Below are 52,669 nucleotides of genomic sequence, written 5' to 3' on the forward strand. Positions count from 1 at the left end.
CCTCCATCCATTAAACAGATTCCTTTTTACCCCCTTAATAATTAAGGCAGTGGGCTAAATCAGGTGTTTCTTGGTGGTCTTAAACAAATCTACTATGAAACAAAAGCGTACACTTTACACACATGCTTATTGACTTAAAAGTAGACACCAGTAACATGTCAGATATAGTTTAAAATATATTCATTTTTGAGTTTGCAACCCAATATGCCACTTTAAATACATCACAGAAGACTAAAATGTTACAAAATGCCAATTGAACTGTACACTGAGATGCTCAGTTGGTCAATATTCCCCCTCGAGTGATTCCCCAACATCCTGTCAACGTGTCCCCCAAAAATGGAACAGATATCTCATACCAATCCATCTTTATAGACATTTGTCCTTAACAAGGCCTAGGAGGCCCCTATAGTGTCCAATAATCTCTCCAGAATGTCAAATATTTTAAGCATCTTTATTTTCATGCATATAACTAGTCAACAATTATTTTTATGACCAAATTCACATTCTTTAGTGTAGACATCATTTTTTTTTATGATTTCATGACTGTTTGGTAATAGATCCCTGAATGGTCAAAAATCTCTTAAAATAGTATGTTGGTAGCACAAAATATCTTACAGTAGGCCCTCTTTGACTTTCTCATTGTGTCACAAGCTGACAGGCTCCCAGAGGCAGGGCCATAAAATGCCCCAGCACACTCAACTGCCCCTCCCCTCTACAACAGCCAACAGCCCAGAACAGCATGAAGACAGAACATCTAAAAGATCATCTGGGAATCCTTCCTTCCTCATGGAGATTTTTGAAGGTGAGTTGAATATTCAATGTGATGTTTGTAATATAGATATATATTATTTAAGAATGATATGTCTTAATTGTTTTCATTGACATGTATGTTTTTTTAAATGAAGGCTATTTATCCATTGAACCATTGTTTTTATTCATACTGTTTGTAAACAATAGCTTCTAACCTCTATTTGACCCTCTTCTTATATAAAACCTCTCAGACTAGAAAGTATGATTAGAAACCATGGCCAATTGTGTTCAAACTGTGATTAGAAACGATAATTAGAAACTTTGACAAACTATGATCAAACTATGAAGACATGTCTGTGTGTGTGAGTGATGATCTATTATTTAATTGTATAATATTACTCTCTCTCTCTCTCTCAATGTATACCAATTCACTCAATCATTTTTAAGGTGTCTAGTATTGCTATATGCATTTGCAATTACTCAACTTTGTTCAGTGTGGTCATAGAATGAGTAAACATGTTGACGGCAACAATAGTGACCGGAGGGAAAACACAGTGCATCCAGGTATACACATACATAGTTCTTGTTCTACCTGACTTTCTACTCTGTTCTTTCTTTTAGTTTCACTTTGAGTCAAGTTCTGGATATGTTGGATCTAGGTGACTGCCCAGACAAGGCATGCAACATTGCAGTTATCCCTCAAAATGAGAAAAATGCTGTCCTCGGTGATTGTGATAGCGATGGGTCAGATATGGACTATGAGGGGGAGACAGGCCATTTGCCTGCCAGGATTTTGAATGCATATGCTGAACCTATGCAAACAGATCATGACAGGAACAACGTTATCAGTGATGATGACCCACCCATCACCACCACCTCCTCCCCCATCCACCAATGCTGTGATTCCAGAACACATAGTATACAGCCCCAATGCTGTGATTCCAGAACACATAGTATACAGCCCAGATGCTGTGATTCCAGAACACATAGTATACAGCCCAGATGCTGTGATTCCAGAACACATAGTATACAGCCCAGATGCTGTGATTCCAGAACACATAGTATACAGCCCAGATGCTGTGATTCCAGAACACATAGTATACAGCCCCAATGCTGTGATTCCAGAACACATAGTATACAGCCCAGATGCTGTGATTCCAGAACACATAGTATACAGCCCCAATGCTGTGATTCCAGAACACATAGTATACAGCCCAGATGCTGTGATTCCAGAACACATAGTATACAGCCCCAATGCTGTGATTCCAGAACAAATAGTATACAGCCCCAATGCTGTGATTCCAGAACACATAGTATACAGCCCCAATGCTGTGATTCCAGAACACATAGTATACAGCCCAGATGCTGTGATTCCAGAACACATAGTATACAGCCCAGATGCTGCAGAATGTGTAAAACAAAGCTGCCCCAACCCAACGGATGTTTTCCTATTAATGTATCCATCCACCCTAACTTTGCAACTCTAAAACTACTTCCAGCCTGGACAATAAAAACACAATAATGCTGTAGAAAAGTAACAGCAGCAGAATGTATTCTTTTTTTAAACATACAGGAGCACTATAAAATAAAATACATTGCAGAACTTATGCAGTATGTTATTTACAGACAGCTACAATGGACAAGTCAACTTCGGCAGCACATGTGAATGTGTCCCTCGTTATTTTTGTGGCCAGTGGGCCTACTCAAAGTATACTTTATTATTTTTGTGGCCAGTGGGCCTACTCAAAGTATACTTTATTATTTTTGTGGCCAATGGGCCTACTCAAAGTATACTTTATTATTTTTGTGGCCAGTGGGCCTACTCAAAGTATACTTTATTATTTTTGTGGCCAATGGGCCTACTCAAAGTATACTTTATTATTTTTGCGGCCAGTGGGCCTACTCAAAGTATACTTTATTATTTTTGCGGCCAGTGGGCCTACTCAAAGTATACTTTATTATTTTTGTGGCCAGTGGGCCTACTCAAAGTATACTTTATTATTTTTGACAAGCAGGATGCTTTAGCTCAGATTATAAAATTTAGTTTGTGTACTACTGATAGAGACAGTGATATTTTCCAACAAGAAGTATACTTTCAGAATATTTAAATTCACTTTGCAACATGATTTGTCAAGGCACACCTGATCATCTTATTTTCAATTTCCATTTTGTATCTTTTAAATGTACATACAGTATCACAATATTATTAAGTACTGATCACAACAGGATTAAGTCATTTTTTTCCATGACAGCAAATTACAATGCAAATGTGGACATCTATAAGTACCTAGGTGTCTGGCTAGACTGCAAACTCTCCTTCCAGACTCACATCAAACATCTCCAATCGAAAATCAAATCAAGAGTCGGCTTTCTATTCCGCAACAAAGCCTCCTTCACTCACGCCGCCAAGCTTACCCTAGTAAAACTGACTATCCTACCGATCCTCGACTTCGGCGATGTCATCTACAAAATGGCTTCCAACACTCTACTCAGCAAACTGGATGCAGTCTATCACAGTGCCATCCGTTTTGTCACCAAAGCACCTTATACCACCCACCACTGCGACTTGTATGCTCTAGTCGGCTGGCCCTCGCTACATATTCGTCGCCAGACCCACTGGCTCCAGGTCATCTACAAGTCCATGCTAGGTAAAGCTCCGCCTTATCTCAGTTCACTGGTCACGATGGCAACACCCATCCGTAGCACGCGCTCCAGCAGGTGTATCTCACTGATCATCCCTAAAGCCAACACCTCATTTGGCCGCCTTTCGTTCCAGTACTCTGCTGCCTGTGACTGGAACGAACTGCAAAAATCGCTGAAGTTGGAGACTTTTATCTCCCTCACCAACTTCAAACATCAGCTATCCGAGCAGCTAACCGATCGCTGCAGCTGTACATAGTCTATTGGTAAATAGCCCACCCATTTTCACCTACCTCATTCCCATACTGTTTTTATACTGTTTTTTTTATTTTTTTTATTTTTTTACTTTTCTGCTCTTTTGCACACCAATATCTCTACCTGTACATGACCATCTGATCATTTATCACTCCAGTGTTAATCTGCAAAATTGTATTATTCGCCTACCTCCTCATGCCTTTTGCACACATTGTATATAGACTGCCCATTTTTTTTTTCTACTGTGTTATTGACTTGTTAATTGTTTACTCCATGTGTAACTCTGTGTTGTCTGTTCACACTGCTATGCTTTATCTTGGCCAGGTCGCATTTGCAAATGAGAACTTGTTCTCAACTAGCCTACCTGGTTAAATAAAGGTGAAATAAAAATAAATAAAAAATTATAGCAGTCAATCAAAGCATCAACAATACTGGATTTCAAGCAAGTAGAACATCAAATAAAATAAAATGTTATTTGTCACATGCACCAAATACAACAAGTGTAGACCTTACAGTGAAATTCTTACTTACTTAACCAACAATGCAGTTTTTAAAAATAAAAGTAACAAATAATTAAAGAGCAGCAGTAAAATAACAATAGCGAGGCTATATACAGAGTCATGGCACGGAGGGCACATTTGCAAGAGATTCAGTTCCTCTCTCTGTTTCTATGTGTGTGGGTGTGCATGATGTCAGTACTTTTACTACATTGAACTTTGTTTAATGTCCTGGAAACAGGCTGCTGCCAGGGCAACGCGTGTCCTCTAACCCTTTCCTTAAGTGATTAAGTAATGGGTCTAATATGTCGGTGTATTGCTGATTTGAGACAGTGATATTTACCAACAAGAAGTATACTTAAAGAATACTTTAACTTTGCAACATGATTTATCAGCGTATGTCTGATCATCTTATTTCCATTTTCCTCTGCATCTTTTAAATATACATACAGTATTACAATATTATTTAGTACAGAATAGGATTAAATTCGTTTTTGTCCATGAGCAAATTACAAAAGCCCACCAAAAATGAATTAAGCTTATTATAGCAATCAATCAAAGCATAGACAATGCTGGATTCAAGCAAGTAGAAAATCATGGCACAGAGAACATATTTACAAGAGATTCAGTTCCTCTCTCTGTCTTTGTATGCATCTGTGTGTGTGCATAATTTCTGTACTTTTACTACATTGAACTTTGTTTCATATCCAGGAATCAGGCTGCTGCTAGGGCGAAGTGTGTCCTATTGGCCAGCTTAATGAGCCCCACAAAGGCTGACTCTTAAAAATGAGTGATTTTGTTCCCTCCAAGATCCAAAATGTGCAGGCATTTGAGTGAATGGAAAGTCTTGTTGAAAATAACAGCTATCTGATTGTTACGTAGGTTAAGTATTTCCAGGCTATGCAGATCTTCAAAGCTATCCTTGTACAGATCGGTCAGGAGGTTATTGTCCAGACGCAGTCTGACAAGACTAGTCAGCCCACTGAAAGCCTTATGGTCAAGATAGGCGATTATGTTTATGTTGAGTTGTAGGGTCTTCACATTTGGTGTGTGGTGGAAGCAAAATAATACACATTGAGTATGCGATTGTAACGGTAGCTCAGATCTGTCAGATTTGGGAAAGAGAGGTTCTGTCTGTTGCAGGACATGAGGTGAGGTGGTTTTTCTCTGCTGTGAAGTTCTTGATTTGATCCTGTCCTTTGAGAAAGTGGAGGCATCTTACCTTCCTCAACTGGTTGAAGGAAAGGTCCAATAAATCTCGGATTGGTGGACAGTTTGAAGTGTGTTCTTTTGCAATGACAGAATCCCATTGCTTCCCAGACTCAGCTTTTTAACAAACTTGACCTTTGTGCTCAAAAGGCTGCATAACTCCATGAGCAGATTGTGAGTCTTCAACCCCATACCAGAGAAGTCTATGTTCCCAGATCTAACATTGCTGACATTCAAAAGTTCTGGCACTGTAACATTGGTTGAATGCAAACGCATGTAGTTTAGCTTCTGCAAGTCCACACCTTGGAAAGCCCTTGAAGGGAGCTGGTCATTGTAGGAGAGATCCAGCAGTAGTACATGGCTGAGGAATCCCCACTCACATGCTAAAGTGACCAGTTTGTTTTTACAGAGATAGAGGTTGGTGAGGGACTCTGGTAGGTCTGTATGGTTAGAATGATGGAGGGACGTTAGATAGTTATTGCACAGATCTAGTTTTGTCAGCTTCGATAAGTGAGTCACAGATTCTGCCACCGCAGAGAAGTTGTTCAGGTAGTTCTGCCGTAATATGAGGACATCCAGATTGGAGAGTGAGGAGAAAATACCTGGAGGCAGCCTAATCACTGAGTTATTATTTAGTGACAGGTTGACAAGGTTTTTGAGGTCTTGAAACACAGAGGAGCTGAGATTTTATATTTTGTTCAAGGACAGGTTTAGGCTCTTTAGTTGGTGGCAGGTCACCTACAATGGCAGATATGTTCTTTGCCTGGTGACTGATGCAAATGAATATTGTGTGGTTTGAGGTTGGATCCTCAGTGCAATTCCTGAAGCTGTAGCCAACTGTGAACTGGACAATGTGAAGGACAATTGCCACTGATGCCAATATTTTATATTTTAGCCCGGCCATGTTGTCTGACGTGTGCAGCAGGAGAGTAATAAGGTGAGTAATGTTCTATATCTCCTCCATTGGTTCTGAACTCTTTCCAAGGGGAATATTGTCCTTTAAAATCACAGTACGTTAATTTTAATTTCCAGGAAATGCATGCATTGGGAAAATAAAGCTGTTGATTTTCTTTCTTCAAAAGAGTTGTATGGATGTGATAATCATCCTGAATTATACTCCTTTATTCTCCATGGTTGAGAATGCTGATAAGAAAGCCAGCTAAATGGAAGAAGGGAAAAACATTTTAGCAACTTTACAATACATTTCTCAGTGACTTCACTGGAAAACAAAAGTCTTAATTCTCGTGGCTTTCAGGTTCCTCTTTTCCATTAGGTACAGTGGCTTGCGACAGTATTCACCTCTTTTGCATTTTTCCTATTTTGTTGCCTTACAACCTGAAATTAAAATGTATTTGTATAATTTGATTTACACAACATGTCTACCACTTTGATGATGCAGAATAGTTTTTATTGTGAAACAAATAAGAAATAAGACAAAAAAACAGAAGTTGAGCGTACATACCTATCCAAACGTGTTTCCTTATTTATTTTCTTTAAGCTCCTTTAAGGTTATCTTTGGTCTCTTTGTTGCTTCTGATTAATGCCCTCCTTGCCTGGTCTGTGAGTTTTGGTGGGCGGCCCTCTCTTGGCAGGTTTGTTGTGGTGCCATATACTTTCCATTTTTAAATAATGGATTTAATCTTGCTCTGTAGGATGTTAAAAGTTTCAGATACTTTTTAGAACCCAATCCTGGTTTGTACCTCTCCACAACATTTTCCCTGAACTGTTTGGAGAGCTCCTTGGTCTTCGTCATGCCGCTTGCTTGGTGATGCCCCTTGTTTAGTGGTGTTGCAGACTCTGGGGCCTTTCAGAACAGGTGAATATATATATATATATATTTATATATATATATATATACACTGAGATCATGTGACACTTAGATTTCACACAGGTGGACTTTATTTAACTAATTGTTTGACTTCTGATGGTAATTGGCTGCACCAGATTTTTTTAGGGGCTTCATAGAAAGGGGGTGAATACATATGCACGCATCTCTTTTCCATTTCTTTTTTTTTTCTAATTTCACACAAAATAGTCCAAATTGGATGAAATCGAAATAAAAATCCATTTAAATTACAGGTTGTAATGAAACAAAATAGGAAAAACGCCAAGGGGGATGAATACTTTTGTAAGGCACTGTACTTTCCTTCACCTTATCATGATACACCTCAACCTTACCTCAGACATCTCCCAATGGCGTATTTTAAATTGGACAGAGTTAATAGTTTTGTTATTAAATCTTTTATTAATTTACATTTTTTCTATGGACAGTGATAGTCAGAAATGTGGAGGGGAGGCAGATGCAGAGAGGATGGGATAAAAAAAACTCTTAAAGCTAGGGGGCAGAATTTTCACTTTTGGATAAATAGCGTGCCCAATTTCAACTTCCTGCTACTCATGCCAAGAATATAAGATATGCATATTATTATACATATTACATAGATTTGGATAGAAAACACTCTGAAGTTTCTAAAACTGTTTGAATCATGTCTGTGAGTATAACATAACTTATGTAGCAGGCAAAACCCCGAGGACTAACTGTTCAGAATAATTTTTTTCCCCTCTGTTCACTATATTGTCTTTGCCATTGGATATTTAATAGGAACCTATTGTCAGTTCCTACCGCTTCCACACGATGTCGCCAGTCTTTGAAATATGGTTGAGGTTATTCTTTGTGCTATGAATATGTAGGCCAACTCGGAACTGGGTACACGTTTGTGAGTTGCGCAAGACGTGAAAAGCAGTGCTGGTTTCTTTTTGTTCCTGTATTGAATACAGATTGCCCCGTCTACAATTTGATCGATTATTAACGTTTAAAAATACCTAACATTGTATTACAAAAGTAGTTTGAAATATTTGGGCAAAGTTTATAGGCAACTTTTGAAATATTTTGTAGTGACGTTGGGTGTTTGTAAGTTATTTTTTTTCTGGATCAAACGTGCTTTATAAATTGACATTTTCGATATATATGGACGGAATTAATCGAACAAAAGGACCAATTGTGATGTTTATGGGACAAAAGAAGCTTGTCAAAGGTAATGCATGTTTTATATTTTATTTCAGCGTTTTGTGTAGCGCCTGCTATGCTAGCTCCTTTGTTTACTCCTAGTGTAGATGTTCCAGGCCATCAGATAATAGCTTCTTATGCTCTCCCCGAAAAGCATTTTTAAAATCTGACATGTTGGCTGGATTCACAACGAGGGTAGCTTTAATTGAGTATCTTACATGTGTGATTTAATGAAAGTTTGAATTTTATAGCATTTTATTTGAATCTGGCGCTCTGCATTTCCCCTGGCAATTGGCCAGTTGAGACGCTAGCGTCTCCCCTATCCATAAGAGGTTTTTAAGAGGGAATTGTACCTATATCTCCAAGGGTATATGTGGCCCAGAGTCTTAGGGGCTAACCACTAAACCAGACTGCCACAGTTCACAGTTTTAGTGTTTAAAAAGATTTCACTTCAGTCAATTCGGGACGCAATTTGAAATTCCAATGACATGATTTAAATGAGAATGTTTCTAAAATGAATTGCAATTATTATACTTGCATCCTTGAAAGTATGAATAGTACAACAATTTGAACTGACATTTTAGTTCATATCCTGAATGACACAAAATTAAGTTGGAAATGACCCCAATCCAGATCAATAAATGGATCATACAGCTCGTGTCATTGGTATGAATGCTACTCAAGGGTATTCTGTAAATAGTGGGGCCCAAGTGTAACATTGGTATCAAATCAATCCATTTCATTAAGTTAGGCACTAATCTATGGATTTCACAAGACTGGGTAGGGGTGCAGCCATTGGTGGGCCTGGCTCCCCAGTGGGTGGGCCAGACAAAAGGGCTTTATTACCGACAGAAATACTCCTCAGCACCCTCACCCCCAATTGCACACCCACTTTTAAAGTGGCCTATTGTTGTCCACAACTCAAGGTGCACCTGTGTAGTGATCATGCTGTTTAATCAGCTTCTTGATATGCCACACCTGTCAGGTGGATGGATTATCTTGGCAGAGGAGAAATGCTCACTAACAGGGATGTAAACAAATTCGTGCACACAATTTGAGAGATGTTTTTTTTGTGTGTATGTTGTGTGTATGTTGTGTGTATGTTGGGACCAACACTTTGTGTTTATATTTACGTTGTGTTTATATTATAGTCTGTCCGACACAATGCGCATTAGACTGTATTCAATCCAAGGCATAAAAACGTATGAAAGTTATGATTTGGAAAGGCACATACCTGTTTATATAAGGTCCCACAATTGACAGTGATGTCAGAGCAAAAACCAAGCCAAGAGGTCGATAGAATTGTCCATAGAGTACCGAGACAGGATTGTGTCGAGCCACAGATCTGGGGAAGGGTACCAAAAAATGTCTGCAGCATTGAAGGTCCCCAAGAACACAGTGGCCTCCATCATTCTTAAATGGAAGAAGTTTGTAACCACCAAGACTCTTCCTAGAGCTGACTGCCTCGCACAACTGAGCAATCGGGGGAGAAGGTCCTTGGTCATGGAGGTGACCAAGAACCCGATGGTTACTCTGACAGAGCTCCAGAGTTCCTCTGTGGAAATGGTTGTCCTTCTGGAAGGTTCTCCCATCTCTGCAGCACTCCACCAATCAGGCCAGATGGAAGCCACTCCTCAGTAAAAGGCACATGACCGCCCCTTGGAATTGGCAAAAAGGCATCTACAGTAAAGGCTCTCAGACCTCTGGTCTGATGAAACCAAGATTGGAGGAAACCTGGCACCATCCTTACGGTGAAGCATGGTGGTGGCATAATCATGATCTTTGATGAAAACCTACTCCAGAGCTCTCAGGACCTCAAACTGGGGCCAAGGTTCACCTTCCAACAGGACAACGACCCTAAGCACACAGCCAAGACAACGCAGGAGTGGCTTCGGGACTAGTCTATGAATGTCCATGAGTGGCCCACCCAGACTTAAAACTGATCGAACATCTCTGGAGAGACCTGAAAATAGTTGTGCAGAAACGCTCCCCATCCAACCTGACAGAGCTTGAGAGGATCTGCAGAGAAGAACGGGAGAAACTCCCCAAATACAGGTGTGCCAAGCTTGTAGCGTCATGCCCAAGAAGACTCAAGGCTGTAATCGCTGCCAAAGGTGCTTAAACAAAGTACTGAGTAAAGGGTCTGTATACTTTCTTAACCTGTTTTTGCTTTGTCATTATGGGGTGTTGTGTGTAGATTTGATGAGGGGGGGGGGGGGAATTATTGCATACATTTTAGAATAAGGCTGTAACCTAACAAAATATGGAAAAAGTTAAGGGGTCAGTATACTTTCCGAAGGCACTGTAACTTGTGAACACTGCGCTATCACAACAGTTGATCGTCACTTGACTATCATTCAGAAATGTTCTTCCTGATGATGTGGGAAAATGTTAAAATGTAGGCTAATTAAACACCCTAGTTTATTGAAAGACCCTCAACCACTGGGCGAAATCAAAGCATTGACTTTTGTACTGCTGCATGCAGCAATTTTCATAATCTGACAAATTAGTTCAATTTCATTCATCATAATCCATAGCAAATTCTACAGCTTTCATTTACCTATCATAATCCATCATAACATCATTTAATGAAGGGTTATCAAACACATTTCAAGAGTTATTTTACAAATCACATTAAAATAAAGCAAAATCATATCTCAAGTCCAATTTGATCTTTGATTAAAAACCTCGAGTCCAGCCTTACCTCGGTTCTAGGGGCTGTATCATGTCTGTATCATGTCCTTTCTGCTACATTATGAAAGCTAGGCTCTTAATCATTGTTTGACTGCCTCGCTAAGGTTGTACAGAAAGAGGAGGGAAAGGGACATGGAGTCATGGGACATGATCAAATGAAAGTTGTTCTCCATTAATTGTTCTTCATGTACATGGTGAGGGAGAGGAAAACCCAGGGACTCCAGTCAACAATGTTCCAAACACAATATACACAGATTCAACAGCATATACAATCTCTTTATTCTGCTGGGGAAGGTTTTCATTTTTAAAACTCTAAGTAAACAAATATTTGTTTATTGAATCATTTCAAAATAACTGTGAAACACTATTATACACTAGAAGGATTGATTGCAAAAGAAAGTTGGCGTTCTCAATATTCTACTGATAAGTTGGACCAAATGGGTCTTATTTCTTATAAAAAGGAAAGGTGTTCCTGATCGGCAGTTATGACAATTCAAGTTTTTGTTTGTCGTATTTCTAAAATATATTTTTTATCTATATATTTTTTTAACATAATTCCTGTTTGTGTTTTTGTAGTTGGTTGGATTAATTGTGTCCACCACACCGAGGTAGTTGGCTGAAGAGGGTGTGGCGGGTAGTCTGGGGGACCATGAACCTTTAGCAAAGCTTTATTTACTCAGGTAATCAAGTACTTTTCAGACAAACAAATACACACATTTCTTAACTGAATCATGATATAAAACAACACTATACAAAGTACATCCTATGAGTAAACTGTAAACTGGCCATCTGACAGATTCTGCAGAGAGGCAGGCAGGCCATGACGAGCCAGCAGTGGTGGAAAAAGTATCCAGTTGTCATACAGTACTTGAGTAAAAGTATCGATACCTTTTTAATAGAAAGTTACTCAAATAAAAGTGAAAGTCACCCAGCAAAATAGGACTTGAGTAAAGGCAAAGTAAACTCAGACAAAAAAAGAAATGTCCCCTTTTCAGGACCATGTCTTTCGAAGATAATTCGTAAAAACCAAACAACTTCACAGATCTTCATTGTAAAGGGTTTAAACACGGTTTCCCATGCTTGTTCAATGAACCATAAACAATTAAGGAATATGCACCTGTGGAACGGCCATTAACCTGTTGAATCTAGGGGTCATTTTTTTTATTTTTGGAAAAATAACATTCCCAAAGTAAAAGGGATATTTTTCAGGACCAGAAAATAGAATATGCATATAATTGGCAGCTTAGGATAGAAAACACTCTAAAGTTTCCAAAACTGTAAAGATATTGTCTGTGAGTATAACAGAACTGATATTGCAGGCAAAAGAATGAGACGGTAGGCAATTAAGCTCACAGTTATGAAAACTTAGGACATTAAAGATGCCTTTCTACTGACTGAAAAACAACAAAATAAAGATGCCCAGGGTCCCTGCTCACCTGTGTGAACGTGCCTTAGGCATGCTGCAAGGAGGCATGAGGACTGCAGATGTGGCCAGGGCAATACATTTCCATGTCTGTGCTGTGAGACGTCTAAGACAGTGCTACAGGGAGACAGGACAGACAGCTGGTTGTCCTCGCAGTGGCAGACCACATGTAACAACACCTGCACAAGATCGGTACATCCGAACATCACACCTGCGGGACAGGTACAGGATGGCAACCACAACTGCCCGAGTTACACCAGGAACGCATAATCCCTCCATCAGTGCTCAGACTGTCAAAAATAGGCTGAGAGGCTGGACTGATGGCTTGTAGGCCTGTTGTAAGGAAGGTCCTCACTAGACATCACCGGCAACAACGTCGCCTATGGGCACAAACCCACCGTCGCTGGACCAGACAGGACTGGCAAAAAGTGCTCTTCAATGACGAGTCATGGTTTTGTCTCACCAGTCTCCAGGGGTGATGGTCGTATTTATCGTCGAAGGAATGAGCGTTACAACGAGGCCTGTACTCTGGAGCGGTATCGATTTGGTCTGTCACGGTATGTGGCGGTGTGTCACAGCATCATCGGACTGAGCTTGTTGTCATTGTATGTGGTACCTTTCCTGCAGGCTCATCCTGACATGACCCTCTAGCATGACAATGCAACCAGCCATACTGTGGGTGATTTCCAGGAATGTTAGTGCCCAGATCTCAATCCCATTGAGCACATCTGGAACCTGTTGGATCAGAGGGTGAGGGCTATGGCCATTCCCCAAAAAATGTCTGGGAACATGCAGGTGCCTTTCTGTAAGTCACATGTCTGTGGAACTTGTTCTTTTTATGTCTCAGTTGTTGAATCTTATGTTCATACAAATATTTATACATGTTAAGTTTGCTGAAAATTAACGCAGTTGACAGTGAGGACGTTTATTTTTTTTAGTTTATTTGGTTTAAAATATACTTAAGTATCAAAAGTACATGTAATTTCTAAAATATACGTAAGTATCAAAAGTAGGAGTAAAAGCATAAATCATTTCAAATTCCTTATATTAAGCAAAGCAAACTGCACCATTTTCTTGTTTTTAAAATGTACGGAAAGCCAGGGGCACACTCCAACATTATTTACAAAAGATGCATTTGTGTTTAGTGAGTCCGCCAAACCATAGGCTGTAGGGATGACCACGTGTTCTCTTGATAAGTATGTGAATTTTACAACTTTCCTGTCCTGCTAAGCATTCAAAATGTAATGAGTACTTTGGGTTGTAAGGAAAATTGTATGGAGTAAAAAGTACAGCATTTTCTTTAGGAATGTAGTGAAGTAAAAAATATAAGTAGTAAAGTACAGATACCCCCCAAAAATACTTAAGTAGTACTTTAAACTATTTTTACTTAAGTACTTTACACCACTGCTACCTAGTCATCACGCATGGATCCCTGGGTAAAAACAAATAGGTTAACATAAATCATGACATCACACACTATGAAAACACTTCTAGGTGGGGCCTTGACTTGTTCTTGACTAAGTGACCTTAAAGAGAGAGCTCTCAGCCAGGCTGCAGTTTCAGGCTGTAAATACGGGCAGAATATTCTTTGTCAACATCCCTTGGCCCTAAAATAAAGGACGTCTATAAAGGAGGGTGAAGACACAGAGACAGACACTTGCCACAGCAGCAAGATCCATATGACATTGAAAGGAGCCATTTTCCTCATCCTCATCTGCTCCCACCCACTATCCACTAGACAGTCATTAGCTCCACCCTTTCTATCGCTTCAACCGCCACCCCCAATCAGCCCTGTAATCTCCAGGTCCCACCTTCCTGACATGGACTACTATCCCCCCTCCAACATGTTAGAGAGTGGCCTGTTCCCTCTGCCCCCCGGGTCCCTGCCTGCTTTCCCCAGCCCTGAACACTGGTCTTTCCCCCGGATGAGACTGTACTGATCCACATCCACTGTGCCTGTCCAGAGACTGCATAGAGATGCCTCTGTGTAGTAGAGACATGCATAAGTGCAATGCTTAGGCTATAAGCTATGTTGATGAGTGAATATTTTCCTAATGCATAACATCAAGTCTAATTGTTTACAATTACAACTGACTTGATATTTTTATTTCTCTGTTGAATAGTGTCAGGCCATTTGGTTGGCAGGAAGACAAAGTGCCAGCCAGGAAATGTTTGCATTTTTACAAATATTTTGAAATATTTTCTTTCATATGTTTCACATACTCTAAAACTACTTACAGTCTGGACAATAAAAGCACAATTGTGCTGTGGAAAAGTAACCACAGCAGATTGTATTTTTTACTGCATGAATACTTCTAATTTAAACATGTGCATGCAAAAACATACAGGAGCACTATAAGAGAAAATGTATTGCAGAACTTATACAGTATGTTGTTTACAGACAGCTACAGTGAGAACTTTGGCAGAACACAAATGTGTCCCTCAGGTTTTTTTTTGCCACTGGGCCTACTCAAAGTATATTTGTAATTATTTTTGACAAGCAGAATTCTTTAGCACAGAAGATCAAAGACATAAATCAGCATGAATGCGTTATGCAGAGGACTGCTGTCCATGGGAAGATCTCAATTGCATACTCCTCACATCTCTTCTCAGAGGTCCCTCCCCTCTGACCTTTTCCTCTGGGTTTTGAGGAGGAGAGAGGATGTGATTATGTAATTGAGATTCTCACCATTTAAGATGGACTGAATCAAATGAAACCTGTGAATATAATACTGTACATAGTAACACACTGTTTTATATTAAAATCTAATAATAGATCATGAATTAATTTGTTTTATTTTGTGCATTCTTCATTGAGAAAGTGATATTTACCATCAAGAAGTATACTTATAGAATATGTAAATTAATTTTGCAACATGATTTGTCTGATCATCCTATTTCTCATGTCCATATCCATTTTCCTGTAATACATACAGTATTACAATATTATTAAGTACTGATCACAGCAGGATTAAGTTAGTTTTTTCCATTACAAAAGCAAATTACAAAATCAAACAAATTATGACTTTCGCTTATTATTGCAATCGATCAAAGCATAAACAATGCTGGATTTCAAGCAAGTAGAATGTTATGGTAATGAAGGCACTTTCACAAGATATTCAGTTCCTCTCTGGATTTGTATGTGTGTGGGTAGGCATAATTTCACTACTTTTCTACATTGAACTTAGTTTCATATCCTGGAATCAGGCTGTTGCCAGGGCAAAGTGTGCCCTCTAACCATTCCCTTTAGTCATTAAGTAATACATCTCGTCTGTCAGTGTATTACATTTTGAGCCAGTGATATAATTATTATAGAATATTTAAGTTAACTTTGCAACATGATTTGTCAGGGTACGTCTCATCAATGTACACACAGTATTACAATATTATTAAGTACTGATCATGACAGGATTACGTTTGTTTGCCATGAGAGAAAATTAAAAAAGGAAACAAATCATGACAAGCTTATTATAGCAATCGATCAAAGCAAGTAGAACATCATTGTACTGAGGGCACATTTACAAAATATTCAGTTCCTCCCTCTGTGTATGTGTGCATCATTTTGGTACTTTTACAACATTGAACTTTGTTTCATATCCAGGAATCAGGCTGCTGCCAGAGCAAAGCGTGTCCTCTAACCCTTTCCTAAAGTCATTAAGTAATACTTAGCATCATCGTCAGTGGCTAAATGAAATATCCTTCCCACCCCTCTTCCTCATCAAAACTGCTACTCCGGCTCCTTAGCGCTCTCCTCAGATGGTTCCAAAACAGTTCCTGGGCCTAGACCGGCTCAGTGCAGTCTGGCCCCGGCCACTGCAGGTAGGTCTCCTTCAACATTACCTTTCTCATACGGTGGTAAACCAACAGCTGCCTTTCAGCGATGGGGTCCAGGAATATGAGCAGGGGCACATCCTGGAGCTTGAGGAAGAGCCTGTAGCTGGCCTGTTAATCACGCAGATGGTCTTGCGGCTGCTGTACACGGCGGAGACAATGTTGTCCACAATGTTGCGGCCCAGCTCAAAGTCACAGTGATGCAGGCACAGCCGGAAAGAGGCTCCGTTGCTCTCCAGGTTGGGAAGTAGCTGGTCTACTAAACAGGATTATAGTCAGCAGTAAAATCACAGTGGTTGTGGTGGCATAAAGGTACTCACCCAGGTCCAGGTAGAAGACATTGGTGTCAAAGTTGTATATGGTTTGTTGGAGTTTTTCTGGGCAATGTAGTCAATAGAGTAAGACTAACTGGACTCTGGTTTGTCAAAGTCCAGTTCTGAAGATCACTGTTGAGGCAGTTACAACTAAGAGGAATATTACGCAGAGCCTCCAGCACATTCTCATCTAAGGATTACATTATGTTGTGGTTGAGAAGCAAGATCTCCAGCTCCGTCAGATCCCTGAAAACCTCCTTTTGAGAATAACTGGACACGCATGTTCCTTGCGCCGAGCTTGCTCAACTTCAGCAGATTTTTGAAGATGCCCGACTGCAGCTGCATCACCCCGGCACAGGAGTTGTCCAAGGAGAGGAAAGTCAACTTGGTCAGATTGTCAAAAGTGTCCGCTGCGAGTTGTAGGGTCTTCACATTTGGTGTGTGGTGGAAAGCAAAAGAGTGCGATTCTTGACTTGATCCTGTTCTTTGAGAAAGTGGAGGCATCTTACCTTCCTCAACTGGTTGAAGAAAAGATCCAATAAACCTCTGATTGTTGGACAGTTGGAAAGTGTGTTCTTCCGCAATTTATTTATTTATTTATTTTATTTATTTTTTATTTCACCTTTATTTAACCAGGTAGGCAAGTTGAGAACAAGTTCTCATTTACAATTGCGACCTGGCCAAGATAAAGCAAAGCAGTTCGACACATACAACGACACAGAGGTAAAGGCAAAAAAGGCCATGGTGGCAAAGTAAATACAATATAGCAAGTAAAACACTGGAATGGTAGTTTTGCAATGGAAGAATGTGCAAAGTAGAAATAAAAATAATGGGGTGCAAAGGAGCAAAATAAATAAATTAATTAAATACAGTTGGGAAAGAGGTAGTTGTTTGGGCTAAATTATAGGTGGGCTATGTACAGGTGCAGTAATCTGTAAGACGCTCTGACAGTTGGTGCTTAAAGCTAGTGAGGGAGATAAGTGTTTCCAATTTAAGAGATTTTTGTAGTTCGTTCCAGTCATTGGCAGCAGAGAACTGGAAGGAGAGGCGGCCAAAGAAAGAATTGGTTTTGGGGGTGACTAGAGAGATATACCTGCTGGAGCGTGTGCTACAGGTGGGAGATGCTATGGTGACCAGCGAGCTGAGATAAGGGGGACTTTACCTAGCAGGGTCTTGTAGATGACATGGAGCCAGTGGGTTTGGCGACGAGTATGAAGCGAGGGCCAGCCAACGAGAGCGTACAGGTCGCAATGGTGGGTAGTATATGGGGCTTTGGTGACAAAACGGATTGCACTGTGATAGACTGCATCCAATTTGTTGAGTAGGGTATTGGAGGCTATTTTGTAAATGACATCGCCAAAGTCGAGGATTGGTAGGATGGTCAATTTTACAAGGGTATGTTTGGCAGCATGAGTGAAGGATGCTTTGTTGCGAAATAGGAAGCCAATTCTAGATTTAACTTTGGATTGGAGATGTTTGATATGGGTCTGGAAGGAGAGTTTACAGTCTAACCAGACACCTAAGTATTTGTAGTTGTCCACGTATTCTAAGTCAGAGCCGTCCAGAGTAGTGATGTTGGACAGGCGGGTAGGTGCAGGTAGCGATCGGTTGAAGAGCATGCATTTAGTTTTACTTGTATTTAAGAGCAATTGGAGGCCACGGAAGGAGAGTTGTATGGCATTGAAGCTTGCCTGGAGGGTTGTTAACACAGTGTCCAAAGAAGGGCCGGAAGAATACAGAATGGTGTCGTGGATCAGAGACTCACCAGCAGCAAGAGCGACCTCATTGATGTATACAGAGAAGAGAGTCGCAATGACGGTATCCCATTGGTACCCAGACACAGCTTTTTAAAAATGTAACCTTTGTACACAAAAGGCTGCATAACTCCATGAGCAGATTGTCAGTCTTCAACCCCATACCAGAGAAGTCTATGTTCCCAGCTCTAACATTGCTGATGTTCAAAAGCTCTGGCACTGTGACATTGGTTGAATGCAAACGCATGTAGTTTAGCTTCCGCAAGTTCACACCTTGGAAAGCCCTTGAAGGGAGCTGGTCATTGTAGGAGAGATCCAGTAGTAGTATATGGCTGAGGAATCCCCACTCACATGCTAACGGGGCCAGTTACAGAGATAGAGGGCGGTGAGGGACTCTGGTAGGTCTGTATGGTTATAATGCTGGATGGACGTTAGATTGTTATTGCACAGATCTAGTTTTGTCAGCTTTAGTAAGTGAGTCACAGATTCTGCCACCGCGGAGAAGTTGTTCAGGTATTTCTGCTGTAATATGATTGTAGAGTGAGGAGAAAATAAGTGGAGGGAGCATAATCAGTGAGTTATTATTTAGTGACAGGTTGACAAGTTTCTTGAGGTCCTGAAATACAGAGGAGCTGAGATTTGATATTTATTTCAAGGTCATGTTTAGGCTCTTCAGTTGGATCAGATTTTGGGATGTCTGGTTGTCTATGGTCTCCAGATGGTTATTGTCAATCTGAAGCATCCTGAGGTTTGGAAGATGGTCGAAGGTATTTACATTACATCTTTTAGCCCGGCCATGTTGTCTGACGTGTGCAGCAGGAAAGGGAAAAGGTGAGTAATGTTCTACATCTAGTCTGAACTCTTTCCAATGAGAATCTTGTCCTTTAATTAAAAGCACATTACCATCATTTTAATTAAGTTCCAGGAAATGTTTGCATTGGGAAAATAAATGTGTTATTTTTGTTTCTTCAAATGAGTTAGACTATATTCTCCATAGGTATGCATGCCAATAAGCCAGCTCAATTGGGAAGGGAAAAACACATTTTAGTGACTTTACAATACATTTCTGTGCCATTGATAATTGTTAGTTCTCTTGCGGTTTTATGTTCCTCTTTTCCATTAGGTATTTTCCTTCACCATATCATGATACACCTCAACCTTATGGTGCCATTTTTCTGCTTTACCAAATGAGGAGAGTTACAAACTACACACCAGTCAGAGTTACACTTAAACTGTATATTTTTATTAAGAGCTTTGCAATAGCCCTTTTTGACTTTCAATGATGCGCTATCTCTAATGAACCATTGAAAAGTGAATACAGAAAAGTAAAAATATCTTTTATAGCCAAGATACACCCCGCTCAACTTACATGACGAACCACAGATCTTAGGAACAATTCACAAAGGTGTGAAAGATATTTATAAAACATAGCAGACAGTTACTGCTGTGTCAACAGTTCTCATTGTAAAGACCAGTGTCTGGCCACCTCCTACTCCAAACTGGAACCCGTCTCACCCTGGTACGGTATAGCACAAAAACATTACCTTTACTATCTGGAATGTTCTTTAGGCTTTATTACCCAAAGACATCGTAAATCTCCTCTGTCAGTGCTATCTCATAGAGGCCCATCCTCAGTGGAACACACACACACACAATAGTTAACAGAATACTCTATTCTGTCGAATAAAACAACCATTCCAATGCAATACAAAGATTGTAATCTTACAAGCACTATAACATAATGTTGCAATTTTCCACAACATCCTCATCTCAGACATCTCCCAATGATGTCTTTGTAAATTGGACAAAGATCACAGTTTAGTTTTTAAGTAATTGTTTTTTTGTTGTTATTGTTTTATGGACAGTGATAGTCGAAGATGTAGAGGGGAAGCAGATACAGAGGGAGACAGAGAGGACGGGTTGAGAGGGAATTGTTTCCACATCACCAGGTGTATACAGTGAGAGACAGAATAACAACAAAGAAATCCAGAAAAACGCATGTCAAAAATGTTATAAATTTTAATGAGGAAAATAAGTATTTGACCCCCTCTCAATCAGAAAGATTTCTGGCTCCAAGGTGTTAATTGCAATGATCATGAGAATGGTGAGGAATCAGCCCAGAACTACACGGGAGGATCTTGTCAATGATCTCAAGGCGGCTGGGACCATAGTCACCAAGAAAACAATTGGTAACACACTACGCTGTGAAGGACTGAAATCCTGCAGCGCCCGCAAGGTCCCCCTGCTCAAGAAAGCACATATACATGCCCGTCTGAAGTTTGCCAATGAACATCTGAATGATTCAGAGGACAACTGGGTGAAAGTGCTGTGGTCAGATGAGACTAAAACGGAGCTCTTTGGCATCAACTCAACTTGCCGTGTTTGGAGGAGGAGGAATGCTGCCTATGACCCCAAGAACACCATCCCCACCGTCAAACATGGAGGTGGAAACATTGTGCTTTGGGGGTGTTTTTCTGCTAAGGGGACAGGACAACTTCACCGCATCAAAGGGACGATGGACGGGGCCATGTATCTTCAAATCTTGGGTGAGAACCTCCTTCCCTCAGCCAGGGCATTGAAAATGGGTCGTGAATGGGTATTCCAGCATGACAATGACCCAAAACACACGGCCAAGGCAACAAAGGAGTGGCTCAAGAAGAAGCACATTAAGGTCCTGGAGTGGCCTAGCCAGTCTCCAGAACTTAATCCCATAGAAAATCTGTGGAGGGAGCTAAAGGTTCGAGTTGCCAAACGTCAGCCTCGAAACCTTAATGACTTGGAGAAGATCTGCAAAGAGGAGTGGGACAAAATCCTTCCTGAGATGTGTGCAAACCTGGTGGCCAACTACATGAAACGTCTAACCCCTGTGATTGCCAAAAAGGGTTTTGCCACCAAGTACTAAGTCATGTTTTGCAGAGGGGTCAAATACTTATTTTCCTCATTAAAATGCAAATCATTTTATAACATTTTTGACATGCATTTTTCTGGAATTTTTTGTTGTTATTCTGTCTCTCACTGTTCAAATAAACCTACCATTAAAATTATAGACTGATCATTTCTTTGTCAGTGGGCAAACGTACAAAATCAGCAGGGGATCAAATAGTTTTTTCCCTCACTGTATGTGGTCCAGTGTCTTGGGGGCTAACCATTACACCAGACTGCCACAGTTTTGTGACATGTAATTTTAGTGTGTACCGTATATTGTAATTATAGTTTTTTTTTACTTTTTACTTTATATTTTTATTTCACCTTTATTTAACCAGGTAAGCTAGTTGAGAACAAGTTCTCATTTACAACTGCAACCTGGCCAAGATAAAACGTAGAAGTTCGACACATACAACAACACAGAGTTACACATGGAATGAACAAAACATACAGTCAATAATACAGTAGAAAAAGAAGAAAACAAAGTCTCTATACAGTGAGTGCAAATAAGAACAAATAAGGGAGTTAAGGCAATAAATAGGCCATGGTGGCGAAGTAATTACAATTTGGCAATTAAACACTGGAATGGTAGATGTGCAAAAGATGGATGTGCAAGTAGAGATACTGTGGTGCAAAAGGAGCAAAATAAATAAATACAGTATGGGAATGAGGTAGATAGATGGGCTGTATACAGATGGGCTATGAACAGGTGCAGTGATCTGTGAGCTGCTCTGACAGCTGGTTCTTAAAGCTAGTGAGGGAGATAGGAATCTCCAGCTTCAGTGATTTTTGCAGTTTGTTCCAGTCAGTGGCAGCAGAGAACTGGAAGGAAAGGCGACCAAAGAAGGAATTGGCTTTGGGGGAGACCATTGAGATATACCTGCTGGAGTGTGCTCCAGTTTACAGTCTAGCCAGACACTTGTAGTTATCCACGTATTCTAAGTCAGAGCCGTTCAGAGTAGTGATGCTGGATGTGCGGGCAGGTGCGGGCAATGATCGGTTGAATAGCATGCATTTAGTTTTATTTGCGTTTAAGAGCAGTTGGAGGCAACGGAAGGAGAGTTGTATGGCATTGAAGCTCATCTGGAGGTTACTTAACACAGTGTCCAAAGAAGGGCCAGAAGTATACAGAATGGTGTCGTCTGCGTAGAGGTGGATTAGAGAATCACCAGCAACAAGAGCAACATCATTGATGTATACAGAGAAGAGAGTCGGCCCGAGAATTGAACCCTGTGGCACCCCCATAGAGACTGCCAGAGGTCCGGACAACAGGCCCCCCGATTTGACACACTGAGCTCTATCAGAGAAGTAGTTGGTGAACCAGGCGAGGCAATCATTTGAGAAACAAAGGCTGTTGAGTCTGCCAATAAGAATGTGGTGATTGACAGTCGAAAGCCTTGGCCAGGTCAATGAATACAGCTGCATAGTAATGTCTCTTATCGATGGCGGTTATGATATCGTTAAGGACCTTGAGCGTGGCTGAGGTGCACCCATGACCAGCTCAGAAACCAGATTGCATAGCGGAGAAGGCACGATGTGATTCAAAATGGTCAGTAATCTGTTTGTTAACTTGGCTTTCAACGACCTTAGAGATGCAGGGTAGGATAGAAATAGGTCTGTAGCAGTTTGGGTCTAGAGTGTCTTCCCCTTTGAAGAGGGGGATGACAGCGGCAGCTTTCCAATATTTGGGAATCTCAGATGATACAAAAGAGAGGTTGAACAGGCTAGTAATAGTAATTTAAGAAAGAGAGGGTCCAGATTGTCTAGCCCGGCTGATTTGTCGGGGTCCAGATTTTGCAGCTCTTTCAGAACATCAGCTATCTGGATATGGGTGAAGGAGAAATGGTGGGGGCTTGGGCGGGTTGCTGTGGAGGGTGCCGGGCAGTTGACCGGGGTAGGAGTAGCCAGGTGAAAAGCATGGCCAGCCATAGAGAAATGCTTATTGAAATTCTCAATTATAGTGGATTTGTCAGTTGTAACAGTGTTTCCTAATCTCAGAGCAGTGGGTAGCTGAGATGAGTGGCTCTTATTCTCCATGGACATTACAGTGTCCCAGAACCTTTGAGTTTGTACTGCAGGATGCAAATTTCTGTTAAAAAAAAAACTAGCCTTAGCTTTCCTAACTGTCTGTGTATATTGGTTCCTAACTTCCCTGAAAAGTTGCATATCACGGGGGCTATGCGATGCTAATGCAGAACGCCACAGTTTTTGTGCTGGTCAAAAGACAGACAGGTCTGGAGTGAACCAAGGGCTATATCTATTCCTGGTTCTACATTTTTTGAATGGGGCATGCCTATTTAAGATGGCGAGGAAGGCACTTTTAAAGAATAACCAGGCATCCTCTACTGTCGGGATGAGGTCAAAGTCGTTCCAGGATTTATTTCAGCTTTTGTTTTTTTCATCACAGTCCCAGTTGGTCAGAAGTTTACATACACTCAATTAGTATTTGGGTAGCATTGCCTTTAAATTGTTTAACTTGGGTCAAACGTTTCGGGTAGCCTTCCGCAAGCTTCCCACACTAAGTTGGGTGAATTTTGTCCCATTCCTCCTGACAGAGCTGGTGTAACTGAGTCAGGTTTGTAAGCCTCTTTGCTCGCACTCGCTTTTTCAGTTCTGCACACAAATTTTCTATAGGACTTAGGTCAGGGCTTTGTGATGGCTCTCCAATACCTTGACTTTGTTGTCCACAACTTTGAAGTGTGCTTGGGGTCATTGTCCATTTGGAAGACCCAGCAGTTGCTTCTTCCTTGCTGAGCGGCCTTTCAGGTTATGTCGATTTAGGACTTGTTTTACTGTGGATATAGATACTTTTATACCTGTTTCCTCCAGCATCTTCACAAGGTCCTTTGCTGTTTTCGCACTAAAGTAGGTTCATCTTTTGGAGACAGAACGCGTCTCCTTCCTGAGCGGTAGAACGACTGCGTGGTCCCATGGTGTTTATACTTGATTACTATTGTTTGAATAGATGAACGTAGTACCTTCAGGCATTTGGAAATTGCTCCCAAGTATAAACCAGACTTGTGGAGGTCTACATTTTCTTCTGGAGGAGGTCTTGGCTGATTTCTTTTGATGTTCCCATGATGTCAAGCAAAGAGGCACTGAGTTTGAAGGTAGGCTTGAAATACATCCACAGGTACACCTCCAATTAACTCAAATAATGTCAATTAGCCAATCAGAAGCTTCTAAAGCCATGCCATCATTTTCTGGAATTTTCCAAGCTGTTTAAAGGCACAGTCAACTTAGTGTATGTAAACTTCTGACCCACTGGAATTGTGATACAGTGAATTATAAGTGAAATAATCAGTCTGTAAAACATTGTTGGAAAAATTACTTGTGTCATGCATAAAGTAGATGTCCTAACCGACTTGCTATAGTTTGTAAACAAGACTTGTTTGGTTGAAGAATTTGTTTTAATGACTCCAACCGAAGTGTATTTAAACTTCCAACTTCAACTGTACATGTAGGTAGAGTTATTAAAGTGACAATGGTTTAAAGAGGGGAGGGGGCAATGCAAATAGTCTGGGTAGCTATTTGACTAGATGTCCAGGAGTCTTATGGCTTGGGGGAAGAAGCTGTTTAGAAGCCTCTTGGACCTAGACTTGGCTGTGCGGTAGCAGAGAGTATAGTCTATGACTAGGGTGGCTGGAGTATTTGACCATTTTTAGGGCCTTCTCTGACCCAGCCTTGTGTAGAGGTCCTGGATGGCAGGACACTTGGCCCCAGTGAAGTACTGGGCAGTTCGTACTACCCTCTGCAGTGCCTTGCAGTCGGAGGTCAAGCAGTTGCCATACCAGGCTGTGATGCAACCAGTCAGGATGCTCTCGGGTGCAGTTGTAGAACCTTTTGAGGATCTGAGGACCCATGCCAAATCTTTTCAGTCTCCTGAGGGGGAATATGTTTTGTCGTGCCCTCTTCACAACTGTCTTGGTGTGCTTGAACCATGTTAGTTTGTTGGTGATGTGGACGCCAAGGAACTTGAAGCTCTCAACCTGCTCCACTGCAGCCCCGTTGATGAGAATGGGGGCGTGCTCTATCCTCTTTTTCCTGTAGTCCACAATAATCTCCTTTGTCTTGATCACGTTGAGGGAGAGGTTGTTGTCCTGGCACCACATGGCCAGGTCTCTGATCTCCTCCCTATACGCTGTCTCGTCGTTGCCTATGATCAGCCCTACCACTCTTGTGTCATCGGCAAATTTAATAATGGTGTTGGAGTCGTGCCTGGTCGTACAGTCATGAGTGAACAGGGAGTACAGGAGGGGACTGAGCACGCGCCTCGTCACATTAATTATTAGAATATCACTTACTATTCTGTATTTATATCAGTTTTGTAGTGGTAAAAAAAAAGAAAGGTGATGGGTAACCTATAATATCCGGTGGGCGATGAAGACAAACAAACATTGATATAAACAAAAACGTTTTACATTGTTAGAACTGTATTGTTAGCATGTTGATTGCATTTTAAATAGGCCTATAGGGAAGATAGGCCATGTGGATATGTTCATATTTAAATATATCTCCTTTTTTAAAGTTCTTAACTTGTTCGATAAGATTAGTACATATTTTCTCAGGAGACCCCACATGGGGCCCCACCCCAAGTTTGGGAACCACTGTACGGAACCACCTCTCTCTCTGTCTCTTCTGCTTCCTTCTGCATGCATTGCAGCCTGCCTCAGCCTCACCACTGACGCTTCTATCACACCAACAGCATCATTGCATTTTGGACCAGAATTACACCAGAATAACATTAATTTCCAATGAAACGCTGCGTTTGCCTTGCAGCATTGTGCGTTCGTTCGGTGTGGTGCTATCGAACGTATGCTCAAACTGTATATGTAGACGGTTTGACAGAAATTGGGTGAATGTTGAACTTTTGTTGCATACATATCCAGATGATGCTGCATACTATGGTGTGTTCGAAGCGTGAGAGCTACATCACGGGTCTGTGTCAGTAGCCTACTCTCTGTAAAGAAAAGTTATTGTGAGAATTTAGTAGTCTATTTGTTGCTCAGTTTAGGCACTGTTTGAAGCTGCAATATGTAACTTTTTGGGCCACCCGATCAAATTCACGTAGAAATGTGATTTGTTGTTTTATACACCAGCTTAAAACAGCTGAAAATACAATATTTTTGGTTATGGAAAATATTTTTCACAGTGGTTTACAATTATTCTCTACACTATACTTCCTTGTTTAGTCACATAAACTGAGATTAAGCTAACTATTAGAATTTTAGTAACAAGGAGATGGAGGAGCAATACATTTATGCATATTTCACTTTAACGTTAGCTTCTTACTTCCTCTTAGCTGGCTAAGGAATACTATCCAGAGCCCATCAATGTTACTGCAATATAAGTCTGCTGCCAGCTGACTGATCTATGAACAACTATTTACAAGTTGTGCACTCATTGTCATAGAGTCGACACAACCTAATGTGATCATTGACAGCTGCCTTGAAGGACACGAATAAAAAATGCTTTCTGCTACTAAGATCAGTGAAATGTAGGCTAAACTGACAAGAGTTTAGAGCCGAAATATCCACTAGCAAGCAAGTTGCAGCAATGAAAAATTGAGTGTGTGCACGCTCACGCGAAGGGGGGGGGGGGGGGGATTCTGGCAGGGGAAGATTTTCGGCACAACACCTGCTCTGAGCTGGGGTAGTCCGTTTCATGTCTCAGGCCCTCGGCCTGTGCTGCGTGAGGGCGGAGTTGGCCGTTTGAGGGAGTGGTGAATGTGCTGCTAAAAAGAACAAATCCGAGGGACACAAGCAAACATAACGAACAAACCACTGTTAATGATTCCACTTGTTCACAGAGGCAGGCTGATTAGAACTCTGTCAGATCAAGAAGATAAATAATCCGTCTGAGCTTTGATCGACACTGGAAGCAATATTTAGAAGTTGAACAACTTGCATAATCGACAACTTTCATTAACCTATCATAATCCATCATAACATCATTTGATTATGAGTTATCAAATACTTTTGTTATTTTTAGGTTAAGAGAGTCTATATATAACATTAAAATAAAGCAAAATCATATCTGAAGTCCCATATAATCTTATTGAAAAACCTCCAGTCCCGCTTTACCTGTGCTCTGAGGGCTGTGTCATGTTGGTCCTTTCTGCTACGTTATGAAAGTGTGTCTCTTAATACTTGATTAATGACTGACACGATTTTCACTTTGGTTGTACAGAAAGAGGAAGGACAACTGACCCGAAGTCATGGGACACATTCAATTGATAGTTGCTCTCCATTTATTGTTCTTTATTTACATTGAGAGGGAGAAGAAAACCCAGGGACTCCACTCAAGAATGTGCCAAAAAAAGCTTTGGTAGAAAAGCACATTCTTGACTTTTCTACCCCTGGATTTTCCTCTCCATCTCTATGGAAATGAAAAAAAGTGGAGAACAACTTTATTTTGAATGTGAAAATTGTGCTTTATTGAAATCTGAAACATCTCAGTCAGGTCATTTTCCGACAAGCAAATACACACCATTGGATAATGATAAAAAAACACCACTATATAAAGTACCTCATAGTAGTAAACTATAATGTATAGTTTAAGGTACGGTTCTTTAGTAGTATAATGATATTGTAAGAGTATTGCACAGCCCATAATAAATATAGGATGGACTGGCCACAGTCAAGGCAATACTTCAACAAAGTTGTGTTCAAAGCATAGGATATTCCAACCAGTCTGTGACATCGTACCTGTGACGTCAGCAGGTAAACTGTGTTTTTTTCCCCATGACTGGATGCATGATTGTCATTAAGCCTGTACCTATTCCCCTCATTTAACCAATCAGCCTCTCATCTTCTGCTCCCTGGCCATCTGACAGAGTCCACAGAAAGGCAGGCAGGTCATGACTACCCAGTCATCACACACGGAACCCTGAGTAAAAACATAAAAGATTAACATGTCAAGCATAACATAAACACCATGACAACACTTATAGGTAGGGCCTTGACCACATGACCTGAAAAGTAAAATCTTAGTCAGGTCGCAGTTAGGCTACAAATAGGGTCAGAGTTTTTCTTGGTCGGGTCATGTTGTCAGAAAAAACTCCTGACCCTATTACAGGGGAGTTCTATAAAGGAGGGTGGAGAGAGAACAGGGGGGGGACCCATAAGGTTGACTTGTCTAAACTCTCATTTTGGCTAACTGTAAACTTGCACATCCTTGACTGCATTGTTTTTTAATAGGAATAGCCAACTGATGACTCCTTCAGTCTTCACTACTAGACTAAGGCCAGTATTCAATTAAATCGGAGGTTATAGGCATTGCAGCTCAGGCAATGTTGTTGTGTTCACAGAGATCCCACTAAATGCTACATATATTGTCTCAATTGGATTGCCTTTAAAAAACGCAATGCCTATCAACCCGAGATTGGATTGATTCCCAGCCTTACGCTATATACTATACTCGCTAACATTCAGTTAGAGTGATAAAGGAAATGTTTAAATTACAACTCTTTGAGGAGGCTTAGAATTGTATTTTTCCCATTATATGTAGGTCCTGGACATAGGTTTTGTATTGAGGATGTAGTAGGGTCACTCACAGAGATGCTGTATTTGCTCCGGATGCTTGTCCTCAGGGCGATCAAGGCTCCAGGGAGGAAAGGCACACAGCAACTGTCCCCATTGTCCTGTGCAACTTTACAGCCCAGGATACAGGGCACGAAGATCGCACACAGACCTGGAAGAAAAAAACATTTAAAGTCACACACTGTCTCCACCATTAATTGTTGGTGTGGCCGTTTGAGAGGTCATCACGGTTACATTAGTTGTGCAGAACTCCTGATACCGAATAACCTCACCCAGTCTATGGATTTTTAAACAATGTACTCAACACAATGCAAACATTGTGCATGCATAACTTTACACACACAGAGGGGGACTCACAGATGCCGCAGTCATCGCAGCAGTCACAAACGTTGGAGCTCCAATCTGAGGACCCAGAGGAGGTCACGGTGTAGTTGTTGATGGTGACCTGAGGCTGGGAGCTGATCACCATCTCACTCTGATAAGCCATTACTATCAGGGAGAAGAAGAAGACATTTGGACAAAGTTCTACATCCGTTTACATCTCCACTGATACCATTCAATATTCATATTCAAGCCGACTAGAGTCCCAAAGGTTATCTCCTGCCACTTACCTGCTGGTGCTCAGTCCCTGTCAGTCTCCACTGGGGCCTTAGATATCCTGGGTGAGCTTTGGGAAAAGCTGTGAATGGGAGCACCACGGGGCCCTTTGCTCTTATACCCATGGTGACATCATCATATGGTGACAATGCCATTTCCATGAAATATGGCAAGACTAAGAGTACCTGCGTTCTGCCCACCCATTTGGAACTGTCGGAACACCTCATAGAGAGAAATGTCAAATGTTTGGTTTCTGGGCGTAGAAGTTTCAGTCCTTTCAACCTCTTTATTTGGTTGTTATCAGTATGGTAAATGGGCCAAAGCAGGAACATAGTGCGTCACCTTGTACTTCAGCCACTCAGGTGTGTGCATGTGTGTGTTTAATGATGAATGTACAAGCCTAGGTTCGTGTTGTTTACACTCTCTTAAAAAATACATAGACTGGGTGAGTATAATCAAGACCAGCAATTCTGTACATCTAATGCAAGAGCGATGGCCATTAACAGACCCAACGGCCCCATCCAATATCAGAAATTGAACAAATTATCAGGGCAACAACACTACTGACAGGGCATTTTGGGGGGCCCTAAGGGAGATTTGGTTGGGGGGCCACCCACATCGCGGCAAAACATTTTAGTGGCTCCCCTCTTGATGACGGAGAGACAAATGTATGTTTATTTCTTGCAATTCCACACATTTTGCCATGGGGGGGAAGATAATTGTTTTGCAATTTTGTAACAAAATTCATGCAATTGTCTCATGGGGCAGAGGTTTAAAAAATTCTGTTTTACAGGTAATTTCATGCAATTCTACCCATTTTGGCATGGGGTGGAGAGACATTTTTACAGTTTTAAAGAGAATTTGCTGCAATTCTACACATTTTGCCATACTTATGCCAAATTAATATGATATCTGAGTGAGAATGATAGAACATATATGGGGTCTCCCTGGCTATTGACATTTGTGTGGTAGCTGTCAAGAAAACAATCATCTTCACAATTAAATCTCATACTACCCACTGAGGTCATTTTGACCAGGAGGCATATTTTTTTTTCATAGCCCATTCAGTTCTTCAAAATATTCATGACTTTGTCAATCAATTTATCAATCGATTAGGCCTACTTCTAGGATGCCTTTTAAATTCAGAAAGGATGTTCACGAAATGTCCATTTGATACCGTTCTGTTTTCTCAATGAAATTCAAATCAGCATTGGAAAAAGGCGCAAGTTTACATTTGTTCAGCCTGAGCGAGTCTGACCACAAGTCGGAGACCACTATGATGACACACCAAATCGGTTTGATGGATTGCGGGAAAAGAGCAGGAATAGGCTTGTAGGCTACAGTCCAAGCTACTGTATGTCTTCCAATGGTGCAACTGCTGTTGGTATCCAAAGATTATCCAACTTGAATAAACGCTTGGAGGTAAAAGACGACAGCAGTGGTGTAGCCACGGGCGATACGGATATCGCTTATTGATATCTACATAGCTCATTGATGTGAATCACACTTCTGCTCTCATTTAGCTTATTGCACTTTACAGTTTGTGGTTGTTGTGGATGACTTTTCACAAATGTAGACTATATGTGTATTTTAATGGTTGAATTGAAGAAGTTTAAACTGCCTATCAAGCTTGTGTTTGCGACCAGTGGAGAGTCAGTGAACAATAAGCTCTTACAGCAGCTGCCTAGTGCGAACCCCAGTCTTTGGAAAAGGGAGGGAGTTCCTGGTATTGTGCTCCATACTGTCAAAAATTACTTTAATTTAAGAAGACCACGAGTGGGGTTTTTATTGCTTAATCTACAGTAATTCGTGCTGATAAAAAAAAAACATGTCATAGGCCTACACTGTAAAAACAGAAAGACTTAAAACACCATGATTGTGTAGTGAAAGTAGTTTACCCAGGCCCTGCAGCGCCTAGCTCCTCTCCCATTCCCCAGGCGCTCTCATGTGTTGACTTCTGTAACCGTAAAAGCCTTGGTTTCATGTATGTTAACATTAGAAGCCTCCTACCTAAGTTTATTTTATTCACTGCCTTAGCACACTCTGCCAACCCGGATGTCCTAGCCGTGTCTGAATCCTGGCTTAGGAAGGCCCCCAAAAATCGCTAAATTTCCATCTCTAACTATAACATTTTCCGACAAGATAGAACTGCCAAAGGGGGCGGAGTTGCAATTTACTGCAGAGATGGCCTGCAGAGTTCGGTCATACTATCCAGGTCAGTGCCCCAAAAATTCAAGCTTCTACTTCTAAAAATCCACCTTTCCAGAAACAAGTCTCTCACCGTTGCCGCTTGTTATAGACCACCTTCTGCCCCCAGCTGTGCCCTGGACACCATATGTCAATTGATTGCCCCCCCCCCCCCCATCAATCTTCTGAGCTCGTACTGTTAGGTGACCTAATCTGGGACATGCTTCACACCCCGGCCGTCCTACAATATAAGCTAGATGCCCTCAATCTCACACAAATTATCAATGAACCTACCAGGTACAACCCCAAATCCGTAAACACGGGCACCCTCATAGATATCATCCTGACCAACCTGCCCTCTAAATACACCTCTGCTGTCTTCAAGCAGGATCTTGGCGATCACTGCCTCATTGTCTGCCTCTGTAATGGGTCTGTGGACAAACGACCACCCTCATCACTGTCAAACACTCCCTAAAACACTTCAGCGAGCAGGCCTTTCTAATCGACATGGCCCGGGTATCCTGGAAGGATATTGACCTCATTCCGTCAGAAGAGGATGCCTGGTTATTCTTTAAAAGTGCTTTCCTCACCATCTTAAATAAGCATGACCCATTTAAAAAATGTAGAAACAGAAACAGATATAGCCCTTGGTTCACTCCAGACCTGACTGCCCTTGACCAGCACAAAAACATCCTGTGGCGTATTGCATTAGCATCGAATGGCCCGCGCGATATGCAACTTTTCAGGGAAGTTAGGAACCAATATACACAGGCAGTTAGGAAAGCAAAGGCTAGATTTTTCAAACAGAAATTTGCATCCTGTAGCACAAACTCCAAAAAGTTTTGGGCCACTGTAAAGTCCATGGAGAATAAGGGCACCTCCTCCCAGCTGCCCAATGCACTGAGGCTAGGAAACACTGTCACCACCGATAAATCCACGATAACTGAGAATTTCAATAACCATTTTTCTATGGCTGGCTGTGCTTTCCACCTGGCTACCCCTACCCTGGTCAACAGCCCTGCACCCCCACAGCAACTTGTCCAAACCTCGCCCATTTCTCTTTCACCCAAATCCAGATAGCTGATGTTCTGAAAGAGTTGCAAAATCTGGACCCCGACAAATCAGCTGGGCTAGACAATCTGGACCCTCTCTTTCTAAAATGATAAGCTGCAATTGTTGCAACCCTTATTACTAGCCTGTTCAACCTCTCTTTCGTATTGTCTGAGATCCCCAAAGAATGGAAAGCTGCTGTGGTCAACCCCTCTTCAAATGGGGAGACACTCTAGACCCAAACCGTTACAGACCTATATCTATCCTACCCTGCCTTTCTAAGGTCTTTGAAAGCTAAGATAACAAACAGATCACCGACCATTTCGAATCCCACCGTAACTTCTCCGCTATGCAATCTGGTTTCCGAGCTGGTCATGGGTGCACCTCAGCCACGCTCAAGGTCCTAAACAATATCATAACCGCCATCAATAAAGACAATACTGTGTAGCTGTATTCATCGACCTAGCCAAGGCTTTAGACTCTGTCAATCACCACATTCTTATTGGCAGACTCAACAGCCTTGGTTTCTCAAATGACTGCCTTGCCTGGTTCACCAACTACTTCTCAGACAGAGTTCAGTGTGTCAAATCAGAGGGTCTGTTGTACAGACCTCTGGCAGTCTATGGGGGTGCCACAGGGTTCAATTCTCGGGCTGACTCTTTTCTCTGTATACATCAATGATGTCGCTCTTGCTGCTGGTGATTCTCTGATCCACTTCTACGCAGACGACGCCATTCTGTATACTTCTGGCCCTTCTTTGGACACTGTGCTAACTAACCTCCAGACAAGCTTCAATGGCATACAACTCTCCTTCTGTGGCCTCCAACTGCTCTTAAATGCAAGTCTAATTAAATGCATGCTCTTCAACCGATCACTGCCCCACCTGCCCGCCCATCCAGTATCACTACTCTGGACGGTCTGACTTAAAACATGTGGACAACTACACATACCTAAGTGTCTGGTGAGACTGTAAACTCTCCTTCCAGACTCACACTACGCATCTCCAATCCAAAATGAAATCTAGAATCGGCTTTCTATTTCACAACAAAGCAACCTTCACTCATGCTGCCAAACATACCCTTGTAAAACTGACTATCCTACCGATCCTCGACTTCGGCGATGTCATATACAAAATAGCCTCCAACATTCTACTCAGCAAATTGGATGTAGTCTATCACAGTAGAATCCGTTTTGTCACCAAAGCCCCATATACTACCCACCACTGTGACCTGTATGCTCTCGTTGGCTGGCCCTCAATTCATATTCGTCGCCAAACCCACTGGCTCCAGGTCATCTATAAGTCTTTGCTAGGTAAAGCCCCAGATCACTGGTCCCCATGGCAGCACCCACCCGTAGCATGCACTCCAGCAGGTATATTTCACTGGTCACCCCCAAAGTCAATTCCTACTTTGGCCGCCTTTCCTTCCAGTTCTCTGCTGCCAATGACTGGAACAAATTGCAAAAGTCACTGAAGCTGGAGACTCATATCTCCATCACTAACTTTAAGCATCAGCTGTCAGAGCAGCTCACAGTTCATTGCACCTGAACATAGCCCATCGGTAAATAGCCCATCCAACTACCTCATCCCCATATTGTTATTTATTTTTTGCTTCTTTGCACCCCAGTATCTCTACTTGCACCCCCTTTTCCTCCAAACATAACGATGGTCATTATGGCCAAACAGTTCTATTTTTGTTTCATCAGACCAGAGGACATTTCTCCAAAAAGTACGATCTTTGTCCTCATGTGCAGTTGAAAACCATAGTCTGGCTTTTTTATGGCGGTTTTGGAGCAGTGGCTTCTTCCTTGCTGAGCGGCCTTTCGGGTTATGTCGATATAGGACTTGTTTTACTGTGGATATAGATTATTTTGTACCTGTTTCCTCCAGCATCTTCACAAGGTCCTTTGCTGTTGTTCTGGGATTGATTTGCACTTTTCGCACCAAAGTACATTCATCTCTAGGAGACAGAACGCATCTCCTTCCTGAGCGGTATGACGGGTGCATGGTTCCATGGTACTTGCGTACTATTGTTTGTACAGATGAACGTGGTACCTTCAGGCGTTTGGAAATTGCTGCCAAGGATGAACCGTATTCGTATTACCCTCTGTAGTGCCTTGCGGTCGGAGGCCAAGCAGTTGCCATACCAGGCAGTGATGCAACCAGTCAGGATGCTCTCGATGGTGCAGTTGTAGAACCTTTTGAGGATCTGAGGACCCATGCCAAATATTTCAAGCTGTTTAAAGTCACAGTCAACTTAGTGTATGTAAACTTCTGACCCACTGGAATTGTGATACAGTGAATTATAAGTGAAATAATTAGTCTGTAAACAATTGTTTGAAAAATTACTTGTGTCATGCACAAAGTAGATGTCCTAACCGACTTGCCAAAACTATAGTTTGTTAACAAGTGGAGTGGTTGAAAAACGAGTTTTAATGACACCAACCTAAGTGTATGTAAAATTCCAACTTCAACCGTAAGTGTTAGGATACAGAGAAATTAAATTAAGTACTCTATATCACCCAAAGTGGTTCTTCAATCTGAATCTTCGTGTTTTTAAGAGAGTAGTTGGAAAACACGTTTTTGTGTTTCTGTGCATGTAAAAATCTGTGTCAAAACACAAAAAGAATGCTTTGGCATACTGTGTCACTCATAGAATCAAATGGTGAAATACAAATAGTTTACTGCTATCTATTGATTGATACTGATTTTTTTATAAATATTTTACACCAAAAAATCTAAAAAGATTTAGATACATATCTGTTATATTTTCCCACAATTTTCAAAAATATGTTCACACTTTAAAGGACACTGGGAACTAAACCATTTTCCAAGGGTAGTCTAATTGCTGTGTATGCTACAGTTCACAGGCCCATTGTGAGATTACATACTACGTTACAATCAAATTGTAGTTGATATGTGCATTTCGAAATGTGTTTTATTGCATATCCCGCTCCTACAGATAGTGTGGTCAAAGCCATTACTAACTGAAATTGGGATTATGTCCCTTGCTCAAGGACACAACCATTTTTCTGCACCAGGATGCGAACCATCCACCTTCCGGCTACTGGACCATCTTTCTAACCTCAATTATATTTTCCACCCCAAATGTGTAGAGAAGGGTAACATTATGAAGAGGAAGTGAGACATGGCACTCCCTCATTTTATTTCTGGTTCTAAGGAAGTCAATGAGCTAAGCCAAAGAGATGGATAGAGGCCTCTAGTGGCCAAAAGGCAGATTAGCATGAGCAGTGTCATCAATAGCAGTGCGTGGGTAAAATCATTAGGGAAGCCAAGCTAGAAAAAAAATCCATATTACAATCTGTGTGTTGCAATAATTGCGTTGTTTGCCCTATAACCCGTTAGTTCATATGCCTTTCCACCGTGTTATATAGGCCTAAGGACGAGACAATAAGACACTGTGGCAGAATAATTTCAACCAGAGAGCAACATCTGTCCGGTGAAGTCCACAAAGTATATTGCATTTAACAAACCGTTACACGGCCTACAGCATGGTCAAGCAAGTTAATGTTTCCGACATTTTCAGACTGCTAAACAACTATTGATTTAAAACCACAGAGAGTTACCGTAAATCGCAAAGGATCTGCCTACATTATTCCAGCACCATTTCAACTTCAACATTTAAACATCAAATCACCTACAGTATGCAAAAGATAGTGGGGGTGCAAGTAGAAAAAAACATGTTGACTCACCCTACTGGTAGAGAAACGCCAATGTCATCCTCCTCTCTTTCATGTTAACGAAACGGTCTATGACTGTCATACAGTACACGCTTTTAGTTTTTGTTGTTCTAGGCTACCGAGTTAAAATGCTTCCTTGCTTCCATAAATTGCTTTTATTATCAAAAATGAGCCAGCTAATCAACATTAGCCTACTACATCTAGCTAGCCTACATGTTGAACTTCCATCCACTCAGGCCAGGGGTGAAATGTATGAATTTACAGTTGGATCAGAATCACCATTATAATCATTGGCCAGTATGGAGAATTAAGTAAAATCACAAGTCCAAATCCCTATCTCCATCCATGTCCCCAAAAAATTAAATGGGCCAAATTTAGCTAGCTAGCTAGCCACCAGAGAACAACGACAAAAGGAGATGCAACAATTCAAGTTCTGTCAGTAACGTTTTGCTTTTGATGTGATTGTTGGGTTGGAGCGAGCGGTCGCATCTGCACTCGGTCCGCAGGAGACACTGCTAGCTAGCCAACAGCTAGCCAACGTCTTCCGAACAGAACTTCCGCACTCAACAATCCGGTCGCATTTCGCTTCGCTCCACAGGTAGTATCACATTTTTCATTTCATTTCATTACAGTACAACGGCTTGATTTGTTTGATCGTAGCTAGCTACATAGCTAGCTACATAGCCGTCTTTGTATCAAAGATAATTGTGTAGTCTTGAGCGATTTCCTAGGTTAGCTAGCCAGCTATTGTCGTTCTTTTAACGCAACGTAACGTAATCAACACTGCTAGCTAGCCAGCTAGCCCCGAATAGCAGCACAGTAGCACAGTAGAAACTATTACACTCAACGGAACGACTTGATTAGTGTAGTGTCAACAACGCAGACACTGCCAGCTAGCCTACATAGTCAACAACGCAGCCTCTGCCAGCTAGCCTACTTCAGCAGTACTGTATCATTTTAATCATTTTAGTCAATAAGATTCTTGCTACGTAAGCTTAACTTTCTGAACACTCGAGACGTGTAGTCCACTTGTCATTCCAATCTCCTTTGCATTAGCGTAGCCTCTTGTGTAGCCTGTCAACTATGTGTCTGTCTATCCCTGTTCTCTCCTCTCTGCACAGACCATACAAACGCTCCACACCGCGTGGCCGCGGCCACCCTAATCTGGTGGTCCCAGCGCGCACGACCCACGTGGAGTTCCAGGTCTCCGGTAGCCTCTGGAACTGCCGATCTGCGGCCAACAAGGCAGAGTTCATCTCAGCCTATGCCTCCCTCCAGTCCCTCGACTTCTTGGCACTGACGGAAACATGGATCACCACAGACAACACTGCTACTCCTACTGCTCTCTCTTCGTCTGCCCACGTGTTCTCGCACACCCCGAGAGCTTCTGGTCAGCGGGGTGGTGGCACCGGGATCCTCATCTCTCCCAAGTGGTCATTCTCTCTTTCTCCCCTTACCCATCTGTCTATCGCCTCCTTTGAATTCCATGCTGTCACAGTTACCAGCCCTTTCAAGCTTAACATCCTTATCATTTATCGCCCTCCAGGTTCCCTCGGAGAGTTCATCAATGTGCTTGATGCCTTGATAAGCTCCTTTCCTGAGGACGGCTCACCTCTCACAGTTCTGGGCGACTTTAACCTCCCCACGTCTACCTTTGACTCATTCCTCTCTGCCTCCTTCTTTCCACTCCTCTCCTCTTTTGACCTCACCCTCTCACCTTCCCCCCCAAGGCTGGAAATACGCTCGACCTCATCTTTACTAGATGCTGTTCTTCCACTAACCTCATTGCAACTCCCCTCCAAGTCTCCGACCACTACCTTGTATCCTTTTCCCTCTCGCTCTCATCCAACACTTCCCACACTGCCCCTACTCGGATGGTATCGCTGTCCCAACCTTCGCTCTCTCTCCCCCGCTACTCTCTCCTCTTCCATCCTATCATCTCTTCCCTCTACTCAAACCTTCTCCAACCTATCTCCTGATTCTGCCTCCTCAACCCTCCTCTCCTCCCTTTCTGCATCCTTTGACTCTCTATGTCCCCTATCCTCCAGGCCGGCTCGGTCCTCCCCTCCCGCTCCGTGGCTCGACGACTCATTGCGAGCTCACAGAACAGGGCTCCGGGCAGCCGAGCGGAAATGGAGGAAAACTCGCCTCCCTGCGGACCTGACATCCTTTCACTCCCTCCTCTCTACATTTTCCTCTTCTCTCTCTGCTGCTAAAGCCACTTTCTACCACTCTAAATTCCAAGCATCTGCCTCTAACCCTAGGAAGCTCTTTGCAACCTTCTCCTCCCTCCTGAATCCTCCTCCCCCTCCCCCTCCTCCCTCTCTGCAGATGACTTCGTCAACCATTTTGAAAAGAAGGTCGACGACATCCGATCCTCGTTTGCTAAGTCAAACGACACCGCTGGTTCTGCTCACACTGCCCTACCCTGTGCTCTGACCTCTTTCTCCCCTCTCTCTCCAGATGAAATATTGCGTCTTGTGACGGCCGGCCGCCCAACAACCTGCCCGCTTGACCCTATCCCCTCCTCTCTTCTCCAGACCATTTCCGGAGACCTTCTCCCTTACCTCACCTCGCTCATCAACTCATCCCTGACCGCTGGCTACGTCCCTTCCGTCTTCAAGAGAGCGAGAGTTGCACCCCTTCTGAAAAAACCTACACTCGATCCCTCCGATGTCAACAACTACAGACCAGTATCCCTTCTTTCTTTTCTCTCCAAAACTCTTGAACGTGCCGTCCTTGGCCAGCTCTCCCGCTATCTCTCTCAGAATGACCTTCTTGATCCTAATCAGTCAGGTTTCAAGACTAGTCATTCAACTGAGACTGCTCTTCTCTGTATCACGGAGGCGCTCCGCACTGCTAAAGCTAACTCTCTCTCCTCTGCTCTCATCCTTCTAGACCTATCGGCTGCCTTCGATACTGTGAACCATCAGATCCTCCTCTCCACCCTCTCCGAGTTGGGCATCTCCGGCGCGGCCCACGCTTGGATTGCGTCCTACCTGACAGGTCGCTCCTACCAGGTGGCGTGGCGAGAATCCGTCTCCACACCACGTGCTCTCACCACTGGTGTCCCCCAGGGCTCTGTTCTAGGCCCTTTCCTATTCTCGCTATACACCAAGTCACTTGGCTCTGTCATAACCTCACATGGTCTCTCCTATCATTGCTATGCAGACGACACACAATTAATCTTCTCCTTTCCCCCTTCTGATGACCAGGTGGCGAATCGCATCTCTGCATGTCTGGCAGACATATCAGTGTGGATGACGGATCACCACCTCAAGCTGAACCTCGGCAAGACGGAGCTGCTCTTCCTCCCGGGGAAGGACTGCCCGTTCCATGATCTCGCCATCACGGTTGACAACTCCATTGTGTCCTCCTCCCAGAGCGCTAAGAACCTTGGCGTGATCCTGAACAACACCCTGTCGTTCTCAACTAACATCAAGGCGGTGGCCCGTTCCTGTAGGTTCATGCTCTACAACATCCGCAGAGTACGACCCTGCCTCACACAGGAAGCGGCGCAGGTCCTAATCCAGGCACTCGTCATCTCCCGTCTGGATTACTGCAACTCACTGTTGGCTGGGCTCCCTGCCTGTGCCATTAAACCCCTACAACTCATCCAAAACGCCGCAGCCCGTCTGGTGTTCAACCTTCCCAAGTTCTCTCACGTCACCCCGCTCCTCCGCTCTCTCCACTGGCTTCCAGTTGAAGCTCGCATCCGCTACAAGACCATGGTGCTTGCCTACTGAGCTGTGAGGGGAACGGCACCTCAGTACCTCCAGGCTCTGATCAGGCCCTACACCCAAACAAGGGCACTGCGTTCATCCACCTCTGGCCTGCTCGCCTCCCTACCACTGAGGAAGTACAGTTCCCGCTCAGCCCAGTCAAAACTGTTCGCTGCTCTGGCCCCCCAATGGTGGAACAAACTCCCTCACGACGCCAGGACAGCGGAGTCAATCACCACCTTCCGGAGACACCTGAAACCCCACCTCTTTAAGGAATACCTAGGATAGGATAAAGTAACCCCCCCCCTTAAAAGATTTAGATGCACTACTGTTCCACTGGATGTCATAAGGTGAATGCACCAATTTGTAAGTCGCTCTGGATAAGAGCGTCTGCTAAATGACTTAAATGTAAAAATGTAAATGATTGGCCTGAACCCTAATCCAACCTGGCTATTCTTGACACTTTTGTTTTGATGCTCACTCAGTTTAGCGCAACGCTAATTGGCTGTGCTTTTTTTTAATCAAAGGAGGCCAAATGCTCGGTGGCTTCCATTGTATTCAATGGAAGGGCAGCCAAAATATCATGCTCTTTTTGACCAGACAGCATTAGATACAATGCCTTCGGAAAGTATTCAGACCCCTTTACTTTTCCACAGTTTGTTAGGTTACAGCCTTATTCTAAAATGTACTCAATAGTGTTTTTCCCTCATCAATCTATGCACTATACCCCATAATGACAAAGCAAGAAAATATTTTTTAGAAATGTTGGCAATTTTTTTATATTTTTAATATCACATTTACATAAGGATTCAGACCCTTTACTCAGTACTTTGTTGAAGTACCTTTGGCAGAAATTATAGCCTCGAGTCTTCTTGGGTATGACGCTACAAGCTTGGCACACCTATATTTGGGGAGTCTCTCCCATTCTTCTCTGCAGCTCGTCTCAAGCTCTGAGCTACTCAAGGTCATTCAGAAACTTGTCCCGAAGCCAGTCCTGCGTTGTCTTGGCTGTGTGCTTAGGGTCATTGTCCTGCTGAAAGGTGAACCTTCACCCCAGTCAGGTCCTGAGCGCTCTGGAGCAGGTTCTCATCAAGGATCTCTCTGTACTTTACTCCATTCATATTTCCCTCAATCCTGACTAGTCTCCCAGTCCCTGCCGCTGAAAAACATCCCCACAGCATGATGCTGCCACCACCATGCTGGGGATGGTGCCAGGTTTCCTCCAGATGCAACGCTTGGCATTCAGGTCAAAGAGTTCAAACTTGGTTTCAACAGACCAGAGAATCTTGTTTATCATTATCTGAGAGTCCTTTAGGTGCCTTTAGGCAAACTCCAAGCGGGCTGTCTTGTACCTTTTACTGAGGAGTGGCTTCTGTCTGGCCACTCTACCATAAAGGCCTGATTGGCGGAGTGCTGCAGAGATGGTTGTCATTCTGGAAGGTTCTCCCATCTCCACAGAGAAGCTCTAGAACTCTGTCAGAATGACCATCGGGTTCTTGGTCAGAGATGTACCCTTCCCCAGATCTGTGCCATCGACACAATCCTGTCTCGGAGCTCTACGGACAATTCCTTCAACCTCATGGCTTGGTTTTTGCTCTGACATGAACTGTCAACTGTGGGACCTTATATAGACAGGTGTGTACCTTTCCAAATTATGTCCAATCAATTGAATTTACTGCAGGTGGACTCCAATTAAGTTGAATAAACATCTCAAGGATGATCAATGGAAACAGGAGTCACTTGAGCTCAATTTCGAGTCTCATAACAAAGTCTCTGACTACCTATGTAAATAAGGTATTAGTATTTTTATTTAATACATTTCAGAATAATAATTTAACAAATTGTGGAAAAAGTCAAGGGGCGGGGTAATTCAAAGAATTCACATTGACAATGTTTTGTGTTTCTTTTTTTTATACAGAGTTCACCTTGAAGCATGTCCCCTGGAAGGCACAACTGGAGCTGACACCTCTGATAAAGGCTGGCCTGACTATTTCACTATATGTGTGGTCACTGGAGCTTAAAAAGGCGATACGGAACACAGTGGATCTCACAAAACCTCAATTTCATCACCTGAGGGGTATGTTGCTGTCTGCAGTTGTTGACGAAGCACTGCAGTGTGCAACATATCCTGAAAAGTATCATAAAATTCTAATGGCAAATGCCATAATCTTGAAATGGCCACACCTGAAGGCCAAATGGGGTTCACCCACCATGGTGTGGTTTATGTGCATTACGGACAAACTAAAGAACAGACGGTGAGGCATAGTCCTGCGTTTTAGGAGAAGAGCAGCAGTGGGTGAGATCCCAGACATCAAAAGCAAAAAGGAGGACTGACACTCGGAGCTTGGAGCCACCGCCATGCCAGGTCCCATCTGATGCAGTGTCACCAATGAAAGAAGAAATGAGAAAGATAGAGGCCAAAGGGATTTGAACAAGCTAACAAGTATTCTTGAGGAAACATTCACACAAAGGAGATAGTTACTTAACACGTGAAAATAAAGATGAAATACTGGAGGAACACCCCTTTTAATTGAAGACTTGGAGCTACTCACTAACTCAACATTTGATCTCAGATACTTTCACAGACATGCTGGCGCTCTGGCGGTGAAGTTATTGGATATGGGTGGAGCCAAATTATAAAGAATGGAGTGCAACCCACAGCAAAGGATCAATTCAAAGCGAGCAGTTCTCAAAGACATTGTGGAGAGAATGAACAATGCCTTGGATGAAGACATAACGACACAAGACCCAAGTTGGACGGTAACACACCACCATTCAGTAGCTGGCCTCCCGATGCTTCCCCATCTCCTTGGGGAAGACAGTACACTTTTTCTAAAGGAGTTTTCATTAAGTTACTATTTATGGTTTTTAATGTATTGGCGTATGCTACATTCTTTTTCATTAAATTGTATACTATGTTGTATTTTATTCATTTAAGGAGACTTCCACACCATCTGATGTCACCACAGGACCTCAATCTCCCTATGTTGCGAGTATTGGCTCAGTCCATTTTTCAACACGCTTCTAATTAGTGGTGGAAAACAAAGAAGTACTTGTTCTGCGTGATTTTGTAGATGCCATTGCTGCATTATGTAACGGCGTTCGTCTGTTGTTGAAAGAGAGTCGGACCGAAATGCAGCGTGGTGGTTACTCATGATCTTTAATGAATGAAAACGGAATGATACATGAAATAACTAACTACGAAAACAACAAACGGAACATGAAACTTATTACAGCCCATCTGGTGAATACAACACAAAGACAGGAACAATCACCCACAAGATACAAAGTGAAACGCAGGCTACCTAAATACGGTTCCCAATCCGAGACAACGAGAATCACCTGACTCTGATTGAGAACCGCTTCAGGCAGCCAAGCCTAACTAGACACACCCCTAATCATACACAATCCCAATGCCTATTAAACCCCAATACGAACACAACACATAAACCCATGTCACACCCTGGCCTGACCAAAATATATAACGAAAACACAAAACATATTGACCAAGGCGTGACAGAACCCCCCCCCAGGTGCGGACTCCCGGACGCACCTCAAAACCATAGGGAGGGTCTGGGTGGGCGTCTGTCCATGGTGGCGGCTCCGGCTCGGGACGTGGACCCCACTTCATTAAAGTCATAGTTCCTCCCCTTCGCGTCCTGGGATAATCCACCCTCGCCGCCGACCATGGCCTAATAGTCCTCACCCAGATCCCCACTGGACTGAGGGGCAGCTCGGGACAGAGGGGCAGCTCGGGACAGAGGGGCAGCTCTGAAGAGACTGGTTGACTGGCAGATCTGGAAGAATCTGGTTGACTGGCAGATCTGGAAGAGACTGGTTGACTGGCGGATCTAGCTGCTCTATGCAGACTGACAGCTCTGACTGCTCCATGCAGGCTGACAGCACCCTGCATACTGGCAGCTCTTTGCAGACTGGCAGCTCTGGCTGCTTCATGCAGGCTGACAGCACCCTGCATACTGGCAGCTCTTTGCAGACTGACAGCTCTGGCTGCTTCATGCAGACTGACAGCACCTTGCAGACTGACAGCTCTCTGCAGACTGGCAGCTCAGGCTGCTTCATGCAGACTGACAGCTCTGACTGCTCCATGCAGGCTGACAGCACCCTGCAGACTGACAGCTCTCTGCAGACAGAAGCAGCCCGGGACTGAGGGGCAGCCCGGAACTGAGGGGAAGCCCAGTACTGAGAGGAAGCCCAGTACTGAGAGGAAGCCCAGTACTGAGAGGAAGTCCAGTACTGAGATGAAGCTCAGGCAGGTAGTAGGCTCCGGTAGATCCTGGCTGGCTGGCGGATCTGGAAGATTCTGGTTGACTAGCAGATCTGGAAGATTCTGGTTGACTGGCAGATCTGGAAGAGACTGGTTGACTGGCAGATCTGGAAGAGACTGGTTGACTGGCAGATCTGGAAGAGACTGGTTGACTGGCAGATCTGGAAGAATCTGGTTGACTGGCAGATCTGGAAGAGACTGGTTGACTGGCGGATCTAGCTGCTCTATGCAGACTGACAGCTCTGACTGCTCCATGCAGGCTGACAGCACCCTGCATACTGGCAGCTCTTTGCAGACTGGCAGCTCTGGCTGCTTCATGCAGGCTGACAGCACCCTGCATACTGGCAGCTCTTTGCAGACTGACAGCTCTGGCTGCTTCATGCAGACTGACAGCACCTTGCAGACTGGCAGCTCAGACTGCTTCATGCAGACTGACAGCTCTGACTGCTCCATGCAGGCTGACAGCACCCTGCAGACTGACAGCTCTCTGCAGACTGGCAGCTCAGGCTGCTTCATGCAGACTGACAGCTCTGGCTGCTTCATGCAGACTGACAGCTCCCTGCAGACTGGCAGCTCTCTGCAGACTGGCAGCTCTTTGCAGACTGACAGCTCTGGCTGCTTCATGCAGACTGACAGCACTTGGCAGACTGACAGCTCTTTGCAGACTGGCAGCTCAGGCTGCTCCGAACAGGCAGGAGGCTCCGGCAGCGCAGGAGAGGAGACAGGCTCTGGCTGCGCTGAACAGGCGGGAGACTCCGACAGCGTAGGAGGGAAGGAAGGCTCTGGCTGTGTTGAACAGGCAGGAGGCTCCGGCAGCGCAGGAGAGGAGACAGGCTCTGGCTGCGCTGAACAGGCGGGAGACTCCGACAGCGTAGGAGGGAAGGAAGGCTCTGGCTGTGTTGAACAGGCGAGGCGCACTGAAGGCCTGGTGCGTGGTGCTGGAACTGGTGCTACAGGATCGAGGACACGCACAGGAAGCCTGGTGCGGGGAGCTGCTACCGGAGGACTGGTGTGTGGAGGTGGCTTTGGATAGACCGGACCGTGCACCGAGCCTGCCCAAGCTTACCTGGCTCGATGCCCACTCTAGCCCGGCCAATACGAAGGGCTGGTATGAACCGCACCGGGCTATGCACCCGCACTGGAAACACTGTGCGCTCCATAGCATAGCACGGTGTCTGCCCGGTCTCTCTAGCCCACCGGAAAGAACAGGGAGTTTGCGCAGGTTTCCAACCTGGCATTGCCATACTCCCATTAAGCCTCCCCCCAATACTTTTTTTGGGTTGTTTTTCGGGCTTCCTTGCCAACCGTGTTCCCTCGTATCGTCGGCTCCTATCTCCTGCTGCCTCTGCTCTCCTAAGTGCCTCCACCTGTTCCCATGGGAGGCGATCTCTTCCAGCCAGTATCTCCTCCCAAGTGTAACAACCTTTGCCATCCAACACGTCTTCCCATGTCCATTCTCCGAACAATTCATCCTCCTTTTTCTGCTCCTGCTGTCGCTGCCTGTTACCACGCCACTCGGTCCGTGTGAGGTGGGTGATTCTGTAACGGCGTTCGTCTGTTGTTGAAAGAGAGTCGGACCGAAATGCAGCGTGGTGGTTACTCATGATCTTTAATGAATGAAAACGGAATGATACATGAAATAACTAACTACGAAAACAACAAACGGAACGTGAAACTTATTACAGCCTATCCTTTTTTTTTTTTATAAAAATAGTTTATTATCTTCAATACCATTCATTCTTTACAACTCATAATTTACATACATACACAAATAATGGTATTTTAAATAAACTAATTAAACTAAAACATAAATCACAAACAAAACCTCAGGGGAGCATCTTCCCTCCCCGTTACCCTACAAAATACCTCTCCCTATCTCCCCGTCCCTAATCTATCCTCTTACAAATCTAAATGACACCCAGCCCTAAACCCCCCTTCCACCTCTCCCGAGCAGCATGCTGCCCCCACTTCCTCTCCTCCCTCTTCATCCTCCCCCTCAAATCTCCTTCCACCCTCCTCACTATCCCTTCCACCCCCCAATCTTTCCCTGTCTTCACCATGTTCTGCCTTGCTTCCCACAGCCCCCGTTTAAAGAGACTCATGAGAAGCCAGAGCAGAAACCTGTCCCTATCCGTCCCTCTCGCTCTCCCTACACCCCTCTCTAACCTGGCCCACGTCAATACAAAATCCCCCTTTACCAAACCTAACAACACCCGTGCCCTAGCCCATACTACTCCGGCAAAGGCACAGTCCCAAAAGACATGGCGCACAGTCTCCTCCCTGCCACAAGAGGATCTTAGACAGGTGGGGGATTGCACCAAATTATACCGGTACAAGATGGAACGTACCGGCAAACACTTATGAAGGCTCAACCAATTCAGGTCCTTGAGCCTGTTATCCAGACCTCGCGCCTGCACTCCCTCCCAGACCACTTCCGAGATGCCCACTACAGGCGCCGGACTCCCTGCCTTTCTGACCTCCTCGTACAGGTGCCTGTACTCGGGCAACTTCAACCTCAGGGTGCGCACGCAGCCACTTGGCCGCATGACCAAAGTGCCACGGCAGCTGTTCCGCCCGAGGACCCGTGTTAGACCACAGCATTATGCTTCTCGCCTGATACGAGAAAAACACCCGCAGGAGGTAACCGGACGGGTGTATCACTGGCTGAGCAAGCTCCGTTAACAAGTCCAGCTTGAGGGGGAAATGTGGTACCCCCCTACCTCCCTCCCCGATGGGACAGATCATGCGTGCCCTGGCGACCCACTCGCACCTGCCACTCCACATAAACTGAAACACAAGCCTCACTAGAGGCCTCCTCAGACAAGCCGGCAATGGGTAGATGTATGCCAAATACAAAAGAGACGGCAACACATCCACCTTTAGGACCAGGACTTTGCCCATAAAAGACAAATACCTAGCTTTCCACATTGCTAGCTTCCTCTGTACCACTGCGATACGCATGTTCCAGTTTAGCGTCGCTGAGCCGGAGGTCTCAAAATGGACCCCGAGAATCCTCAGGGCCCCCTCACAGAGAGATAACCCCCCAGGCACATCCGTTCTACCGCGCCATCTTCCGAAAAACTTGACTGAAGACTTTGCATGGTTCAGAACTGCTCCCGACGCTCGGGTGAAATCCCCAAAGATGGCAAGGGACCTTGTCAGGCACGAGTCCTTGCACAACAGCAAGGAAGTGTCGTCGGCGTACTGCGTCATCTTAACACGCAGCCCACCACTTCCAGGGATCAGCAAACCTTCCACCCCTGTGTCTGCCCTAATGGCAGCCCCCAGAGGCTCCATGTACAGAACGAAGAGGAGAGCCGAGAGTGGGCACCCCTGCCTGACCCCAGACGAGAGGTCAAAAACATCACCCAAGTGACTATTTACATTAACTCGGCACCCCGCTCCGACATATAATGTACGAATCCATCCTATAAACTTCTCCCCAAATCCTAATCGACCTAACACTCTGAATAAAAAGGATCTATTCACGCGATCGAAGGCTTTCGCTTGATCTAGCGCTGCTACCATTAAAGGCAGACCTCTATCTTCAACCCAAGCGATGGAGTCCCTGATTAACTGTAGGTTCCATCTAATAGAGCGGCCCTCTACCCCGCACGTCTGATCCTCATGAACGACGTAGGGAAGGGCTGTGCGCAACCGGTCTGCTAAAACCTTTGCAAGTAGCTTGTAATCTACACACAGCATGGTCAACGGCCGCCAGTTGCCAAGGTCTGTTACTTCCCCCTTCTTATATAAAAGTGACAGCACACCAACAGCCATTGATCCCCCGGGGCCCCCGTCTCAAGGATGGCCTTCAAGACTTCGAGGACCACTGGTCCAAGTATACCCCAAAACTTGAGATAAAACTCAGCCGGCAGCCCATCTATCCCAGGCACCTTCCCTTTTCCCATCCTCCTAAGAGCGCTCTCAACCTCTTTTAGTGAGATCTGGGCCTCCATCACTTCTCTAATGTCCTCCGGCAACCGCCTGGACAAGTGTTCTAAAAACACATTTCCCTGCTCTACATCTATTTCCCTTTCCTTAAATAAACCTTGGAAATGATCAGTTGTCACCCTGACCATATCCTCTGGTTCTCTAACTATACTACCATTTTCTTCCCTAACACCATGCATTACCTTCCTACTCTGTCTTGCCCTAACCAACTTAAAGAACATAGCAGAACAAGTCTCATTATGTTCTAGAAAGCCACTATGCGCTCGCTCAAGGAAAGCTCGAGCCTTCCGCTCCTGCAACTCCCTGAGCTGCGCCTTTAGGGTTGCGGATCTCTCCCAGTCAAACGACCCGCCGAGGTTGCCTGCCTCGTATTCGAGTTCAATTAACCTCTGGATACGATCCACCTCCCTCCTCTCCTCCCTTTTTTTCCTCTTGCAATACCCTATTATAAAAGCCCTAATCCTCACCTTAACTAATTCCCACCACTCTAACACCCCCTCGCACATGGACCGGAGGCCCTCAAGCCTCCAAAAGAAACCATAAAACCCGTCAACAAAAGCCTGCTCCTCCAGCACATCCCGATCTAGCTTCCAGTACCCTCTACCAAAGAGGCAGACTGGCGAAAGAAAACAGGCAACAGCCGCCCAGACAACTTACCCAAAGACCTGGGTACAAAAATATAGTCGAGCCTCCGCTCAACCCCCCTGGAGTTACGCCATGTAGGACCGTCCATTTTCAGAGTAGTGTGCAGACCACCATCTACCAGACCATGGCAAGCCATTAGCCCGGCAATGGCGCCTGCACTGCTATCCCCCCTATTCCTAAATCTGTATTAAAATCCCCCCCTATCACTAATTTCCTATTTGTGACACACAGGGGCGTCAGACAGTCCACCATCTCCCTTCTGTCTGCCACCACCTGTGGCCCATACACCACCACTAATCTAAATTTACAATCCCTTATCGTGACATCCACCCCTATAACCCGCCCCTGCATTACCACAAAAGAATCCTCCACTTTTACCTCCCTGTGCCCACACAAAATCCCTACCCCGATGAGTGCACCCCCAACACCCAAAACCGACTCCCCCTTGTCCCACTCCCTCTTAAACCTAATAACATCCCCTCCATCCCTCAGGTGAACCTCCTGTAAAAAACAAAAATCAAACCCCACACCCTCCAAATAACTAAAAACCGCCCTCCTCTTAACAAAATCCCTTAAACCCCTTACATTTAAACTAACAAAAGTAAAATTAGACTCCATGAAAAATAAATACATGTAATACACTCAAATTCTAAACCCAGACAGAAAAAAACATAAAACAGGAGACTCACCCGATGCTCCCCTGCTCCATATCTACCGGTGAGAACACCATCCGTAATCCCGACATCCCCCCTCTTCCTCCATCACACCATCCCAGGATGCAGGAATAGTGTTTGGCTCCGGGGTGCCCTGCACCCTGGGTCTACCCCCACAATCCTCCCCTCCCCAGTGTTGCAGCTGGTTTGGAAAAAAATTGGGGAGGCTGAGTCCCCAAACAAAAAACTCCCCACCTCCTCTTGTACCCAGTCCTGAGTCTTGTTATGTGTGTCCCCACCCAACAGAAGTTGAGGGCCTGGGGAAACCAGCAGCAACCCAGAGGTTTCTCCCGCCCCCATCACTCTCTTGGCCATCCCTTCCCCCTCACTGTCGGCCAATCGCCCCCTCCTCTTCATACTCTTCTTTGGTGATGGCGGCAGTGAAGAGATACCACCCTCCCCCTGCCAGCTCCTCCACCATACCCCTCATCTCTTCCACCATGGCACTTTCCCCCCAGTCCACTTTCTCTTCCACCGTCTCCTTCTCCACCACTCCTCCCTCACTTTCTTCTCTCTCATGCTCCTCCACTCGGTTGCCTTCTTCCGCCGCTTTTTCTGGTTCTCCTACTCCCGTGCCTTCCGTTTCCTTCTCTCTTCCATCCGCCGCTTCTGGCTCCTCCTCCTTCCTTGTGGCCTTCCCCTCTGGACCTGATCTCTGGTCATGAGGCGTGCTTCCTTCCCCTCCTCTTCTTCCCCCATCCCCCGCTCCTGCTCCCCCCCCAGCCGCAGACGCATATGACCTCTGACGGGCCGGGCACCCCCTCCACAGGTGTGCTGACGAGCCACACCCATGGCACGTCTTAGGCTTGTCACAATCCCTCGCCTCGTGATCCTCAGATGCACAAAATCTGCATTTTCTTGCACTGCATGAGGCGAATATGTGACCATAGGCCATACAGCGTCTGCAAAATGGGGGCTGACGTGCATAATACAACGTCCCCCTGTCAGCCCCTAGGGAGAACATAGCAGGAGGATGGAGGTAGCCACCATGTCCCCTTGGGTCCTCTCTGAGGAGGGCCTGGAAGCCTCTCCTCCCATTCCAAAACCCAAGGGAGTCTTTGAGGTGCCTTGCTGAGGAGACGTTATCCATGTATCTCCCCAGAAAAGCCCTCACCTCTTCGTCCTTAACGTAAGGGTTGTAAATGTTTACAGTTACAACCCTAAAGTTATTCTTCGCCAGGCTTGTTATTTCGTAGTGGCACATCGGCCTCTCACCTCCCACTGCTCTTGCCCTTCTCAGGATATCATCGTGTTTTTCCTCTGTATATAGTGCAACGTCGTATGCTCCCTCCAACGAGTTGCCTTGGAAACAAAACACGTCCTTCACCGTCAGCTTTAGAATCCCCATCAATATTATCCTTCCAAAGGATTCCCGTCCTAAAGGCTCAAAATCCTTTTCCTTCCAAGCAAACCGAATCGTGTTGGCCAGCCCAATCCCAGGGACCGACCGTGTTGATGTATTTAGCACCATCTCCGCAAGGAGAATGGCGCTCGTTCTCTTCTCTTCCAAAACAATTGAAAAGAAAAAAAACCAAGTGACTGAGCCTATCTGGTGAACTACACAGAGACAGGAACAATCACCCACAAGATACAAAGTGAAACGCAGGCTACCTAAATACGGTTCCCAATTCGAGACAACGAGAATCACCTGACTCTGATTGAGAACCGCTTCAGGCAGCCAAGCCTAACTAGACACACCCCTAATCATACACAATCCCAATGCCTATTAAACCCCAATACGAACACAACACATAAACCCATGTCACACCCTGGCCTGACCAAAATATATAACGAAAACACAAAACATATTGACCCAGGCGTGACACATTATAATTTTAATTTGACATATTTTGGATGGTGTATCCAAATAAGTGTGACTGAACTTTCAAATGTATACAGGTGCAGATACTGGAGAAACACTTTTTTAATTTGCTATTTTTTTATATATATAATTTTGAGTATTAATGTTAGGCGGGCTGGAGGCAGTTAATTTATGTTTAGAAATATTGTGAATAGAGTTTAATGATACTTTTTGTCATTCCAGATGAAATGTTGTCTCTTTCATCATGTTGAAGTTAGTACTGTACTTCTTGTTTGTTTATGCAAACGTGTGTATAGATGTTGTAATGTACCAATAATGTATATATGATATAATGTATTATAGATAATGCCAAAGGAAATACTATACCATGTTTGACTGTGATGGTTTTTAGTGTCTCACAACTCTTTGAGCAGTCTGCAATCTGTGTGTTTTTCTTTTCGTTCTGTATTTTGTATAGTCAATTGATGTACCATTGTGGAGTAACACTTTAACTCTGATAGTGTTCAGGGGTTTTGAAGAGGAAACATTACCAAAATAAAGACTTCCTATTCTGCAGTAAACAGAACTTGTAACACCAAAATAGTGCTCATGAGCTTTAGAGAGAGGAAACACCAAAAAAGGTTTCAATTCCTCACTAAGGGAGCCAAAATTGTTGGGGGTCATGTTTTTTCAATTTCAGCCAGGGTGAGGGTTTAGTATTTGTTTTATTTCAAATCAAATCAAATTTTATTTGTCACATACACATGGTTAGCAGATGTTAATGCGAGTGTAGCGAAATGCTTGTGCTTCTAGTTCCGACAATGCAGTAATAACCAACAAGTAATCTAACTAACAATTCCAAAACTACTGTCTTATACACAGTGTAAGGGGATAAAGAATATGTACATAAAGATATATGAATGAGTGATGGTACAGAGCAGCATAGGCAAGATACAGTAGATGGTATCGAGTACAGTATATACATATGAGATGAGTATGTAAACAAAGTGGCATAGTTAAAGTGGCTAGTGATACATGTATTACATAAGGATGCAGTAGATGATATAGAGTACAGTATATAAGTATGCATATGAGATGAATAATGTAGGGTATGTAACATTATATTAGGTAGCATGGTTTAAAGTGGCTAGTGATATATTTTACATCATTTCCCAT

General features: G+C 43.7%; 1 protein-coding gene and 3 pseudogenes across 1 annotated transcript; all 4 read right to left on the reverse strand.

Moving 5' to 3' along the window:
- Nucleotides 1-4,808: 4,808 nt before the first annotated feature.
- Nucleotides 4,809-7,538, reverse strand: LOC115118477 (toll-like receptor 13; annotated as a pseudogene).
- Nucleotides 7,539-16,159: 8,621 nt separating this feature from the next.
- On the reverse strand, nucleotides 16,160-17,124 carry LOC115118476 (toll-like receptor 13; annotated as a pseudogene).
- A 1,278-nt stretch (nucleotides 17,125-18,402) lies between these two features.
- On the reverse strand, nucleotides 18,403-27,405 carry LOC115118472 (carboxypeptidase N subunit 2-like; annotated as a pseudogene).
- A 103-nt stretch (nucleotides 27,406-27,508) lies between these two features.
- On the reverse strand, nucleotides 27,509-29,559 carry cnfn (cornifelin). The gene is made up of 4 exons (XM_029647088.2): nucleotides 29,452-29,559; nucleotides 29,198-29,329; nucleotides 28,855-28,991; nucleotides 27,509-28,187 (listed from the first exon to the last, which is right to left on the reverse strand). The coding sequence occupies exons 2-4, from the start codon at nucleotides 29,325-29,327 to the stop codon at nucleotides 28,098-28,100; spliced, it is 357 nt and encodes a 118-aa protein (XP_029502948.1). The 5' UTR covers nucleotides 29,328-29,329; nucleotides 29,452-29,559; the 3' UTR covers nucleotides 27,509-28,097.
- Between the last annotated feature and the right edge of the window lie 23,110 nt (nucleotides 29,560-52,669).

Source organism: Oncorhynchus nerka, linkage group LG14 (genome assembly GCF_034236695.1).
Source record: "Oncorhynchus nerka isolate Pitt River linkage group LG14, Oner_Uvic_2.0, whole genome shotgun sequence".
NCBI lineage: Eukaryota > Metazoa > Chordata > Actinopteri > Salmoniformes > Salmonidae > Oncorhynchus > Oncorhynchus nerka.

What these genes read in the sequence shown, in the direction of transcription:
- cnfn (XM_029647088.2), bottom strand. Translation starts at nt 29,327, where the DNA reads ATGGCTTATCAGAGTGAGATGGTGATCAGCTCCCAGCCTCAGGTCACC. An exon ending in CTGCGATGACTGCGGCATCT is followed by an intron (nt 28,992 to 29,197) that starts GTGAGTCCCCCT and finishes TTTTTCTTCCAG; the next exon opens with GTCTGTGTGCGATCTTCGTG. An exon ending in GGAGCAAATACAGCATCTCT is followed by an intron (nt 28,188 to 28,854) that starts GTGAGTGACCCT and finishes GTTTTTACTCAG; the next exon opens with GGTTCCGTGTGTGATGACTG.